General features: G+C 35.2%; 1 protein-coding gene and 1 long non-coding RNA gene across 3 annotated transcripts in view; both read right to left on the bottom strand.

Moving 5' to 3' along the window:
- Positions 1-9,072: 9,072 nt before the first annotated feature.
- ZC3H15 (zinc finger CCCH-type containing 15) lies at positions 9,073-33,900 on the bottom strand. The gene is made up of 10 exons (XM_006189241.2): positions 33,693-33,900; positions 25,168-25,269; positions 20,800-20,911; positions 19,997-20,149; positions 19,468-19,559; positions 18,101-18,283; positions 16,604-16,750; positions 16,337-16,438; positions 15,233-15,356; positions 9,073-13,415 (listed from the first exon to the last, which is right to left on the bottom strand). The coding sequence occupies exons 1-10, from the start codon at positions 33,765-33,767 to the stop codon at positions 13,225-13,227; spliced, it is 1,281 nt and encodes a 426-aa protein (XP_006189303.1). The 5' UTR covers positions 33,768-33,900; the 3' UTR covers positions 9,073-13,224.
- Positions 33,901-57,776: 23,876 nt separating this feature from the next.
- The window catches only part of LOC116663703, a 12,220-nt gene continuing 4,335 nt past the window's right edge, over positions 57,777-65,661 (bottom strand). For both annotated transcript variants that reach the window (XR_004319988.1, XR_004319989.1), the window contains exons 2-3: positions 60,712-60,716; positions 57,777-57,788 (exon numbers count right to left, since the gene is read on the bottom strand). This is a non-coding gene — a long non-coding RNA (uncharacterized LOC116663703). The remainder of the gene's footprint in view (positions 57,789-60,711; positions 60,717-65,661) is intronic.

Genomic DNA, 65,661 nt, shown 5'->3' with positions numbered 1-65,661 from the left:
TTATTCCTCCTCAACTCTATTGGGTTTGAACCCCAAGTAAAGAAAAAAAAATCTAAGTTTAATAATTAATCAAACCCAATTAGGTTAGAAAAATTCCTTCAAAGTATTTCTATTTCAAGGATCTAGTAATTAATTCTAACAAATTCAATTTTTATAATTATAATGTATTTATAATAAAACACAAACCTAAATATTTATTTATATACATGCTATGTTAATGTTTTAGGAATTTAAGCATAGTCTCATGAAAAGGAGACTTTATTTTTGCCACTCAAGATGTGTTGCAAAATAATGTGAACATACTAAAACATTATTGAACTGACACTTAAAAATGGTTAAGACTGTAATTTAATATTATGTGTTTTGGGGGGCGTTGCCACACATAAAAAAAGAAAAAAATCTGAAAGTCAAAGGTCTCTGTAATTACATTCCCTTCCTATTACAAATAACTACAAACATACTACATAAACATCATACTACAAAGACAACTACTATTAACAGGTGTGTAGCTTGTTTTTTTCAAGGTAATATACAGATGCAGACACATTGACAGTCATACATACTTTTCAATAGAGTTCTCATACTTGACTTTTTTCTTTTTTAATACTCAGTAGAATATCATGGTCATCTTTTCATGTCAGTACATGGAAAAATCTACTTCATTCTTTTAAACAACTGCATAGTATTTCATATATGAATGTACCATATTTGGCAAATGTAGCATAGATCTCAGAGGCTTTATACCTCCAAAATAATGAGCCCTTTAATGATAACATTTTAATAATTTACAAATATTCATTGCCTAAAAGCATAGCACTGGGGTGGTGGGGAAGACACTATAATGAATGACAGAGTTCCTGTCCTCAAGCAAACAACCCTCTATTACGGAAGCAAAGACACACACATAACTAAATGAGGTAGAAAGACATATATATTGATTGCCATGTGAATCTGTACCCCTAGTTTGGGGGGAATCAAAATTGGTTTCAGGGGAATGCATCTTCAAAATATTCAAGGATAGTAAGGATTTAGGAATGTGGAGATAGGGAGACTAGAGAAGAGAACAGTTCACAAAATAGGAAGAGGCAGATAAGACATACACAAAACTACAGTATTTAAAAATATAATACCTACCAGTTCTTCAGTGCCTGTGTACTAAGCACTTGGCAGCAAGTGCTAAATATCTATGTACTAAGCTACATTCTTTACATATAATACTGCTTTCAGCTTCATAACTAAGAAATAAACATTTAAATTCCCATTTTACTAATGAGGTAACTGAGGGTCAGAAGTTAATATTGTAAGTTACTTGACCAAAGAAATGATAATGCTGCAACGTGGATGGACCTTCAGGGTACTATGCTAAGTGGAGTAAGTCAGACAAGAGAAAGACAAATACTGTATGACTGCACTTACACATAGAATCTAAAAACAAAAACAAAACCCCCAAACTCATAGAATAAGAGATTAGATTTGTGGTTAGCAGAGGTGAAAGGTGGAAAAACTGAATGATGGTGGTCAAAAGGTATAAAGTTCCAGTTATGAGAAACTAGAAGTCAACTACAGAAAGAAAATGAGAAAAAAACACATGGAGACTAAACAACTAAAATCCAGTGGATCAACAATGAAGTCAAAGATGCAATTAGAAAATACCTCGACACAAATGAAAATGAAAACACAACTTTCCAAAATCTTTGGGATGCAGGAAAAGCATATCTAAGAGGGAAGTTCACAGCAATATAGGCCTTCCTCAAGAAACAAGACAAATTTCAAATAAACAACGTAACCTACCACCTAAAAGAACTAGAAAAAGAAGAACAAAGAAAGCCCAAAGTTAGTAGAAGGAAGGAAATAATAAAGATCAGACAGAAAATAAATAAAATACACAAAAATAGAAAAGATCAATGAAACCAAAAGCTGGTTTTTTAAAAAAGATAAACAAAATGGATAAACTTTTGGCCAGGCTCACCCAAGAAGAGAGAGGAACCAAATAAACAAAATAAGAAATGAAAGAGGAGAAATAACAACCAGTAACACAGAGATACAAAAAAATCATAAAAGAATATTATGAACAGTCATATGCCAACAAACTCGACAATCTAGAAGAAATGGACACATTTCTGGAAACATACAGTCTACCGAGACTGAGTCAAGAAGAAACAGACAATTTGAACAGACTAATTACTAGAAGTGAAATTGAATCTGTAATTAGAAAAGAAAAAAAACCCAAAAACCTCCCAGCAAACAGAAGTCCAAGACTGGACAGCTTCACAGGGGAATTCTACCAAATATTAAGAAGAACTAATACCTATTCTTCTCAAACTATTCCTAAAAATTGAAGAGAATACTCCCAAGCTGCTTCTACAGAGTTACCATTACTGATACCAAAACCAAAGACACTACAAAAAAAGAAAATCACAGGCAATATCTTTGATGAGTATAGATGCAAAATTCCTCAACAAAGTATTAGCAAACCAAATCCAACAATACATAAAAAGGATTATACACCATGATCAAGTTGGATTCATTCCAGGGTCACAAGGATGCTTCAACATATGCAAATCAATCAATGGGATCACCACATTAACAAAGGAAAGATAAAAATCACTTGATCATTTCAATAGATACAAAAAAGCATTTGACAAAATTAAACATCCATTAATGATAAAAATTCTCATCAAAGTGGGTATAGAGGGAGCATATCTCAACATAATAAAGGTCATTTATGACAAACTCACAGCCAACATAATGGTGACAAGCTGAGAGCCTTCCCTCTAAATTCAGGAACAAGAAATTGATACTTACTCTCACTTTTTTAATTTAACATAGAATATTGAAAGTCCTAGCCATAGGAATCAGACAAGAAAAAAAAAAAAAAAAAAAGGTATCCAAATTGGAAGGGAAGTAAAACTGTCACTATTTGCAGATGACATAATTCTCTCTATAAAGAATCCTAAAGTTTCCACCCCAAAACTATTAGAATAAATGAATTCAGCAAGGTTCTGAGATACAAGATTAATATACAGAAATCTGGTGCATTTTTGTACACCAATAATGAAATATCAGAAAGAGAGATTTTTTTTAAATCTCATTTAAAATTGAATCTAAAAATAGTAATACAGGATAGTGGCAGTGTGAATAGAAAGGATGCCTGTGAGAAAAATCTTGGTGTGGTAGCATAATCAACAGGTATTTTTTAATTCAAGTGGCTGGATAACAAAATCTCAATAATGGGTTAAAAAAGAAAGTAAAGAAAAAAGAAGAAAAAAAGATTTAGGAGAGAAAACGATGACTTAACGTTTGGAATCTGATGTACTGGTGGGATATGTTGAGCTGTACATGCAGCTTATTGGAAAGGTGAGGCTGGAGATACAGTTGCACATACGGAAATAATTGAAATCACAAAAGTGAATGAGACTGCCAAGGAATAGAGAATAATCAAAGATGACAAAGAGGCCTGGAGGACCTCAAGGAATACCTATTTAGAAAACTCTCATATTGTATATACTAAATGAGGTTAATAGATAGTTCTATAATCACATGATCATCTTCAGCCCAGTCAAAATTACCAACTGCCTACGTGGAATGCTGAGTTTGAAAGTAGCTGGTCAGGAAACCAAAAGGCAACTGCACAAACTGTTTCCTGCTTGTTATCATTTCATAACATTTTTATCAGTTTTTCTCTTGTGAATGTGAATTTCTGAGTGTCATGTTATAAAGATATTTTTAGCCCAGGACTAGAGGGATTGATGTAAGATAAACACAGCTGTAAGTGATATGGGCTCTCAAATATCTACATTCTATCACTCACTGTCCTGTACACTAATATATGTATAAGAATAATAATGATGTTTTCTACATAACTTGCCATAGATTGTCAAGCTGAGGGTCTTCCTACCATTATCAGTGATGACATGAAGACTAAAGATCAGAATTAATCTCTGCATTGTTAGTGCATTCAGAATTACATGGTATAATGACAAGCTATTTAGTGTTCACATGTGAAAGCCCATGCATAACTGTTTCATTTACAGAGAGATGCAAAATTTTATCCATGAAAGACCAAGTATACTTCAAAATTACTATGTGGAATTGATAAATGCATATAAAAAGACATTTGAGTTTAATTCCAAGGCTGCTTTGACGAATGGCAAAAAAAGCACATTTAAAAACTTTACATTTTGTATGGCAAATTCATATTCTTTTGTCCTTAAAACAAAGCCATATGAAAACATTTCAAATGCAAAACATTAACTATCCAGGAAGTTGAAATTAAATAGCAAGAGTACTGGCATGCTTTTTAAGCTCATCTCTTTTTAAAAAAACTCTGATGTTTCAGTAAGTACCAATAACATACATAATTTACTGCAAGTCTGAAGACAGTGACTTTGTAATTATTTGATTATCTTTTCCCTTATTTATCAAAATTCACTTTTTGGAGGAAAAATGGTTCTAAAATAGACCACATATTTCTCTGTATAACTGAAAACAAAAGGTACAGCCTACTGGAGTTATATTAAATTTATGGAGGAGAAAATAGAGCAGGATAATGAATCTTTTCAAGCAATTTCAATACATCCCAAACCCTAAACTACTGTCAAAAAGATACAGTGCAGCAACTCTGCTATGATTCTCTGGAAAGAAGGCAATGTGTTTTTAATACCTGCTTGGAAGAGAAACATATATGTTATCCAGTTAAAAATTCAGGTTCTTTGCCCATATTGTGAAATGAATTCAGGCAGTATGGGAATCTGCAATATGCAGAGTTTATTACCCATCAATGCAACCATTTTTCCAGGTTGCCATTGGGCCTTTCAAATGTAAAACTGGTAATTTTTAATATGGTCACCATGGGAAGCTTATTTCTGATAGTAAAGCACATTCAGTAATAAGCTGTAGACAGTCAATAAATGACTGGCTAGAGTTTCTCTAAACACTATGCTGTTTGACATTAATGGTTTCATCTGTTTCTTTTTTTGAAAATGGACTCCAATATTCACGTCATTAAAAAAATTCTGTGAACCGTTTTTGCCAGTATGTTTAGTAAATAGCCCATGCAGATGCTGAGCATCCCAGGATGATTAAACAGCTAAATAATTACGTCGATGGTATGTTCAGAGGTTGAGGCAAAATAAACTGTTATCTTGTGTGTTCCCTGAATTTCTAGAGCCTAATTTTTAAAGTTGACATCTTGAACAGGTTATTTATCACTTCAAATGTTTGCCCTATTTTAAGGGTGCTGTTAACTTCAGTCTTCATCACCAAAATTGGGCATGTAAATGAACAAAGAAAACAAAAGTGGTCAAATGTGTCCAATATTTCTTGAGCTATAAGATCCAATTTAAAGTAACAGCTTTTAGTTTAAACATACGGAAATGAAAACAAGACATAAAGATATATTTGTATCTTCTGTGAGATCATCCACTAAATATTTTTGCTTCTGTAAAATTCTACAGTTTTTGTGGGTTTTACATAAAAAGCCTTGGGAAAGATAAAGCAGTAATTTGGGGGAATCCTCTGCTTGGGGAGGAAAGGATTACGACGGTCACGAAGAATCTTTTGGTGGAGACAAATACGTATACTGTATCTTGACTGTGTTTATGGATTCATAGGTATATACATTAATCAAACATCAAATTGTACACTTTAAATGTATACAATTTATATTAATTATAACTCAATAAAGCTCAGTAAAGCTCTATGAAAATCCATTTAGCTTTATCAGAGAAACTAATTCAAATATTTCTATCAATTTACGTCTTTGAAATGTCTTACCTTACAGCTTTAAATATTAATTAGTTCACTAAATGAGCTCACATTTTGAAAAATAAAATATTTCACTTAAAACTGTGGCAAAACTCTCCACATGAAAGCTACTGAACAACAAACTGTTCTGTTGTCTAAAATATTGTTCTATTTCTGACAGAAGGTCTCATTCTCAGTTCTGCAGGCAAGTAAAATGACTCTTATTTATGTATGCATTTAAATCAGATATAAAAATATAAGTACAGGAATAAACCTGTTAGCAGCTTAAGTTTGTTGTCAAAACCTCTGAATCTGATTGGCTCAATTTAACTTTTTCCTATGCTTTTTGTTTGCCTCTGGATAAGTTCTGACAGTCAATTTTGCATTTGGTCTTCTGATCTTCAGCTATCAAAAGGAAGAGAAGATCAAAAAGACGGACAGGCTTTTGAAAACTGTCAGCAGCATGCAATTCTGTTGAGTAAGAATGAGCAGTGATTCCTCACATTACACGTTTATTAAAACCTAAAAAAACTACTTATTTTTATCGACTTCAAATAAACTGGTAGAATTCTATGCAACATATAAAGCTTTTATTAAATTTGAATAGGTGCTATTTCTAACAAGAACTATGCAAAGGTAGAGAAAATACTTAGTGGAGTTTAAGATATTGGTTTTATTGTATTAATTATACCTCTTAACTTAAAAATGCTAACTAACTAAATCTACTTAGGAAAACTTAAAATTCCAATTTTGCTGTTTCTAGTCCCAGAATGGCATTTTTGGGGGTTGGGGGCAGGGGTGGTGGTGGTATTTATCACTGTCTCTATCTCCTTCTCATACTAACTAGTTTCTTTTTATGAAAATTTCCAGAAATGATCTGGAAACCATCTTTCGGAGATTTAAATACTCAGCAAACATTAAAACAAAAATACTGCTTTGGAGAAAAGGTAGATATTTTCCTGAACATAATAAAAAAAAAATACATAGTGTACTTTGACACCACTTTCACTTTTCCACAAAAAATTTCAGGGTGCTTGCTAAAAACTACAAAACATTTTGGTATGGCAATCTTACTACCCTGAATTTCATTTCTTTAAAGACTCAAACTCAGTTATTTTCAAACAGCAGAGTACTATCTAGTATTCTCTGACAAATGTTCATCTTATTTCATCTTGTATTTTTTTTGAATAATTATGCGTACATAATCAAACTGTGTTTGGCGGATGGTGGGGGAACAAAGACATCCAAACAAGGTACACTTGGTTCTTTCAATTTTGAGAATTCGCTTTCTCACCGACTACACCCCAATAGAGATAGCTGGTTGAAATTAATTGCCAAATGTCTCTGGTGACATTCCCCAAACTTGAAAATGGAAGACAGGGAACTGTGCTTTCTTTGTAAAGTGTTAGTTTGCATTAATGTATGTAATTTAAAGCAAGTTTATTAAATGTAATTCAACACACTCATTCATATCAAGCAAGAGTTTTTTCATAGCCATTTTTCAGAACTCTTCTTTGACTTCTTCCTTTCTTCTTTTTACAGGTATATTACACTCACATGTAAAGAGTGAAAAGTAAATTTGTGTTCTTGCCCAGATGAAACCTCTTCATTTTGTACAAATGAATTATCAAGAGAACTGATCCTAAACCATTTCACTTGTCCTTGCATTCCTGTAGTTTTAAAAAGCATTTTTGTACAGTAGCATTCTATATATATGGATATAGAGGTCTATTAGCACGTTATGGGACTACTGTCCCTGTGAATGCCTTTCAAGCCTCCTAACACTGTCTTCTCACAGACAACTCACCTGTTGATACTTCTGTCACTTGTAATAATTCTCCTTTTTTAAAATAAGGGGTATCAACTTTCATCCTTCATACAGTTTTGATTTTTACAGATGTCAACAATCAGAAACCACCTGTATAATAAACCTACAAATTAAGTAATCTTTTCAGTTATTTCCAATGTTGAATGATAAATAATTTAAAGGAATTCTTTGCTATCAAAAATCTTCCTGGGAAGAACAGGAATGGGGTGGGTGTCAAGGGATGGACAGGGTCTCCTGTATATAAGCCATTCCATACGTCTAATGGTTCATGTCAGACAGCCAAGAATTTACCCTTCCCACTGGATGACTATTCTGGAGAAAAAAATTAAAAAGACCAATCATAATTTCTGCAGTCAAATGCTCTACCCCTGAGCTACCCCCCTTGCTTAAATAATTTTTAAATGGCAATGATTAGCTCAAGCTAGATATATTTCTTTTTAGCCCTACTTTTTAACTGAAGATATACAGGCTGAAGCTACTAGTGATTAATCCCTCCCTGCCCCGCCTCCTCCCTTTAAAGGGGTGAAAGATACGTCTGGAGTATAAAGGAAGTTCATCATTTACTTCTCCTTTTATGGTGGGTAATCAGTGCAAGAGGTGTAGGAATAGCATATTAGAAGAAAATGGTCCACGGAGTTAACCACCAATGTGGTTAATCAGCTTGTATACAACTGAATGAGTGATAGCTGGTTTAGCTATGCATACCTCTGCAAATTAACGGGCTTCTCAATCACATGTTAATTTGAAAAGTTATCAAAAGGATTTAGTTATTAAAGTCTTCCATTATCGATTCAATACTTAGTAAAAATTCAAGGATGATTATTTTTACTAATGCAGTGGATTCCACTTCTTCTATGTTGCACTTTTCTAATTTTAAGTGAATTATATACAATAATGCACAATCATCAGGTGATCCATACAATTAGTATATTATTATACACTGTATTTCTAACTTGAGAAGTTTCAGTTACTAAGATATTTTCAATTATACATTCTTTGATACATTTTCATAATTGCTGTAAAGTTATAAACAAGATTACTCAAAATAACTATCAATTAAATATGGTAACATCATCACAAAATTCTTAAAATATGTACAGTAGTAAAAGTAGTTTCTGATGACCTCTGTCACTGAAATACACAAAAACGGTAAACTTAAGTTCCCTAAGACTTAGATAAAAATACAGTTCAGAGGATTCATAGATAGAAACACAGCAGCACATGTAGATTGAAATTGATATATGCTCCTTTGAAAACACTGGTATACTCTCTTCTCAAGATTAACTGCCAAAGAAGTGATAAGGTATTCACTGTATTTTGAATTACTGCATAAGGCTAACTAGACAGAGCTAAAGAAACTAAGTCCTAGTGCTTAAGTCTCTAAGGACCAGTTAATTTTAGATACATGTTTCAAAAACAGGTCAGCTGTCACAGAAATGTTATGTCTGAGGACCAACTATAAAATAACCACCTTTGCCTGAACAATGTCAATCACAGTATTTTCACAAAGAATATTTTTATTTAAAATATCAAAATATTCAATGAAATTTAAATACAAAATGACTGAAAAGGGCATTCCTTACCGGTAAGGCACTTGCTATTTCATAGTTTTGTATTTCATAGCCTTACACAGCTGTGACTTTCCCCTTGCAAAGTGTATACTCAAATCAGGCAGAGACCAAGTCTTAAGCTAAGTTGTATAGTTCATGCTATCTATAGTGCCTTATAGAAGTGTCTTATTTGTGAAAAGGCACAAAAATATCTGTTAATTGAAAGAATAAAAGCTAGTCACTGTCTCCCTTCTTTGCACATTAACAAAAAGCAATGAACAATGAAAGGGTAAACATACAACATTAAAATGGAGAGAGGGAGTATTTAGAAATGCATTTTGTATTAATGTCATTCAGGTTTATTTCTGAAGATGTCAGGAAATTTTGTGGATGTTGCTAAATTCTACTTTAGAGTTCAAATGTTATGGTCTTCTACTAATTTCTACCTCGGTAGTTTTTATTAATTAAGAAATAAGGTATTATCTTTACTCAGAAAACACTATTTTACCAATTACCAATTATTACCAATGGGATATGTACCTGAAAAAAGATAAAAACCCAAAACACAAGATTTTGGTTGTCTCCCTCTCATCTGGTATTCCTTGAGAAACATTCATTGCAATATGTATATGAGTTCATACAGTGTGAAGCACCTGGAAGCGTTAATGTAATAGTATATGTATCAGAATCAGAGACCTGAAAGGTAATAAGTGAGAAGTAGTCTGTGATCCTGAAAGTTCTTTATACAAAGTTCACTAATAATATGAATAGAACAAGAATACTATTATTTACCTGTATCAACTTCTGCCACAAGCTCCCTCTGTCCACTTTGTGTGTTAAAACCTGAGGATGGATGCAATACTTTCTTAATGATCTGCTACACCTAAATGTCTGATCTGACAACTTCACTCTTATATTCTAAATCACTTAATGGTCAGAACTGACTAATTCAAGTATTAAAAATACATGATACAACAATTACACAATTTCATAGCAGTCCATCCATGGTAGGCTTACAGTATTATGTAAATCATTTGTGCAAAAATAAATCAAAATTTATAATTTAACTATCTTGCATTAGAAAGATTTTGGCAAACATGGGATCATTATAGGCTCTAATCATTATTGAGTATAGGATAAAAAGAGTATAGGCTAATGTAATCTCCTAGATATTAAGGAGAAAATAAAAAGTTCTTACATTTGGGAAAATGATCTCATACAAACTATAAGGAAATAAGTGCAAAGCCATAGTTTCCCTCCTGTGGAAGGCTTACATTATAAGTTTCTAAATTTCTAAACCACAAACCTTTAAAATTGAGGCTAAGTTACATAATCAAAATTAGATTACAGAGATCTATTATGTTAACAATGGGAATTATACAGAATAGCAGTTAATAAGAAAAAACTATTTTAAATTAGTTATGTGTAAATGGGTTTGAAAAACAAGAGCCAATTTCAGATTGATTGCACTAAGATAGGGTAACTGCACTGTAAACAACATAAGTACACCTTGGAGATACTGCAGGTTCAGTTCCAGATCAGACCACCATGATAAAGTTCATATTGCAATAAAGTGAGTCAAATTTTTTGGTTTCCCAATACACATAAAAGTTATGTTTATACTATACTGTAGTCTATTAAGTGTGAAATAGTATTACATCTAAAAAAATTAAACATTAAAAAAACTAGCAATAATTTAAAAATAAGGCTGTTGGGAAAATGGCACCTAACAGACTTGCTCATTGCAAGGATGTCAGCCAGAGACCTTCAATTTGTTAAACATGCAGTATCAGCACTTTATTGCACTTTGTTAAGAAAGTCTATGGGTGCCATTTTTCCAAAAGCATTTGCTCATTTTGTGTCTCTGTGTGACATTTTGGTAATTCTTGCAATATTTCAAACTCATTATTATAGAATACTATAATGTTTTAATGATCTGAGATCAGTGATCTTTGGTATTAATACAATGACTTCCTGAAAGCTGAGGTGATAGCATCTTTAAGCAATATTTTAAAATTAAGGTATGTACATTGTTTTTTAGACATAATGCTATTGCACAGTTAACAGACATCAGTATAGTGCAAATAAAACTTTTAAATGCACCAGGAAACCAAAAAATTTGTGTGACTCACTTTATTGTGATATTTCACTGTATTGCAGTGGTTTCAAACTGATCCCTCAACATCTCCAAGGTATGCCTGTATATGTTACTTTAGAAGCAAATTTAATCTTGCATTTTCTCAGATTAAAATGGTTTTTTTTTGCATTCTCTGAAGACTCTCAAGGGCAAGATAGAGGAAGGCTGTTCTAGATTTAAAGGATTGTGGGTATCAAATATTATTTCCACAATGTTGCATTTTCCCTTTAACTCAACTAATTAAAGAAAACTTAATTTAAATTGAAAATGTTTCATTATTAAACACTGTAATAAGTAACATTTAAACATTTTTAATAAAAAGAACAGAACAAATCTTTCATAGAAAGTATACTTCCACCAGAGATGGGAAACTTGGCTCACGATATTCTACATTCTTAAAATGTCAATTACAGTACTACTACTGAACAGCCAGGAACTCAATTTCTTCTTCTTTTTCTTTTTTTTTAAGTGGAGGTACTGGGGATTGAATCCAGGACCTCACACATGCTAAGCACATGCTCTACCACTGAGCTGTATCTCCGCCCCTCCCAGGAACTCAACTTAACAACTCTGAGGTTATCATTTGACAAGATTTACAATCATGCTTTCCAAGGTTTTACAGTTCAGAAGCACTTTAACTTCTCTATGCAAAGAAATTAAGGTTCAGGTTCAGTAAATCATACAATTTATCTGAGGCAGAAATTAGATTAGGGCCCAGGTCACCAGACATTTTAATGCTATTTATCTTAGTTGCCTTAAAATCCATTTATATTTGCAGATAACAAAAACAGCACTATATTAATATTAATTAAATTAATATTTGAAAATATACATACATAAAAATGATAAAAAGGTATAACTAGTAATAAATATGCCATTGGCAAATTATGTCCGTTTAAAATGTATTACCCTAATTTTTCAGGGGATCTCAATGTCAAAGACCCCAGCCAAGTTTTCTGATAGATTTGTTTACACTCAAGCAGAGTAATCGAACTTTAGCATGTACTATTATATAACACAATGGATCTCCACAACCAAATACTTCAGTATTTGGTTCAACTGTAGGTGATAACTTAATTAAGTTGATGATCTATCAATTTAAGAATTATCCTTTCACATAACATGACCTATGGTCTCTTTTTGATGCTAAGTGTTGGTGTCACTAAACTCACAGCAGCATCCTACATAGTCCTGTAATCAGTATTAAGAGACTCCTTTAAAAAAAATAAAAGAGAGACCCTTTAAGTCTCTGTGCCTTCTCTGATAGTTAAAAAAACTCTCAAGCCAGAAATGCTAAAAAAAACTTTCATAAAAAAACTTTAATTAAAAAAAAGGGCAGTACTTGGATTTTAATGTTATCACGGTCTTTATTTACAACTTTATTGGCAAAAAAGAAAAGGGAAAAGTTTAAAACAGTTTAACACAGGGCACTGCAGCTGATCTTGTCAGATAAATGAAGTTTCATTTTAAATGTTCACCTAATTGTCCAAAGATAAACAACACTGAATCTGCATATGCAGTTTCCTTTATGAAGCACAGGCTCATATCTTAGGCAGTCTTTTAAACATATAAATACAAAGGAAATAAAATCACTCATTAAAAACTGCATTAAATGAAGGGTAATTTAAATTTATGTTGTTCCTGTAATAACACATGCCCAATGAAAATCAAAAGCTGGAAAAGCAGTTACAATTCCTATTTGAGTGGACAGTTACAACAATCATTTTCTGCAATGACCATTATATTTTTAATTTATCATGAACTACTCTGAACTTACTATGAGATGTAGCCAAAGTCAGAAGACAAGATGGAAGGAGAATATTCCTTTTTTGGAGGAGAGTAAGTCCTCCAGAATCAGCATGGGAAACAAACATCCTGTTGAAGAATTCTAGGTGGAAAAAAATTAATGTAGTCAATTTCAACTCATGCTGAGCCAGCTTAATTTTTCATTGACTTGTTTGGTGTCATTCTTCTAAATCAAGTGTGTTTAATTCTTCTTCTAGTTCATCCAAATCTTCCCCAGTAAAAAGATTTTCATCAACAGGAACAGCATCGATGGCTCCATTTTCCTGTCCCTCCCCTTCGTTGTCCTCTTCCAAATCACTTCTTTCACCATTTTCAGCCCTACCTCCGGAAGCTTCACTTAATTTGTTTTCTAAAAATAAAAATTGAAATCAATAAAGTCTAGAAAAAGAAAACACTAGTCCATTAGCAACTGACAGTCACATTCTGATTCTACATTTTTTCCCATGAAAGCCTTCCCTAAGATTACTCCAACAAGAACTGATTTTTCTTTTTTCTAAGTTTACATATTATAAAATATGGCTTTCACTGTAGACTTGTGACTGCTTCATGGTTCATACATTTGAGGGCAAGATTTTTTTTGAGGGCAAGATTTATCTTATACAACTTTATGTTCTCTACATGATCTAGCAATTCAATTTTTGAACAGTCAACATTCCACATAACATTTTGTTTGAATAAATGATTATGGAATCAAAAAATGTTGATGATATAAGCAGTTACTTAGCTTCTGGTTTTACAAATAATAGTTAAACCACACTATTTGTAATGCTGTTAATGAGTGTGAATGCAGAAGTATTTCATCTTGTCATCAAATTGTGGGAAAAAAAAAAAAAGAAAAAGAAAAAATCCCAGGGCTATGCAGCCACTTTTCCTTTCAGGTTATATGACTGAGAAAACAAGTATGTTGCCTTTCCTTGTTCAATGACACCAATATTGAACAAAGACAATTTTTAACAGCCTAATTTAAAGTTTAGTTATTTCAAACATCTCTGATGACAAATTCTTGGGGATTACAAGCTCTAAGATACTTGGGAGTTGTGCCTACTGTCACCAAAGCCCTACTTTCAAAAGAAGCAAACCAGCCTGCAGATTGGCATTAAGACAATAGTCTAACAACATTTTCAGATTTCAGGAGGGCAGGCCAGTTTTTCATGTTATAACATGGATTCCTTTATTGTAAAAATAAGGTTAAGCTTTTTTTCTCTCCACTTTTGTCTTGATTAGTATTCTACCTTTTCCTTTCATACCAACTGTACCAAACTTTTACTGTCCTCTTCAAACTCCTCACTCAAGGCACAATTAGATACAAACTGTATTAGCAAACCTTATTTCCAAATACACCTAGCCAGTCTCCCCTCCATTCTCATTCTTAACTGAGCTCACACTTCCAGGTCTTGCTTCTATACCTAATATGCTTTCATATTCAAATTTTCCTTCTATCCCAGATCCTTTTTCTCTGGCTAACAGATGTATTTAGGTTTCCCATATCCTAGGAAGTCCTTCTCATGATCATGGCTCCCTCTCAGTTCTTAACAGCGAGTAGTCTATACTCATTTTTTTTTCTCCTCATTCCTCATTATCACTGCAGTCCCGAGGAAAACTGTAGCCTAGTCCTACAACTCCTTCCATAATCACAATGAAAGAATTATTTCAATTCTCATCTTACTTGATTTTTCTGAATTTTTCTGTCCTTCTCAGTGTTTTTCCCATGCCTTTTTTCTTTTGACTATTCTAAAACACTGATTTTTGCAGTCTGTTCTAGAATGTTCTTATTCTATGTACGGTGCCTAGGTGAGTTCATTTACTCTCAGCTACCAAGGCAGATGACTTTCAAATCTTTTCCTGCTGGGAATGTCTACACAGTATCCTACACAATGCCACTTTTGACAACCAAAACATCTCATACTCATGAAATCCTTAACTGAGCTCGTTAGCTACATCTGCAAACTTACTTTTGTCCCTTAAGTTTCAGTTAATGACTTAATTAATATCTAACCAGCCACCCATTTCCACAGCCTCCACTATTCACTACTTTTGTATATGGCCAAACCACACACTTACATTATCACTCTGGTATTTGCAGGGGTCTAAGTTTGCCAACCTAATCTAACCTCCCTTTAGACAGCTTCTTAGTTCTTAGAATTACACAAAAGTTAGCATACTTACCATCTTTCTCTGAAGTGTATGTGCTGAATCTTTCAAGACTGGCTACAGTAATACCTGTCTCATCTACATCTCTTGGGATATACAGGCTTAAATCTATGTCATTTACGCTCACTGAATCATCAACCTTTAAAAACACATAGAAAAGAAAGCTGTTACTAATAAGAATAGCTCTTATAAATTACCTGCTTTTTACCTCTGACATTTATCTTAATGAAATAAAATTATTACTAATGCCAAGTGAAAGCAATGACTATTGCCAAAATTCACTTCTTTTTCTAAACTTCTGAAAAAAGAACAGTAATGCCTATTTGAAGTTTCTTCCTCTGACATCACACTTACATACAGAGTATATTTTAATCTTTCAATTCAAAGACAGAAGTCAGAATTTTATGGTAACCATATAAGAAATGAAAAGCTATTTGCTAATACTAACGCTGTCTACAACCAAATAATTGTTGTCTCTTGCTCTGTACTTTTTAGTGTCTCTGTCTCATGATTTTTTCAGTATAAAATATTAAACAAAAAACTTTCCTTTTAGAGGGAGAATATAACATACTATACAGCTAATATACATAAGCTTAACTATATATTAGGCACTGCCCTAAGTTCTATAAAGAACTATAAATAAATATAAACTTTTTTTTTAATATCCATGTGTTTTCTTTATTTTGTGTCTTATTTTTCCCATATAAAACAAAGGGTTATAGAAGTGATTGCTGAAGTACACTAAAAGCCATTTATACACACATATATAGCATCTAAGGAAATGATAATTATAAAAGTTTGGTACAAAAATATAGAAAAACATCTTTTCAACTCTTATTTTTTGTTGTTTAAATAGATTCTTTGAAAAGCACTAGGGAATGATTGTTTTTGTTTAATATAAACTTATTAACTCATTTAATTCTTACAAATGTCCTGCGACGTAGGGATTATCGGGATTATCTTTACGTCCCTATCACGAGTGACAGGTGGAGGCCTAGAGTTTAGGTAATTTCCAGGTTAGAGTCAGGATCTGAACCAAGGCCCCCAAAGCTGGGACTCTTAATTATGTTGCTCTATTGTCACTCTCAATCAACATGAGGAAATGAGGTTTCCTCTTACCTCATCACCACCTGTCCCCTGGGTGTAACGGGTATCATCTGCTTCTTCATCATCATCATCAACCAGTTCAGGACGAAATTCAAACACCTCACGACCACTGATCTATTCAGATACACACATATATCAACTCAGGACAAAACTCAAACATTTCTTGGTCATTGATATACACATGATTAAATAAGGATAAAACTTTGCATGATATAGAAACTACAAAATGAAAGAAAGAACAGAGAATCTTATTTTCTGTTGGGTGAGTATGGAACATACCACTAATGCTTTCCCTGCTTTGAAGTCTGCTTTCCTTCTTTCTATATCTTGTTCAAGTTTATCAATCTTTTCTTGTCTTTTTCTTTTCTTCCATGCGAGAAAAGATTCTAGAGTGATTTTGGTAACATTTGGACCTAGGGCAGAACGCTGCAAAGATAAAAAAGTTAATTTTTTTGCTCCAAAGTCATCGATGATAATATCTAATAGTTTTCTTTTAGTTCAATTAAGTCCTCCCCTATGACTGTTATGAAGACATTAAATTTAGAATAAACTGATTTATTTTCATTTTACATGGCAAGGAGCAAAATAAGTGTCCAGAGATACAAACATTTCTAAATATTGTAAAATATATTATTCTCAGCTAGATTTCTTTTCAAAATTGAAGGTAAGACTTGTCATGAGAAATAGTTTTAACATAAGTCAATTGCTGAAAATAATGAATACAAAAAGCACCATGACAATAGCCAAGTTTCATTTGTGTTTCTCAAGAAGATGAGAAAAAAACTAGACAAAAATCACCACCTGCTTCTGACGGCCAATAATCAAGTAATACATATATAGAAAAATAGTATTTGCTGAACATCATATGCTAACACACCCATCTCCACAAATAACCAAACAGAGGGCGATGGAAAATTTACCAAAGAGTATTAGCTAGTATGTGGCAGAACTAGTATAAAAAATCAGTAATCCCAAATATATAAATCTATATTTTTCTATTACAGTATATTGCCTTCTATGTGAGACACCAAACATGTCTTCTTAAGACCAAAGATACATAATCTCAACATTAGACATTTATACAATGTATTTAGATTACCCAAGACAAGGCAAAATGGATATAGTTTGAAGTATACAACCCCGAATCTAGTTATTTCCAATAATCACAACATTTTTCATGTCACTGCCATGAGCTATATCTGCTAACTTAGTAACTATAACTGCTAGTTCAAGAACAAAACTCTTGCTGAGTCAGAGATGAGCAGCTGAAGATTTTCTTCAATGCAACTCATTACCTTCTGTCAGCAGAGTCAGTGTTTTAAGTCCAGGAATGATGACAAAACATACTGAAAAAATGTGGAGTTGTCTCCTTCCATACATGTTAATAACTAGTAAATAATTAGTAATATGGTGGAAAAACAAAGACATCAAGGAAAACATCTAAAACTTCAAGTTCCACCACTCTGAATACTGACCAATGAATTGACATACCAGTTTATCAATCTTCTGGAAACAATTTATTTGATAAGCCACTAGCTAGTACTTAAAGAATTATTTCATAATCCTAAAATTAATATCATGATTGGCTAATGATTATTACTAGGTTTACATTTTAGACATATAAGAATCAAATAAAAAGTAAGGCAATTTTGAGAAAAGATCGTATTATTTTTTCCCTGTCATAACAACATGTTATTGCCCCCAAGTGGTAAATATTAGAATTTCACAATATACTGTTTAATAAGTGTTTTATTGTAGGAAAAAGATACTAGTTACCTCTCGTTCAATTAGATCTTCTAATGAAATTTCATCTTCTTTCTCTTCTTTCTTTTTATCTTTTTTCAATACAAATCCAGGAGGAAGCGCATGACGATACATGCAAATATCACCCCCTCCAGGGCACACCCAAAACCAGCCGTATTTGTTGTTCTCAATAGCTTCAAGGAAATGCTTGCACACCTACAGAGACAGTATCATTCACAAGCAGTGGCTCAGTGTGGTCTATTTCCAAGGTAAATGCTTACGTATTTGGAACACATATATTCTTAGTCACTTCTTTAGGCTAACCACTTACACACAGAGCACCTTTTGTGCAGTAATGTACACAAAATCTTAAAATACTTAACACAATGGTAAATTCCCTTCAGAGTGGATCTGTATAAAATGTCTATATTCGACATTGTTCTAAACTAAATTCTACAAAAAGGATTTGCTGCCATTTAGCCTTTGTAAATGTACTCTGAAAGTCTGGTATTTAAATATGAAAAAATATAAATGGTTACAAAAAATAAAACCAGTAACTTTGTTTTGTTTGATCTTTCCTAAAAACGAATCATATGCAGTAAAGATTCAAACAGTATTTGAATTGCATGAAATTTAGGCAAAATCTAAGAAGGGAGTAAGGTACAAAAGAAACACAAAGGATAATGAACCTCCAAAATATGAATGGGTGCAAGATGCAACTGTACTGAATGAAGCCTTAAGTAATACACTTTACAAATAAGAAGGAAAAATTAACTAATAAGCAATATTCTTTCCCTGAAAAAATACAACAGAGGTGTACGTAAAATTAGTGTTTAGAATTTAATACAGCAAGGTTTTTCACTGTAACTGTACTAGAGATAAGTATGTGGACATGAATGCAGGATCTGAGAAATAATAAGGCACCAATTTTTAAAAGTTCATTTCCTGGAACACCAGAACTATTATCTACCAAATGTTCATTTTGCAATTCATATGTAACAATATTTTCACCTTTGTGATTGAATGTATCCCTATCATTAAAACAGAGTAAGTTATGAATTAAGCAGGTTAAACAGTTCTCTCCATCCAGTTTGCACAAAAAAATTAAGAATTCTTATCTGAAAATGTGATTATGTTCATCCATTTTTAAGAAAGTAAAACCACCTCAGAAAATGGCATTTGAAGGACTTCAGTCACATGGTTTTCAAGAGACTTCTGAACAAGAATTTTGTATAACTTTCACTTGTAAAATCCAAAAACAAAGCTTGATGCACCTTATCTTTATGAAAAGACCCAATAACTTAAAGAATAACCCAGTAGACAATAGCAGCAAATACCTTGCCACATAATTCTCCCTATTGATAAATACCACAGCTACTCAATTCAAGAAAAGGACATACTATTTGAGTTTTTGGTTTTTTCTTTTCCGCCTCACCGTGCTTCTTGTTCACTACTTCTTCCAGTTTTTTCTCATCCCAATTATCCATTGTATCTAAATAAAAAGAAATATAAAGACTAAATACTGTAATTTTATCTACTGTTCCCAAAACACACTGCATATGTCCTTACACAGGAGAGCAGTATTAAAAGACTCATAACCTAACACATTTCCTTTAAAACACCAAAGTTAGGCATCAACAGTGTTGTGAGATTATTCACCAAAATCTAAGTAGATTAGGCAAATAAGAAGGTAGTACTGGAAGACAGGGTAAGAGACAAATTCAAAATAAGCCACTGTTTTTTTAACATCGTCATTTACTTAGTTCAAGGGCATAATATGGTTAATTCAGATTTTATGAAAAGCAACAATTATTCTTTAGGACAAACACATTCCTACTAATACTATAAGTCTTCAAGCTACTAAATTTCTTAGTAACAACAAAAAGTAATATACATTTACTTTTAAGAAAATGTCTTATTTAAAAATACCTTTTTCAAGTTCTTCATCTCTTGCATCAATGTAAACACTTCGCTTTTCACACTTTCTCTCCAGAGTCAAGTCATGAGAGAACTTACACTTATCTCCTTTAGTACACTGTCCTTGCTTGAAGAATGCACATACAACAGATTTGGGATCTGCACCTATGTCAAATGGCATATGGTATTTGCATTATAATCTGCCAGATCATCGATATGGATTCTATCTGAGATACAATTACTTTCAGTTAACTAGTTATTTTTTACTCACTGCTGTGAGAGGAAAATACCACATACAGGTGAATAATAAGACATTTCTTTAAAGTTCTTTCTATAGCATTTTATATCTATTTTTGTTTCTTTCATTCTTACCAAAAAAGAGAGCAGGAGGTGGGAAACAAAGCAAGCACATAGGTTATTCTATAATCACTTATCTAGTTGGAGTCAATAAGGCAGGAGGCTAGAGAAATATAAATGGAGGTATACTGTTAAGAGTTTGGGATTTACAGTTTTTTACAACCATAGGTTTGCTTTGGCTACTACCAAAGACTGGATACTATAAATCAACTAGTAGACTGCCTAAATCCTTAATCTTGCCTTAAGTGTAAGGTTAATGGCTGGAATTACAGTTGTACAATGACACAGCTGTGCACGTATATAAAGGAACCATAAGAATGTCAATGATACAGATAATTTTGACAAAGGGAGCATCATTTTCAGAGCAGACACAATCAGCTTATAATCTGAAGAAACTAAGAGTTTTAAAACATGAGTTACATTTGATATAAATAACACTTCTGAAATTCAAAGTTTACCTTTACTTATTTTTTGAGCAGCAACTACAGGTTTGAACAGCTCATTTAGCTCTTGCAATTCTTTCTTCTTGTCATCTTTTTTCAATTTCTTTTCAGCTTCACTTTGTGCTACCTATAATATTCCCAGGTATAATATGTAAGTTTGATTTCATATAATAAAATTGTTTTCATTACACAGTAATATATATATATAATATCACTGACATAACAAAGACAATTGCATATTTTATGTATGCAGTTCTTACTTCTTAATATCAGTGTTAAAACGGCCTTCAGTATATATTAAATGGTGTGGTTAAACTATTAAATGAAATTGCTAAATCTTATAGCAATTGACTTTTATAAAAAAAATTTATAACTTGTACCATGCCAAGTTAAAAGCATATTCAAAAGCTTACAGCAATAAGCATTAAGCATATGCTACATGCCCAGCATTTTTAGCAAACAGTTCTCACCTGGGATTTTCTTCTTGTGATAACAACCCACTCCCCAGAAACAAGTAGGTGCATTATGAAGATCAGAGATACAAACATCCTGAAATGCACAGTCCCACACAATAAAGAATTGTACCAACCCAAATACCTATAAGTAATCTTGTGGAAAAATACTGGACTAGGTGAATGTGGGAGATTAAACAAAACAAACATGACATATGACATTGCTCCAGGCATACAATTTACATACCTAATATGATTAGAGGATTCATCCAAACATTTATATGTCAGGTCCTATGTTAGATGACAGGGAATACAAAGATGAAAAGACAAAGATGCTTATTTAAAGAAGCTCAGAATGTAGAGGGAAGACAGACATGTCAACAACTATAATACAATACATGGTGTCTGGGAACAAAGAATGCCTATATGCTTAAGAAAATTAGACAGATCTAATACTTTATGGATGAATTATTTTGATGGGCAAGAAATACAGAGAGCCAACCAATGCAAAGATAGGGACCAGAAAGTACAAAGTATGAAAAACATCGATGAGAAATTTGGACTGTATCAGTAGGTGACAGGGTAAGACTCAAGAGTTTAAAATAAGCTAGTGACACAATCAGATTATATTTTATAAAGATCACAATGGCAACTTTGTGAAAGGTGGACTAGAAGGAGCCCAAGAATGAAGGTAAGGAAAATTATGAGGCTAATGCAATTGCTGTAAGCAAGAAAGCACAAGAGCTTCAAACAGGCATTAGTAGCAGGGATGGAGAAAGGGGGAAAGAGAGCTCTTAAGGAGGTAGAAATGTTAGGACTAAATGACTGACCGGACATGAAGTTTAAGGGAGAGGGAGGAGTCTAGGATTATCATATATATCGTTAGTGCTGTTAAGTGAGACAGGGAATACAGGAGAAACAGGTTTCAGAGCAGGATATGGAGATGAGCTCAGTTTTAGACATACCGGATATGAGATGCTTTACAGGGCATCTAGGTGGAGCTACGTAGAAGGCAGCTGAACATAGATCTAGATTCCTGGAGAGAGGGTCTAACTCTGCGATAAAGATCTGAGAAATAGTTGCCTACAGATAACTAAACTTTAGGTGTGTGTGAGATTACACAAGGACAGCATAAAAAAGTATTAAGAGCAGAGGACAGTTCCCTGAAGAATACCAATATTAAGCCAACAGAACCCAAAAAGCCCATTAAAGGGACAAAGAAACATCAAAGAAACAGGTACAAGTCCAAGTCAAAAAAGTATTAAAGGAAGAAGAAATTTTAGGAAGGGAAGGGCCAAACACAACAGGGTTAAAGACATTCTAAATCCTGATTTTGACCATGTGAATGGAGGTATTTAAATAGAAAAATGGGAAAAAAATTTTTTAAAAGAAAAAATTATGTCATTTTATTTTAAAAATAAAGTACTCTTTGCTCATTAGCCACATTTCACACATTTGCGGGGCTCAAACCAAGAGTTCAATGGATGCTTGCAAACCATTTTTTAAAATACTGTAAGTTAGAAATCAAACTAATGTGAAATAAAATATGGTTTGTACTCCTACTTGACAAACATATCTTGTGACCTAGAAGGAAAAGTTCAAATTTAAAACGCTCAGGTTTCATGGAGTTCCACTCAAGCACGACAGTAAAGCAAGAATCAACCCCTGGCTCCTCCTCTTGCCATCTTGAGTTTCATCCCACCATGTGTGTGCAGGGAAGTGGAAGGTGTAGAAGAGGACATGGTGTGGATCCAGGCTCTGTCCACAATCCTAGCACAAATCCTTCCTTTGACTACTTCAGGCATACTGGCAGTACAGTATACCCTAAGACGGACCTAGAGTAACTGACCTTTGTAGGCCCTGAGCTGTTGTGGGGAGAGCTATACCTGGAGGAGATGTAAAGTACAGTCATCTTCTGCAGCATGGGGCCTAGGGTGGGGCATCTCTTGCCCAGCTCTAATAGCAAGACTGTTGCTCATTTCCAGTGTTAAGTATGGTGGTTAGGTACCTCATGTTCACAGATAAAGGGCCTAGTACTCAAGAAATACCAAAAATATGTTACTGAATGTACACTCAAGCCTAACAACCACAACAAATTTTATGGCTCTCTCAGGTCTATGAAATCTGAAATTACCAGTCAATATACTTTCCACTGGAAGAAAAAGGAGGGGAATCAGGTTTGAAATGAATGCTTATATTATGCCAGAAGATTTACATTATCTTCTCATTTAACCATTATATGAACCTAGAAAGGTAACTGCTATTTCACTATACTACAGATTAAAGACCAGTGTCATTAAATAATTTAAGATCATGTAACAAGTAATAGGGGGATGCATAACCAAGTTGATTTGATTCCAAGGCTTGAGCATACATTTTTACTAGACCAGGCTACTAAGTCAGCAATGTGGAAGATCAGGTTTTTGGCTCTAGAGTCAAATTGTGTGTAAAAGAAAGAAAAGTGCTGGAGGAACCCAATTTGTAGACAGCATCAGCGACAAAGGTTAACCACCTCACAAATGTATATTCTGATATTCCCAGATGAAAAAAAAAGGTGCCCCTAAAAGTTAAGGAAAAAGAGATAGAGTGGTGAAAAAACTACTTTTTAAAATAAAGGTCCATGGCTATAAAATCTTAAACTCAAGAATGTGAAAGAGATAAAGAAAATTAAGAAACAAGAATAGAGATTTGAAGAAAATGGAGTGAAAATTTTTTGAATGAGTTGCCAATTGATAAATAATTTCAAAATTTACATGAAAAAAGAAATGCCTAAGAAAATTAAAAAAAAAAGAAAGAACGAAAGAAAAGGAGTAATACTGGGCAGTGGAGGGGAAGGACTTGCCTTAATAGCTAATATTACTATGCCACTGTTAATAAAAAATCAGTGTGATACTGGTTTAGGGAAAGATACAGAATATCTTACTATATAAATAGAATAGAGAATCCATAATAGATCCTAACATATATGAGACTTATTAATATATGTAATAAGGGTATTTCAATTGAATGGGATAAACGATGCTGGTATAAGTGGCTATTCATCTGAGTATCATATAAAATAAATTTATATGATAAATTATAGACTGCAAATAAAATAATTAGGAAAAAAATCTAGGAAAAGCACACATAATCTAGCAGCAGAAGAGACGTTTTAACCATATAAAACAAATGCTAAACATATCTGACAATACAAAAACTAAAAACTGTTGTACATCAAAATGTAACAGAAACATCACAAATTACCTACAAGTAAACAAAAGGTGTCTCTCATAAACTGATAAGAAAAAGACAAATAACTAAAAAAGCAAAAGATCTGAATAGGCAAGTCAGAGAAATTCAAACCCAAATAGCCAACAAGCATATGAAAAGATATTCAAACTCACTTCCCAGTAAGGGAAACAAAGTAAAAATGAGGTATCACTTTATACTTAATCAGACTGGGAAACATTAAAGAACTGTAGTACCTATAATTCATGCACTGCAAATGAAAATGTGAAGCATTACAATCTCTACGGAAAGTGATCAGGCAAATTTATTAAAATTAGAAATCCATTTCCCTTTATTTAGAAATGTGTCACAGGTACTTTATGCTACAGAAATAAAAGCACAATTGCATGTTAAAGTACATGTAAAAGGATATTTCTTGTAGAATTGTCCTAATGTCAGAGAACAAAGTGATCACTTGTAAACAGTGAAATGGATGTAATACATCCACATCCTAGAATAGTATGCAGCCATTAGAATAAATTAGAGCTACATGAAAATGGTTTGGAGGAATATCTAGGAGATATTGCTGAGTAACAAAGGCAAAATGCAGGAAAGTTTATAGTGGATTCCATTTTGAAATTCAATTACAATGTCAAACATTTTTATCTGCAACAATGCTGTATTACATCCATATGCAGAAAATGCAGACATTTAAGTTATTTACCTGACGTGGATTTTGTTGACCAAATTTAACTTGATGAGTGACAGCCTTGATAAACTTCTGTTGCTTTGCTCCTTTTTTATTCTTTAGACCGAAAGTTTTGTCCTACATGAGGAAAAGTATTGAAATATCTTAGCAATTTACATTAGTTTCTTGTCTGCTTTCAGTCATATCTAAAAATCATTCTTTCATTTACCTATTGGTAAGAAAATTATTCTTTCCTTTATGCTATACACAGACATGTAAAAAGCTAGAACATCAAGGCAAGGCAACATATGACCTCAAAACACCACCCAGATTCAATACATACTTAAAACTACTATCATCAAACTTGTTACTGTGTGATGCATTTTCTGAATTGTGCTTTAGTGTATCAGTACAACAGGATGTGCAAAGTTGTTTCACCAGGATAGTAAGTCCAGCAGTCAAGTGAATTTAGGAAAATACTTGCTTAACAGGGTTTTAAATTCTTAAACACAAGATATCTGAGAACCTTTACCAGAGAGATACAGTAGACAGCAATCCCAAATCTTATTTTACCTCAGAAAGCATTATTCTCAGAATATCCTGAGGGATTATTCTGTGTACTATGGAACACATTTGGGGGAATACTAAAGAAGATACATTAAGCTCTGGATTGATTTTTTTGGGTAATAGGGTTATCCTCTCAAAACAATTAAATTTAAAGAACTCAAACTACTAAAATGTATACATTATTAGTTGTTGCTAAAATGAAAATATTAAAATTGAAATACACCCAACTAAAAAGCAATTTTATTTAAATTTGAAATATTACTAAATTATAATTTGGGAAAGCTATTAATACAAGAGCAGCTTTCACTTATGTGCAAGGCACTAATGGTGGTCTCTTACTAAGTCCGCAGTACAAAAACATTTAGAAACCACTGAACTAGTGTGCGTTTGAGGGCAGCAGTGGGTTGAATAGTGTCCTCCCAAAATCCCCGTCTACCCAGACCTCAGAATGTGACTTTATTTGGAAAGAGGTCTTTGTAGCTGTAATAAATTAAGATGAAGTCACGCTGGATTACAGCGGGCCCTAAATCCAATGACTGGTATCATTGTAAGATGAAAGGACACACAGACATAGAGAGAAGGCAATGCGAAAAAAGCAGCAGAGATAGGACTGACACAGGTACCAGGCAAGGACTGCCAGAAGCCACCAGAAACCAGGAAGAGGCAAAGAAGGATTCTTCCCTAAAGCCTTGCGAGGGAACATGGTCCTGTCTGCATCTGATTTCAGATTTCTAGCCTCCAATCTGTGAGAGAATAAATTTCTGTTGTTTCAAGTCACCCGGTTTATGGTAATTTGTTATGGCAGTCACAGGAGACACAAGAGGCCTGACTGAGCGGGCTACACTCTGTGGTGAATGGGTGGCAAGGCTGTCAGGAAACCACCAAATACTGGTATCTGAAGTCCCTTTTTCCTGTCTTTCCTCTCTGGAGAAGGATCCTCTAGCTAGAAGAGCAATAAGCCCGGCTAAAGGACTGGAGAAGACAGCAGGTGGGAAAAGGTGTCTCTTAGTTTGCTGCACAGACCCTTTAGTGGCCATTTTCAGGCTCACATTTTAACCACTCCTCTCACATCCTTTGTGCCTAGAGTTCCAGAAGCAGAAAAGCCTCTAGATTTATCCCCCACCCTGCCCCGTTTCTTGCAGGAGTAATCATCTGGCTGAATGGTGGTAGATATGAACTATCAGCTACTTCTACACTTTAACCCTCATTTTACAGCCTCTTGCCTTCTGCATTACCTAGTATCTCCCATTGTTGACCTTTTCCAGAATTTTGCAGAGCAAATCCACTTGCTTCTCAATGGCACATTCCTAGGTGGGCACTCAGGCCTGACTGCTCTTCTCTACTAAGTCAGTTAACCAGCTAATCAATCTACTATCAATCTTCCTATGTTGAGGTTCAAAATTATAGATGTCTCCTAATTTCAAGATGGGGTTTCTTTTTCTCATTCTCTTGTTTATAAGTGAATTTCAAAAAGGAAGAGGCAAAAAGGTCTTAGCTTTTGAAAGTTACCTGAGATTCTCTAAGAGGTATGGAGTCTGAAATAAAGTGGCTATTTAAATCCTTTATTTTGGTATTATTTCTAAGGGAAAAGATAGGGTAATGGGAAGAAAGTATTACAGATAGAGAATACTTACTTATGTGGACAAGCTGGAGATGGAAAAGACTAATAAAACATATCTTTCAATGTTCTTAAGATTGCAAAATTCAAGATGTTTTAGTTCTAAAAGGTTATTTCTCATTGGGAAATATCTCTTTATTCATCACATCTATATCCATCTATACCCCAAAACTTCAGTTTCCCCTACTTAAATGCCTATGTTTTAATACTACCTCATATTAAAAAATCCTACATGAATTTTCTATAGCCTATGCATATAAAAAAAGGTACTAGAGGTAAACAGAAGTTGAAATTTTCTGCAGAGTTTTTTTTGTTTTTGTTTTTTAAATGAATAGCTTCCCTTGTTTTTACAGAGAAGAGTGTTTAACACTCAATCCAATTAGAAGAGAAGATGTCAAGGGTAAAGTGACAATATGGAAAGATGATCACATACAGCAACAAGGTGAGAAATGCCATCCTTTCCTTTTACCAAAAGTAAGCTCTTAATGGGGGGATGGAAAAGTCTAGATAAAAATATTATCAGGATCAAAGTGCAACACCATCCACATATGCCTCAAAAGAGCGTATCTGGGGTTCAACTCATGCCTTTTAAGTAACTACAGAGAGGAAGACAATCTATGAATAAACAAGGCCAAATAGCAAGGTAGATTCTAGACATATGAAGACTTAGGAAAGAAAAAAGTCCTCTAAGGAGACCTGGCCAGCTAGAAAAGAAAGTACTTGTACCAACAGCCTGTGGTAGGGGGGTATGAGCTCCAGATCCCAGAAGAAAAACAGTTTTTCAGGTTTAATTACACTGCTTTAGCACATAATTAACCAGTCTAAAGAGATAATGAATGAGTTGTGTTTTGAAAGTCTCTAATTAGGTTAGAACTTGGAAATCATCATTCTTTCCAGAGATAAGGGATACTTATTTATCTAGCACTCACAAAACATAAACTCCTGAATATATACTTTACTGAATCCTCTTAACAATCCTATGATATTCTATTACCTCATTCTGTAAATGTGGATATTGAAACTTAAAACTGCTGAACAATTATTCTGAAGTAACGTTGCTTGTAAGGGACAGGCTGTAGAGTGTAATGATTTAAGAGTATAGAATAAGCTCTAGAGTCAGACTACCCAAGTTCTAATCCTAAATAGAACTGGATAAATTAGCTTTTTTGCCAGTATTATTTGCAAAGTGGGTCTCACTCTAACCTCTTAGGATTGTCATGAACGTTAAAAGATTCACTATAGGGGTGGAGCACAGTGGTTAACTGCAAGGACTCTGGAGCCAGGCTTCCTGGATTTGAATCCTGACTCTGCCACCTGTCAGCTTAGTAACCTTGGGCAAGTTATTTAACCTGTTTCTCTTTCCTCAATTGCAAAAAGGGCAATAACACTTAACTCAGAGACATAAATTTACCACTAGTAGTAGATGGCTTGTTTCTCTTCTTTCCTTGCCCCAAAACACTGAGAATTGTGTCTGGCCCAGTGATATTTGAACCAAGGAATATTTAACTGCAAGGAAAGTTGTTGTTCTTTCCACCATGAAAAATTACTTACCAGAGAAGCCTAATTAGGTTATAGAGTTGGTTGGTACAGAGAAAGTTTTTGAAATACTACACTGTGGACCTGGGATACACATAGTATCTCTTGAAAATAGGATAGTTTGCAATTCAGAATTCTTCTGAAAGGCTTCATCCCTTTTTCTTGAGTTTAGCACAGATTCGTACCTAAAGATTAACCTGGATGGATTTAAGGGTCAGGTGACATGAGACAGGAAAAATGGAGGCTACACTCAACCTCACAGTACCTAAAGATTAACCTGGATGGATTTAAGGGTCAGGTGACATGAGACAGGAAAAATGGAGGCTACACTCAACCTCACATGATGGTTAAAATAAAACTAGGGAAATAGTGGTCCTCATTAGATTAATAAGGTCCCAAAAGTTACGTGATACAGAAGGAACAGTGTATAAACTGTTTCAGACTTGGGAAATTAAATACAAAGGAGTTTAGAAAACAGGCAGTATTTCTAAGAAAAGGATGGCTCCCTGAGGCTCCAAAAGCTTAACACTCAGTGAACTCTACAGACTTTACTTGAAACAGACATGTTCTCCCCCTTCCCACCCTTAAGTAATCCTGTTTCTTTTACAGATCAGCCTCCATTCCTTAAATAAGACATCTGAAAAAAGGAAGGCAGTGGGAGGGCAGGTCAGTACTAAATACTGCTCCAAGATAACTGGAGTCTTCCTTATTGGAAACTAGGGGTAAGCAAAGGCCAGCACTGTTTTACCTCTTTAGTTTCCCCCTCAGATGTACTCTAATGTATTTTTGTTGTCCATCCATGCAATGGATATTCTGCAACTGGTTAATTCAGCTTCAAGAAATCAGCAGTTGACCTTGGCTGAAGTTTTTCACTGGCAACAAGAATCATTTCTCTTTCTGTACCCTGTATACACCTGGATCCTATCCCTATAGGTCTCGATTACTATTTCCTTGCTGCTACACGTCCTTAGTTCGACATCCTTTATTTGCTTACCCTAAACCCAGATTATTTCTCCCTTTCAACTACCAAACCTTCCATTTTCCAAAGCTGATTTCAGTTTATTAAATTTTAGCCAAAAGAAAGCAAATGGTATATGCCATCTGAGACAACTGTATAAATGTTTAACTGAATTATAATCTTTTTTGATATACTTATTTCAGAAAATACTTATAAATACAAATGAATTCATTCAATTTTGGAGAGTTTAAACAGGGAAGAAAAAAATGCAGGCACTACAGGGAAATAATTTCAAGTGATAGGAAGCACTGTATAAATAGTGCAGGTTAGTCTGATTACTTCTCCTAACTAGTTCTCATTTATAACATTAATAAATTAACAACAGCTACCAGTTACTGAACAAAAACCATGTGTCAGATACATTACATATGTCGTCTTATTTAACCCACAGCTCTGTGACATAGGGATCAGCTCCATTTTGCTGGTGAGAAACTGTGGTCAGATAAGTCATGTAACTTGCCTAAAACAATAGTGTTTGAAATTTTAATGTGAAATACGGGTCAAATGCAGGTCTATCTGGCCCCAAGCTGGTGTTTCTTTCATTAAATTATTCTGTCTCTCATGCCTCTTTTTACTTTCTTTACTTAAGAGTTCTCAAATGTTATATGTTGCTGTTTTTCTACAGATAAGTGCCTATGATGGTGGCAGTGGAAGCAACAGAAATACGGAAGTGAGGATAGGCAGGTAGGGCAACAACTTATTTTAAAGTCTCTTCAAAAGTGCTGCTTAAAAGCTTTTGTTCTACTTAACTAACAATTTTTGATGAACTTAGAATTTCAGGTCATATTCCTATAAAACCTTCCAAAATTAACCAAACTCTGAAATAAGTATTAGCTTTTTACATGTCAAAATATAGATTACAAAAAACATTTTTTCACAAAACTTACGGTTATAGAAATCAATAACTAGTATGAACATCCATTTAAGTATGTCACAAGATATTTTTTACTTCACTAAAAAGAGAACTACCATATGACCCAGCAATTCCACTCCTGGATACATATCTGAAAAAAAAAACCCCACTAATTCAAAAAGATACACACACCCCAATGTTCATATTTACAGTTGCCAAGATATAGAAACAACCTAAGGGTCTATCAACAGATGAATGGATAAAGAAGATATGGTGTATTATACAATGGAATACTTATCAGCCATAAAAGAGAATGTAATTCTGGCATTTGCAGCAACATGGATGGACTTGGAGGGCATTATACTAAGTGAAATAAATCAGACAGAGAAAAACACACTGTATATCACTTATATGTGGAATCCAAAAAATACAAAAACCTAGTGAATATAACCAAAAAGAGGCAGACTCACAGATAATAGAGAACAAACTAGTGGTTACCAGTGGTGGGGCAGAGAGAGAACACAATATATGGTTGGGGGGGAGAGAGAAATACAAACTATTGGGTGTAAGACAGGCTCAAGGATGAACACAGAGAATACAGCCAATATTTTGAAATAACTGTAAGTAGAAGGTAACCTTTAAAAACTGTACTAAAAATTAAAAAGCATGCAGAATTTTAAAAATACATATTCTACTTCATTTTAACTGTTAAAGGCTTTGGTAATAAGAACCCTTTCTAGTATTCAGAATTGTACAAATCTATACAAAAATTGATAAAGTGCGGTTCTGGATGAAATCTGATTGAGGAGCTGGGAGCTAAGCCTGCTGTAACTCTCCTCAACCCCTTATAATAGTCATTGAGATATGCTAGGGCTTTAGGAAAGTTAAAAAAAAAAAAGTCACCTATAGTATTCAATAAAATGGAATATACTGCTTCCTAACCAGCTTAGATAACACAGTATTCTCTATAAATCTGGTTTCACAAAAAATGATATAACTTAACCTACAACTTACAATATTGTCATACCTCTCAGGTGGTAGCAAACATTCACGCAGCACACTACCATTAAAAAAAAATTTACTACCTTTAAAAAAAATCGCTCAGATGTTAAATGTGGGGAAAGAAAGGCTTATTTTCACTGTTCTCTTAGAATATTTTTGGTCAGTTAGAGAATATAGTTGTCTATTCTGCTTTCTTTTTTTTTTTTTTTTGGCGAAGTCTTCATTAATGAAATTAAAGTCTCGATCTCTTCACCTTAAAAATAACCTTGTTACAAGATGAGTGGAGCCATAATATACCTATCATTTTTACTTGATGGGATACAATAAATAACGTTTATGTACAGTTCCTTAAAATAAAAATAAACATTTATTTAAAAATAAAAACTGTATACAGTTAAAACTCGGTAATGCAAAAATATACTTTAAATTGCCACATAACATTTAATTTCACGTCTATATAGAAGTTTTACTTTGTCTCATGGTCTAACATGTTAACTCAACCTTAGTAAAAGAAGCTGACAAGTAAAATGTCATCCCTAAAATACACTTGGTTTACACAGCACTTAATGCCATTAGATCACCATAGCCAGAGATCTACTTAAGTGCCAAGAGTCCAGATTGTTCAAAAAGGTGATAGCAGACACAGGTGTGAAGGTGACAATCATTCTGTTTTCAAATCTCTAGTTATGTCACTTCAAGATAGCTCTGAATCGCAAATTGGCAATAAGAATACAGGTTCTGCTTCAGAGCTGGAACTTGACCAAAGCTACTAGAATTATAAATAAGCATGTGAGTTAAATCCCATCAGCAAACTTTAAAAATTTTGTGAAATCTGACAAATGTAAGTTCTGATCAGGTTTATACAATGAAACCCTGAGGGCTTTCAATGATATTTTCCAAGACTGTAGATACTGAATATTAAAGACAATAATCATTTATAAATCAACATCTCATTTCGAAACACCAGCATGCATTTTGGTGGTGTTCTAATAAAAAGTTAACTATTCCACAAAAGACTGTCCATTAATTATTCAGATATTACCTTATGCAGGAAAATGGTCATGGCTTTCCCAATCTAAAGCACACGAGGACCTATTTAATCATGAGAAGGATTAATAGCAGGAATCGAGGGAAGAAATATCTTATTGGGGGATGTATGATACGTTTATGGAATCGCAAATACAGTTCACGTGGAAACTCATACAGTCGTCGGAGAACAAACATAAAACATTTGAGAATGTCAATAGCGTTCCCCTGCTTTTATTAAAGGGCTATAGCCTCAATGTACTAAATGAACACACACACACACACACACAATCAAACAAATCCAGGCACGGTACTCAACACAGCTAGTGACATGAAACCTTAATCTCTTAAAACGTCATTCAATTTAATTCAGAATCTATGTGACATGTACAGGACGGGAGGCTGCGACATGAGAAAAACCTCCTCTTTTTATGTAACTTCAAACAGTTTAGAGATTGATCGAAAAAGCCACGAAAAAGAAGTAATTTGTTGGCTTGAAAGAACTACTACTCCTAGATGATGGGGAAAGAAAAAAGAAACACATAGGCTCGTAATGAATCGGCCTTCCAGAAAGAGTCTGGTCCGAGCCAGTTCAGCGTATTTTTTAAAACACAAGCGTAGAACGGTCTTCAGTTCTGACTAGCCAAGAACACAACCCCGTGGTGGGCACTGGGTGGGGGGTCGTTTCGCACTGGAGTCGGGGAAGGCGGCCGTGTGGGCGGAGAAGCAAGGGCTGGGTGCGGGGGCACCAGCAGCGTCACTAAAGCGGGGAGGGATAGCAAGCGTCATCGGGGGCTGGAGAAGGGGCAGTGGGGCACACAGAGCCAAAGGGAGGGGCACGTGGCCCGGGAAGCCGCGGAAAGGAGCCGGAGAGTTGAGGAACGGGGAGGCTGGTTTCCTGAGGGCTTGCGGCGTGAGTGGGGGAGGGGGTGGGTACTCACTTCGATAATCTTCTCCTTCTTTTTCTGCTCCGCCTTTTTGCTGCCCCCGGCCTGAGCCTGTTTCTTGGGGGGCATTGCGGAGATAGGTGGCACCGGCCGGACTTAAGCGCAGCTGGACACCGTCAGGGACTCTAGCCCCGCGGTAGGAGGAGGAGGAAGACGCGCGCCGCCGTCGCCGCCGCACCGCACGGAAAGCTAGTCGCTTACTCGCCGCCTAAACGCGGCCTTTGCGACAGGTCGCTGCTGCAGTGCATTGTGGGTAGCGAGGACTGGCGCCCGGAAGCCGAGCTGCGCGTGCGCTCCTACCGCGGCCGGCCAGGAGCGGGCAGGGACGGGACGTGGGAAAATGACTACGCGTCACACGTGATGTCGCTCACTCACCTGGCGTTTTCTTGGTTGCGGCAGGCCTGGTATGGTGGGGGCAAGTGGGTTGGAGCCCACTGCGCTTGTGTTCTCTCTACGCATTCTGTTTGGCCGAGGATGGGCAGCTCTTGTCCACCTTGGCCTCGGGCGGAAGCTTCTCCTGTCATCTGGTTAGTGTCCGCCTGTACCATAGTGGGTGCCCACCGAGCAGCCACCCCAACTCAGGGCTGTTTGGAAGGCCAGCGTACCCATTCCCTTCTTCTCATGTCCAGGTCGGGCAAGGCCTCCTGGCCAGCTAGTGCGACGTGCTTCAGGTTACTGGGAAAGTTTATGAAGAAATGGACAACGTTTTGTTTTATTTGAAGAGTGTCTGTAGTGGCCGCCCAGAGAAGGGGGCACTTGAACTCCCTTGGCGTATTATGTTTATCAAGTTAATATCAGATTTAGGAACGTGTCTAGATGATTCCTAAAAACCCCTTTATAATGTGAAGTTTACCAAACCTCGTTTGAGGGTGGAGAGTGCATCGCTCAACCATTTTCATTAAGCTCTTGATAATCCAGGAACGACTTGGCACATTAGACACATTATTTTATTTGGTTACAACAGCATTGAGGAAGGAGCTGTTACTGTTTTCATTTTAAGGTGAAGCACAAGAAAAGAAAAATCATGTTCAAGGTTATGTTAAAGGCCGAGCCAGGGATTCCTGTGACTGATAATACAAAAGTAGGTCTTGTTTGAAAAAACACTTGATAAATGAAGGGGACCCATTAATATTTGTACAAATCAAAAATACTATCTTTTAATAACATACAATGCTTGGATGTTACTTTTGTTCCATGATTACTGTTTAAATTGTTTCTGTTAGGAAGCTTTGTGGCGCCAAGGATCATTTTTCTACAGAAGAGTTTTAAATTTTTCATTAACTTGCGTAAGTAGAAAACTGCAAGTCCCTTAAATTAGTGCGATTGATTATTTGATTAGTAGTTGTCCACATAAGATAGTGTCAAAGAATCCTGGGGGGGGGGTGAGTGTGTGAGAGTGTGTATACACAGACATGAACTTCACCTGGGATTCTGTCCCAGGTTGATGGACTCCCCTGTCTTTCCTTCTTTATTTACTTACTTGTTTATCTTTTGTTATTTCTATAGTTGTTCTTGTCAGACGATAAGAGGGGCCCTGCCTGATTCTCTATTCAGTATGATAATCTTTTTGATTCATTGGGGATCTTCTTTAAGACTTCCTGTAGGAGTGGACAGATTTGCCCTAAGTTTCTCTTTTTAGTGCTCCCAAGGATACACTTTGGGTCCTTTTTTCCTTTCCTTTTTTTTTTTTTTTTTTTAAGAATTTTATTGGTAGTCATTCTTATGAAACTGAAGAAATACGGGAATATTACAAAGAATCTAGAAATTCATAAAATAGGAGTGGCCCCAGGTTCATAGTTCTTAATTCCTTCTACTTCTGACCTGTGCTTTTGTTTCTGCCCTGAAGTTGTGATCTAGGTAGAGGAAAAAGATCCTGCCCTGCCTTAAGAGGAAAATACACATTTCTAAATATAGTACCTGCTCTGATGGCCCTCCTTCCTCATAGTCCTTTTTAATTCATTTCATAGGTAAGAAAAAAATTAACTCATGGGATTCAGTTTTCTGAAATAAGGTAGTTGCTTGTTCCAGTAGCAAATGAAAGTAAGATTAAGAATTCAATACCTTCTACTCTACTTCTTTATAATTCAAGCTAAACTTCCATAAAACAAAGTTGAACGTGCAGTCCAGGAGTTACAAATTCAAATTCCCCAGAAAGCAGGGGTATAAACATGGGTATTGGGATGAATGAAATACATTAGGGAATAGTCAACCAGGGTTAAACCTGAGGTAAATGCCCACCATAAAAGAGCTCAAAAAAAGTGTCAGTCCTGGCTGGTTGATTTGGTAGATAGGCTGTGGATTTACTGCCTTGAATGTGGTCCATTCCCATAACTTTAATCTTTAGAAGACATCAGAGTATATTTCTTGGACCTGGGTCTCTAGGCAGTAGGATGTTTGGTACTGAAGTAAAAATTATTCTTTTGCTACCCAGTGTCCAAAGGTGCTTCCTTAGTAGAGTTAACAATATTGTAATACAACATTATAAATTGACTATACTTCAATTAAATTAATTTATGCAGAATATTAGAATGAATAATAAAAAAGCTCAATACTGTATTGTATACTTGAAAATTGCTAAGAGTAGATTTTAAAAGTCTTCTCTCTTTCACACACACACAGAATAACTATGTGAAGTGATGGATGTGTTAACTAACTTACTGTGGTAACCATTTTGTAATATGTATGTATGTCAGGTAACCACATTGTATACCTTTAAGCTTACACAATGTTATCTGTTAATTATACCTCAGTAAAGCTGGAGGGAAAGTAGAGAAAAGGGTAGAGATCCAAGATCCAAAACGAACAAAACCGAAGTTCCTTCTTCTGTGAGAGAGAGAGAGAGAGAGAGATTACTGGTTATGTTAAAATTTTACCACTTTTGAAGCTAAAGGGGTAAGTTTCTCCCTTTCCCTCATCCCACAGAGCCAGATTCTAGTTACATATTTTAGGTTGGGCAAGCAGATTCTTTCCACCATCTCCCCCTTAGGCCTAAGATTTCAATCTAAAAGGAATGAGACAAGACTCGGGAATAGTTCAGGAGTTCTTCACAGCATTGGATGAATACATTTTATTACAAATCCAGTGGTGGTAGGTAGGCCAGTGGCAGTATCTGCTCTAGACTTTAATTCTATTCTTTGCTGTTATCTTGTTTTTTTTTTTTTGTTTTGTTTTGTTTTGTTTTCCTAACCTAATTCTCCAGGCTTCCCAAGATTCTGGATTTCCTAAGGTTTCCAAGATTCTTTAGATTCTGTAAGCAATATTTCCAATAAATTTCTTTTTACTTAAATTTGGGTTGATTTTAATTGCTTGCAATGAAGGACTCTGTTAAGGGATTAATTGTGCCTGCTGCCTCCATCTAAATTCATATGTTGAAGCACTAATCTCTAGTACCTCAGAATATGGCTATATTTGCAGATTAAGCCTTTAAAGAGGTAATTAAGTTGAAATGAGACTCTTAGAGTAGACTCTAATATTATCTAACTGGTGTCCTTGTAAGAAGAGGAAATTTGGATACACAAAGAGACTTGCGTATGTGCACAGAGAAAATACCACATGAAGACACTGCAAGAGAGTAGCTATCTGCAAGCCACGGTGAGAGGCCTCAGAAGACCCTAAACCTGCTGACACCTTGATCTTGGACTTCTAGCCTCCAGAACTATAAGAATATAAATTTAGTTGCTTAAGCCAGCAAGTTTGTGATATTTTGTTATCACAGAAAACTAATACACATCCTAACTGATAAAAGGACCAAACTAGGCTGTGGGTGTTGCTATTATAGTGAGCAGAGGCAAGATTACTGGTTTATCTAAATAAATTCTTGTTATTAAGACAAGAGTAATTTGGCCATGTAAGTTGCTGATCTATTTTGTGGGCTGAGGCAGTACATATTAGGAAGTATTTTCACTTAAATATTGAATGCTTCAAAATACTTCTGACATGTAGGCACCTTCCTTTAAGAGATTTTTTTTTTTCTCTCCAAAAATAATAAACTATTACAAAAGATTTGCCAATGTTTCAGTAGAGCATGTAAAATCTCTTTTAACTTGTCAGTTTGACTTTCAATTCTATAAACCTTCACTTCAGCCTACACTGACATAAAATTTTCTTAAATAGGTGACTTATATGGGTGACTTGCCTGTTTCTATTTGAACTATTTCTTGGTGCCATTATGATAATAGTTATTATGGCATTTGTCAAGAAATCAAGATGTACCATTTCCAAATATTGTTTGCTTCATTGATGCTAAAACCATTTCCCATGATTCCCATCAGTCATGTCATTTCCCAAGAAATAGCTTTCTGATGGTTTCCCATGTCCCTTTGAATTTAATACAAGGGATTCCACAGTGTCCTCAGCTCAATGTCTGCTCTTTATCTTCTGTTATTTCAGTTTATACTCCCCATTTTAGGCCAAATCTTCCTATCCCTCACCTGCACACCCCACCTAATACTTTCTGCTGCCCTAGAGCTTTTCAAAATACCGTGGTCCTCCCTTATCCATGGGGTAGGTAGATGTGCATTCCAAGACCCCCAGTGGATGCCTGAATATACACTATGTTTGTGTATACACGATGTTTTTTCTATGCAATACTAATGGATGGGCAGCTCATATAGTACGGGCATGCTGGACCAAGGGATGATTCACGTTCTGAGCGGGATGGCACAAGATTTCATCATGCTACTCAGAACAGCTACTCAGAATGGTGTGAAATTTAAAACTTAAAAATTGTTTATTTGTGGAATTTTCCCATTTAATATTTTGAGACCAAAGTTGACCATAGGTAACTGCAACCACAGAAAGCAAAAAGCCCTGGATGGGAGGAGGGGCACTGTAGTAATATGTATCTAACCCAAAACAAAAACTACCATCTGCCTTCCATTGGATAGGAACCATAAATAGAAACTTTGGTGAGTCATTTTTGATCCCTTCTTCAACCTCTAAATCCAGTCAAGTCCAATTGACTCTACCTCTTATATGTCTTTCAAATTATGCCTCACTACTTTATTTCAGGGTCACATCTCTTGCTTGGCCAATTGTGAGAACCTCTTATTCTCAATTTCAAAATTTCTGCTTCATATTTATTCTTAAGAAATTAGTAGGCTGCTAGCTATTTTTAGTTAGCTGATCGTAAAACAAATGAACAAAGAAGAAACAAGCCATAATGGATGGATAAGACATGTCATGTGACAAAGTGTTTTATAGACATTCCAAATAATGTTGGGCTATTACGTAAAATATAATCTTATTTTCTGTTAGAAGCATTACATTTAGGTTTTTGGTGAATTAAATGAATTTTTTTTTTTTTGGTTATTACCCAGATAACACCACAACTCCAGATGTCTGCTTCCTGAACATATTTCAGAATAACTGATGTAATTAATCAAACACCATGTCACCTTTGTAGTTTGATTTAGTGCCAGTTATCTCAGAATCTTAAAATCTTTGAAGTGGTTTTTTCCTAGAAAGAGCTGTCAAGTTAAATGCTTAAATTTTCTGTTACAAAAGCTAATTTTTGACTTCTTTTCTATGAGACAGTGTTTAAAATATCAGATTTTAGAGTCAGAAATATGTGGGTTAAATATCCCTTCCACTTCCATAGGTATCTTTAGGCAAATTGCTGAACACCTCTAAGCTTCGGTGTCTTTATCTATACAAAAGAAATACAAAAGAATGTTTGTAGTTCACAGGGCTATTGGAAAGATAAAATGATATAATGCATGTGAATCAGTAAGAGGACCCAGCACATAGTAAGCACGTAATTAGTTTATATTACTATAACTCCAGGTCATGGTGTAAAGAAGAATTCAGTGTTAACTCAATTTCTGAGGGAACTCACTCCAATAAATGTTAAGAATGCAAAATCAGGAGATTGGGTGACTATATGTGGGAGCTGAGGGGGAAGAAGACAGAAACTAGGAGAGGACTTCCAGGTGTCAAGCATAGGCACATGATCACTGATGGTGCTGGGCAGGCAACGCATGGAGCGTGTGGGAGGGCAGGGAGTGACTATCCAGTTTTAGCTCTGTTGAACTTAGGGTGCTCGCAGGACATTCATTGGCATATGGAGAAATCCAATGACAAGTGGATATGTGACTTGTAAACTCAGGAGAGACTTTGGAACATACGGATGTCAACGGGAATGGACAACTTTGAGGGGGATTGTTTAGAGCAAAAAAAAAAAAAAAAAAAAAAAGACTAGGCATGCAAGGGAACAACATTTAAAAGATATAGAAAAAGCTCAGGAAGCAGAGAAGAAGCAGCTATGACAGGGCCGCTTAGGAAGAAGAACTTTCGAGGTAGGAGGCTGTCAGCAGGGTAGTTTTCACTCTGGAGTTGGCTTAAAAATGTGGCTACTCATTCAGAATTAGGGTGACTCGTACTGGGCATCCAATTTAAGACAGGTTTGAAATTAGATATTTCAAATTGTCTTGGTCTGTGTTTTTCTTACATTTATGGACAATGCTAATAACCTGCATTTTTGTGAGGTTGTGTGTTTGTGTGTGTGTGTGTGTGTGAGATTAGGATACTCTATTTAGGGTATGGTTACTCTTGTTCCCTCTTTGAGGTATATTCTTCTCTCAGATCTCCACATGGCTAGCTTGTTTTCATCCCAGTGGTCTCAGCTCAAATGCCATTTCCTCTGAATGGCTATCCCTGAGCATTGTATCTAAAGGGCCTCCATCCCCCACTCCCAGTTAATCTCTATCTCATCACTCTCTTCATTTCTTTAATAGCATTATCACAATCTGTAATTACTTTGTGATTTGGTTTCTTTATTTCTGAATTGGGTATCTCTTGCCTCAGCATGTAAGCTTCATGGGAGTAAGAATCCTGGCTCTCCTGTGTACTGCTCCACTGATAGCACCTAACACAACCTGTCTCTTAGAAGGAATTCAATAAACGTGTGAAGAAGTGAGTGATGGCCAAGGATTAAGGGTGAGAGTTGAGAGTTCTTTCCCATTTGCTCTGTAAGAGTGTATTTAGTTTTGGTATTTATCTTGTATTTTGGAGCTTAAATTAATAAAAGCATCTGTGCCAAGATGTTATGAGCATCCAGATCCACCTGGGGGCATTTTCCAGTAATAATGGGACTGTGCTATATGTCTCTAAATGCCAAGATTTCACAAGAACAGGAAAAAGTTAATAGAGGAGACTTCTGAGGATGAACATCTTTATTTAGATGTATGGACACATTTGTAGCCCCCTTTCTTGCAGTCTTCCTAATGATACGTCTGCTGCTTATTATGGAATGTGGGTTTGTAACGGTGTGTTGGGTTGTGGCAAATGGGGAATGGGCAATGTGGAGAGAAGGGTATAAATGTTGGTAAAATATTTACTTGTGCTCAGGGCTTGAAATGACATTTTGCCTTCTTCGATGGTGCGTGTTTGCAACATAAAATCAGAAAAGATTCCAAAAATTCTGCAAGGGACATATAAGTCTCTTCCTGTAATAGGTTATTCTGGGATTCTTGGAGGGGATAAGTGGTGTCACTAGCAATCATATTTTCTGCATTAAAGAGTAGGAAACAGTCTGACAAATTTATTCATGTCCTTATGAGAACATAAAGACAGAATGTTTGAAATTGAAATAATTCTAAAAACATTCACAACATATAGGTGACGAAGATATGCCATCAGGATATGCAAGATGATGTGAAACCATAGTAGATGAAAATGACTTCTCACCTAGAGAAGTCAGAGAGGAGCTTAAAGGTGCTGTTTGAACTCTAAATATAGGAATTTACCAACCAGAGTGAAGATAATGGATATTACAGGCAGAGAAAAGAGCATATGCAAATATATGAATGTGTGAAAGTACATGACATTTTTGGGCAGTGACAATGATTTGGGGAAGATGTGGCAAGACAGTGACAAGAAATGAAGCTAAAAACATATTAGGATCATATTTTAAAGGACCTTATATGTCATTTTAAATGACTCAGGCTTTCAACTGAAGTTATTAGTGAGCCATCCAAGGCTTTTATAAAAATATATGATCTCAGATATATATTTTAACTGAGATAAATCTGACAAGAGATACATTAGAAAAAGGAGAGACTAGACATAGAGATCAATTACTAGGCTACTGCAGCAGTATTAGAGAGATGATGACAACTTGTACAAAGATAGTGATGATGGAGAGAGGAAGTAAATTGAGTTATTTAGGCGGCATAAACAATAAGGATAAATCTGTATCAGAGTTACAAGCGGTGAGGAGAGGTGGGAATTGAGGATGGTTTCATGTTTTCTGTCTTGGGTAACTGGGTTGAAGATATAGAAGAAAGCCAAATTGAGGGCAAGGAGAAAGACAGATATTTGGTTTTGCTTAGGCTGAGCTGGCTTTCTAGGTAATAACTGATAGGCAGTTGAAAATACACAACAACTTTATTGTGGTATGATTTCTGTACAGCAAACTACACATACTTCAGGTGTACAATTTGATGAATTTTGATAGATACATACACCTATGGAACTGTCACCACAATCAAGGTACATAACATTTCCATCAGTCCCCAAGAGGTACAAACTTCAAACTCCCAATTTATCCCTTCCCACCCCCTCAAATACGGGTTTTGGAAGAGAGATGAGGACTGCAAATAATGATTTGAGATTCAATATGGATGAATATATTCAATAACATAGACAGCACTTGGAACCAGGGGAGTAGTTAAGATCACCCAGCGTGAGTGAATAAAGTGAGATGGTAAAAGGATGGAGGTAAGACCTCTAAGTAACAGTAACATCAAGGAATGAAATGTAGTGGTCCGTGGTAATAAAGACATATGTCCACAAACCAACTGATACTCTTTAAGAAGAAGAGCGTAATTCCTCTCTTCAGTGCTGGGATGAACTTAGTGGCTTACTTCCAACGATGCACAGGTTCAGAGATGAGGGCATAAAAGGTACTGCATCTTTTCTGTCTGTCTGTCTGTCTCCCTTTGCTTGGTCTGGGGGAAGTTATCTTCCACTCTCTGAAGACCCTCAGGCACCCCGTGGTGAGACCCCTATAGTAAATGGAGCTGCTAGCCAACAGCCAATGAGGAACATATGTAAAAAGTGAGGAACTGAGAGTTTCTGCCAACAGCAGTGAGTGACCCTTCAGGGAAATGGACCCTCCAGCCCCATACAAGCCTTGTAGCCCCAGTCAATACGTTGACTGCAACCTCATCAGAGACCCTGAGCTAGCATGTCCCAGCCTCCCTGCCCCAAGCTGCTCCTGAATTCCTGACCAACAGATACTTTGAGATATTTATGTTTGTTGTTGTTTCGATGCACTAAGTTTTAGGGTAATTTGTTACATAGTGATACATAATTAATACAAAGACATTGAAGAACAAAGGACAAGGAGTTAATCAGGTAGAAGGGAAACAAGGAGAAAGAGTAGCGTTGATAAAGTTTTTAGGAGGAGTCGTGTCAAATGTTACAGGTAAGCACTTTTGACCCTGTATTCTTTCCTCTTATCAGTCATTGTCTTCCCTTATTTTACCTATGTGTGCCTTGAGTCTTTGCTTTTCTCCACATGCTTTTTTTTTCCTGAAGAAATCTTATTCTCTCTCGTGGCTTTATGTAATTATTGCATGTAGGTCAAAAATGATGGCATGCAGAAACCTTGGTTTGGTTTCTGAAAGTAGTAGCTTGAACTAAATCCGCACCATGTGCCAGAGAGCCTTAATGTGCACAAACCTTATGATCTAGTTCAAATGGCAGCTACTCAGGAAAGCCTTCTCAAATAGAGTTATTTTATTTTCTATAGTCCCACGTGATTTTTCTTATATCTCCATTCTAGATATTATAAACTAGCTGTTTACCTCATTATCTCCTTCCCCAAACTGATTTTCTCCAGGGTAGGCCCTTGTCATAGCCACATCTGCTGCTTCTCTCCTTGGTACAGTAACTGACATTAAGACATTCAATATATATTCACTGAGTGAATAAATTAATGTTGAGCAACTGTTCCCATTTGTATTAGTTCTCAATGGCAGCATAATGAGTTACCCCCAAATTCAGTGGCTTAACCCAGTAAACATCTATCATCTCACACTTTGTCAGAAATCTGAGCTTGGCTTACTGGGTCCTCAGGCTGCAATCAAGGGGTGGCCAGGGCTGTGATCTTAGCTGAAGGCTCAAATAGGGAAAGATCTACTACCTGCTCACTCAAGTGGTTCATATCCTTCTAGGCTGTTTAACTGAGTACCTGAGTTTCTCACATAGACTGTGGGCTGGAGACACCCCTCAGATCCTTACAAGGTGGGTCTCTCCATTGGACAGTCACAACATGAAAGCTGGCATTGATCAGAGTGAGGAAGTGAGAGAGGAAGAAAGAGCAAACAAGTTGGATGCCGAACTCCTGTTGTAACCTAATCTTGGAAGTGACAGTCTGTCATTTTTGCTGTATTCTATTTGTAATGAAAACCACTAACAGGTTGGGTGGTGGTGGCATTGTGTGGATTATATAAAGGTATGAATACCAAGACAGGGGTCCTGAGATCATCAAGGGTCATCTTAGAAAGCACCTACCACACAATCTGTATTGATTAATTTAACAGCAGTCCTTTCACAGACTAATGTGTGGACTGACTTATATTCCCCTCTACTTAATGAGCATGTACTTTTGTTTTTACACATTAACCAAGATTAATAATGCTAAGATTTTAGTGTTACCCTTTGACTTGTACCTTGTATTCTTTTAACACAGTTACCAGATACTGCAGTGGTAATATATGGCAATGGAGAAAGAAGAGACAGTAGCAACAAGATGGGACAGATATATTATAATTTGTCAGTTTTGTTAGCATCCTCTCATTTTTAAAAAAACAAAAACAAAGCCCAAATCTAAAAACAAAAAAAGGTGTCTAAAACCAAAGTGCTTTAGAATAGTACTTAGTACAATGTAAAATCTCCATAAATGTTATTTAAATTATTTTTATCATTATTTCTATTTTTCTTTTCCAGTGATTTCTCCTGATTCTGCTTTTCTCCCATTAGTACTCCCAATCTTGGACTTGTCTTTTACTCCACTTCTGCCATGTTTCCCCAAAGCTAAGGCATTACTGGCATAGTTACTTTTCCTATGCCTCTAAAATTGCTTATCTTTCCTTTTTCTACTGTGACTTTTACTACCGTACATTTAAGTTCTTATTACATTATCTTTGAATGATTGCAGATGCCTTCCTACTGGTTTTCCCCTTCTAATCTTTTCTACCCAAAGTTGATCTTTGCATCCTGCTTAGTCTGGAAGTCTGTTTCTAGGTTAGGACTAGTACACAAAGTTGCTGCTATTTGGTACTGAGTTGCCTATTTCTGCCAGGAGATAAGTGGAAGAACTTGTGAATTCCTTGTTTTCCAGTACTCCACTGCTAGAGATTAGAGGATCTCAAATCCAAGCACATAAAACACTGGGGTGGGGGAGGGAGTCTCCAATCATTTTCACGGTGTCCATGAGGTCAAAATTATTTTCATCATAAAGCTGATACTTTATTTGCCTTTTACACGTGTTAATATTTGCACTGATAGAGTAATAGCAATTGTAGGTAACACTACTGGAACCTTTGCACATATCAAAGCAGTGGCACCCAACAAACTAGCAGTCACTGTATTCTTCATTGGCACATACACACTGGAAAAAAGGAAGTTTCACTTAAGAATGTCCTTGATAAAGTTATATAGACTATTAATTTTATTAAAATTTGACCCTTAAGTACATTTTTGTAGCATTCTGCATGACAAAAATCAGAATGATTTATAAAGCTCTTCTGATGCATACTGAAATACACTGGCTGCCTCAAAGAAAAGCATGTGTGCAGTTGTTTAGGTTGGAAGCTGAATTAGTTGCTTTTCTTATGGAACAGAATTTTTGCTTGAAAGAGTGACTGATGAACTATGGTTATTCAGAGTTGGGTATTTGGCAAATATTTTCTTGAAGAACAACTGATACCGTCACTTCAAAAAAAAAAATGGTACTGTTTGTTGCCAATGACAAAATTCAATCTTTCAAGCAAAATTTAGAATTTTGAAAAATGTATTTGTCACTGTGGGCTTGACAGCTTCATAATATCCAAAGATTTTTCCGATGAAAAATATTAACAGATGTGGTAATATTAACAGATGTGATTTAAAGAAATCATTTTATAATAAACATTTGAAAAATCTTCATAACTCATTGAACTGATATTTTTCAAAAGACTGATGCATGTGTTAACAAAATTATTTATGGGTAAAAGGTCCATTCAAAGTGCAAGATGGGTCATTTTAATGTAACAGAATATGAAAATTTATTGGTATTATTTCAGATTTCACATCTCAAAAGGAATTTGTATTACCTGGTAGAAAGTAAATATTGCTTGCAAAAGAGCTTGTTTTCTTAGTTTTTATTTTATGAAGAGACCTGAGCTTCTGAAGAATATTTAGGGCAGAGAAGAGAGTTGAATTCCTTTGAGGGAAGTGAATGAGGGAAGAGGAATTCCCCTAGACTGCGACTGGCGGTTTGTGAATCTCAAGAATAGTAATTCATTCCCTGGCGGTACCTTTAGGGATTGGCACGATCTCTGAGTAAATGTACTGCGTGGTTCCCCTTGAGAGACTGGGCCCTGGAAAATGGGGCTCTCAGCTCTGACAACGTTTCCAGTGCTCAGGTTTGACATGGAATGAACAGAGCTGTCTGCCTTCAGGAACTTTCAAGTGGCCTTGAAAAATAAAATATCAAAGGGGAGTATGATAAAGAAAGGTGAGAGGATGCTTGTGAGCTATGAAGGATCTAGGCTGGATTTCCTGCTGGACTGTGGAATGGGAACTTGAAGTTGGAATTAATTTGATTTAAAAGAAATAACGGAGTTTGGCATTTCTTGCACACATGTTTGTAGCTGAAAATACAGTCTATACCTACTATATCAGTTCGAATTCTCAAAAGAACTTTTTGTGTGTGTGTGTGTGTGTGTGTGTGTGTGTATGCATACGTGTGTGTTTATATATTATAAGGAATTAGCTCCTGTGATTTTGGGAGCCAGCACATCTAAAATTTGTAGGGCATCAGGCAGCCTGGAAACTCAGGCAAGGGTCGATGTTGCAATCTTGTTACCACACTGAGGTAGAATTCCTTCTTCTCTGGGAAACTAGTTTTGTTCCATAAATCATCTTTACAAATTACCTGTATTCTTTCTTTGTCATCATAGACAAAGTGAAAGGGGTATCAAAATGTCCATAAGGAAAAAATAGAAAAAAAAATCAAGTACTTTTTTTAGTGCCAATTACAATTCTAGTGTAAATTCAGATACCCTAAAACAGATTAATTCTTGGAAATAAGCCTCCACAAACACATTTTTTCTTCTCTGATTTTATAGAAATCCGTGTGATTGTTTCACGTGCAATACATCTGATTTATTCCCATTCCTCTGTTCCCCTAATGTTTTTAGAAAATACTAATAATAGTTGTTATTTGAAAAGCCTTCCATCAAACAGGAAAAATAATTCTTATATACGAGAAGATGGACAATTATATTTGAAGTGAAGTTGGAAGTAAAAATTACATGAATTAATTGGTATTACAAAGGGAGAGAAATAGATTGTTTATGGTGCCTTTCTTTCTACAGCCCTCCCAAGGTCCTTTTGGTCTTTGTAATAAGGCAAAAATAAAAGTTTAATCAATAGAAATGAGCTTGGTTCCAAGACAAGAGTTAACCTTGGATTTGAGTGATTCTATTGATTAGGCTTTATGAACCTGAGGCAGGATCACATTTAAGGATTGGGGTGTACTTTAGTTTAAAATGAGTGCTGCTTAAGTTGGTGGCAAATAGACTGCAATTGCCAGTAAACTTGGCTGAGACAAGCTTAAACAATAGCTAAGTTCATACAGAGATAATAATTGAGATAAACTTAGGAGTCACAAAATGTTCATTTAGAAAAAACCTTTCTACACTGTAATTATCAAAATAAATATCACCAGTAATGAGAAGTGAAGCTAACCAAAACACCTCAGGGGTACTCATGACCTTCAGGAGAATTGGAGCATAGTTTTTCATCTTTTATTTTTCCCCCTTAGGAACTATATCCTTCTTTTCACTTTTTCTCACTTTCTTCTACAACCCACAACATCAGCTTCTTCTACAGGCAACTCACATTTGAAGCAATTTCAAAAATACTCGTCAAAGAAAAGAAGTTCTGGCTCTGAAATCTTGGATAATGACAATCATCTAGTTACTGTGGGAGCTGGAGGAGGAGGAGACACGAAAGTTGAAATCTCATGCCTGTTCCTCTCCTTCCCCTTCCCCCACTGGTTCAGTCAACTGAGACATCAGCTTATTACAGAGGGATGGGAAGTTTACTATTAGCGGTAAGACAAGTTTGTCTTCAATGTTTCATTTGAGCTAGGTTAGTGTGTTTCATTTTGTTTTGTTTTTTATTTTTTATTGAAGTATAGTTGATTTATAGTGTGTTATTTTCTGGTGTACAACATAATGATTCAGTTATACATATATATATAATCTTTTTCATATTCTTTTTCATTATAGTTTCTTACAAGATATTGAATATAGATATTGAATTCCCGGTGCTACACAATAGGACCCTGTTGTTCATCTATTTTGTATGTAGATAGGGTATTTTGTTCTATTTTGTTGCCTTTTAGAGATTAAGGATGCCAGGTTGGATAAGGCATAGCCCCTGTTCTTAATTTAATGGTGGATGTAGACATGAAGTAGTTATTATACAACATGGTAAATTCTGTAACAGAAGTCTGCAAAGTGTTCTGAAACTAGAGTGCCAAGAACAATGAACTCTATCTTAGGGTGACAAGAAATGTAATACGATGTAAAAGTAGGTCTTGTAGTATTTTGGAAATGTTAACCATAGTAGAAATTAATTTAAGAAGCAAAGATATCTTCCAAAAATCAGAAGTGAAAATACAAGGATAGTGAGAAAACAGATCCATTGGCCTAATGCCAGCAGACATTAGGGAGGAATAACAAGGGGATAGGTGGTTCCCTGTATTATTATAATATGCAAATAGGAAGAACAAAGGCACAGGTCTAATGCAATCCCAGGGGGAGTGGTCAGGAGAGGAAGCAAAGGGAGGAGTTGTTTTTGTTTTTGTGTAAATATGTATATCCAAGCCTGTGTACCTGAGAACTTTGGCTGCTACAAACCTACAGTAGCTTCACTCACTGACTCTGATGAAATCAATGTGTAGTAACAAATCAAAATGGCCACACAAGGTTGCCACACTTGTTCTCCCAGTTGGCCTCACTGAATAGAAGAAAGCTTGGGGGGGGGGGGGAAGCAAAAGCTACCCAGGAAGTCAACAGAAGGTAATGGGACAGGTTCTCAAGAGAAGTGACCTTTTCCAGGCATGGAAGTAATGGAAAACTTATTCCAGGAAAAGCATAATGTATGTGCAAAGGCTCAAGAGCATAGAAAAATTATGGTGAGTTTGATGAATAATGAGTTGATTGGGAAAGCTAGAGTGACAGCCACCACCTTTAGAGTTATGGGCAAGGCCACATGGCATAGCTCTTCGAGAGCCACTGTTCTTTGAGCTAATCTTCAACTTGAGGAACTTTGGTCAAGACTATGCTGTAAGTTTTGGGAATTCAAGGCAGCAGAATGAAAGGTCTGTTGACTAGATGAACTTCTAAATGGTTAGTTCTGTTTAGAGATCTCAGCTTAGGTATGAGCTCTTTAGAACTGGTTTCACCTCTCCACATACCCAGATTTCCCTTTGCTGGCACCAATTTGTTTCTTAACTAGTAGAAGTCTAGTGACCTTAAGTGCCAAAACAGCACTAAATGATGAAGAAAAAAGAATGCATCCCTGCTTTAAATTTAAAAGAGCTCTGGGCTGAAGCAACCACAATTTACATAGCACAGCTCTAAAGAGAACTTATATTAGCCTTTATATGATTTCCTTATGTTTTATAAACGTATGGCTTGCTGGAGAGGATGTGGAGAAAAGGGAACCCTTCTATGCTGTTGGTGGGAATGTAGTTTGGTGGCCATTATGGGAAACAGTATGGAGATTTCTTGAAAAACTGAAAAGAGACTTACCCTATGATCCAGAAATCCCACTCCTGGGCATTTATCTAGAGGAAACTCTAATTCAAAAAGATACATGCACCTCAGTGTTCATAGCAGCACTATACACAAAAGCCAAGACATGGAAGCAACCTAAATGTCCATCAATAGATAACTAGATAGAGGAGTTGTGGTATATTAATACAATGGAATACTACTTGGCCATAAAAAAGAATAAAATAATGCCATTTGCAGCAATGTGGATGAAACTGGAGATTGTCATACTAAGGGAAGTAAACCAGAAAGAGAAAGGAAAATATCATATGATATCATTTGTATGTGGAATCTAAAAAAAAAAAAAAAAGAGAGACACAAATGAACTTATTTACAAAACAGAGACAGACTCACAGACTTAGAAAACAAACCTATGGTTACTGGGGGGAAAAGGGATGGGGAGGGATAAATTGGGAGTTCAGGATTTGTAGGTACTAACTCTATATAAAGTAAACAAGGTCCTACTGTCTAGCACAAGGAACTATAGTCAATACCTTGTAATGGCTTATAATGAAAAAGAATATGAAAAGGAATGTATAAATGCATCACAGTTCTGTATACCAGAAATGAACACAGCATTGTAAATCGACTATACGTCAATAAAAAAGGTTATGATTTTCATTGCTGATTTTGACTTCTTATGAATATGTCAAGTGAAAAAAGAAAAAAAATGAACTGTAGTAATATAACACAAACAAGTAAAAACGCAAAGGCATAGTGTATTTGTTTTCTACCGTTGCATAACAAATTATCACAAACTTTGTAGTTTAAACCAACACAGTTGTTATCTTGCAGTTTCCGTGGGTGGGTGAGGAGCCCAGGCATAGCTTAGCTGGGTCCTCTGTCTCAGGGTCTCAGAAGGCTGCAATAAAGCTGTCAGATGCAGCTGCCACTCATCTGAGGCTTTCTCTTTCAAGCTGGCCAAGGTTGTTGACAAAATTTGGTTTCTTAGAGTGGCAAGGCTAAGGCCCTCAGCAACTAGAGACGGTCTGCCTCCCCTGCCATGTGACTCCACAGCATGGCAGTTTGCGTCAAGCCAACAGGATTGTGTCTGCTGCTGCTTTGAGCCTCTTTTAAGGGCTCATCTGATTAGGGCAGCCCCTGCCCCCAGCACAATCTCCCTTTTGATTAACTCATTCAGTTAATTAGGGACCTACATCATATCTGAAAAATCCCTTCATCCTTGCCATACAGTGTATCCTAATCAAGGGAAGGATATCCCATCATATTTGCTGGTCCTGCCTACACTCAAGGGGAGGGGATCATTGGGAGTCATCTTAAAATTCTGCCTACCACATACATCAATTTAAATAGCAAATAAATTTCCTGTTTTCACAAATAAGCTGAGAAATTCTGTATACCTTTATAAGGTCTAAGGCTTATATGCTATCACAACACCATTTAATAGAAATACAATGCAGGCCAGAAATGTGAGCCACATATGTAACTTAAAAAATTTTAGTAGCCACATAAAGAAAAGTAAATAGAAGTAAAATTAATGATATGTTTTATTTAATCAACATATCTGGAGTATTATTTCAACAGGTAATCAATATAGAACATTATTGGTGATATTGTGCAATAAAAATATTGTCTTTGAACACCGTATCTCCATTTGGGCTAGCCACATTTCAAGTGCTCAGTAGCCACAGGTGGCTAGTGGCTGCTAGATTGGAAGCATAATGCTATTACATGTCTTTTCAACAGTATCCACCAGGTGTCACAAGTTTACAGTGCTTAGCCCAACAAATTCCCTCTCTGTAACAATTGTTAGAATTCTACTTGTATTTGCATATTTTTGACTTTCCATGGATTCAGAACTTCCCTTGCATCTTTTGCCTAGATAACAAAGAAATAAAACAATGTGGACTTTACTACCTAAACAAATGAGTTAGAATTAGAAGTGAAATGTATGTTAGACACATCATTCCTTACTTTTCCTATAATCTCATCCTTTGATGATCTGCCTGGTGAGAGGGCAAATGATTATGAATTACATGTATGTGCAATACTTAACAACATGATAACAATTTTAAAGTTAGATCATTTCAAGCACCCGGGCAGTTTTCATAGACTCAGACACAATTAAATGGTGTTCTTCTTACCTTCTCAGATTATTTAGTAGAACACATTAAAAATAGAAAACAAGTGTTTTTAAAAGTGACAAACTGCTCTTTAATTTTCATACCATTACTGCAATTTACTAATTGCCAATAACAGTGTCTACTTCTCATATATAGTGAGCCTCAATGGGATAATGATGTTTGAGCTTATTAACACAGTATTTTGAAAAGCAGAATCATTTACAAATGTTCATTTGCTTATTGGCAGGTTGTTTTAGGATACCTATTAAAATGAGGGATATACTGCTTTTGTTTTAATATTCTGTGGTTTTAATTTTCATAGTCTTGTGCTTTAAGTATTTCCTAGGATAAACTATATATATATATATATATATATATAAATTAAATATATAAAGAGATATATTTATTTAGTTTTGAGGCATCTCAAATACTTTCTCCTTAACTTTTAGAAAATCAGTAATCTATGAACTATTTTAAAAAACATAAACAGATGCCATACAGAAGCATGAGTAGGGAGAAGATTAAAATGTGAGTCACCACTAACGTCCAAAAAATAAATGTGATTTACATGTACTCTTGTTTTATACCAATAATTAAGCCTTCTTTTTGTCCTATTAGCCTCAACCATATGGTGTCCATAAAGTAAATATTAACTTGTTTATAATGAGAAACAATAATTGTTTATCTCTTTAGGATTCACATTGTCATCTAGCTTCAGAGGAAATGAATCCACCTTGGCATCTTATATACTAAGGAGAGAAATGACCAGTGTTGTAGTCATAACTGTATTAGAAGACAGAAGGATCACCAAGTAGAAGTGTGCAAATAATATTTTTTTAAAAATTGTAGGTTTAAAGTTACGATAATATATACTTTTTTTTTTTTTTTTTTTTTGCCTCCTGTTTGGACAAACCTCTTTAAACACATCTAGGAAAATTTAACCATATACATAAATGTTTTATAAGCCAGATTTTTATTGAAATAATCAAGAATATGCAAATAATATTTTTTGCTGCTCAGTTCTTTACAACTTGCTTATTTCCTTCTTGAAGAAGTTTTAGCAATGTAAAGGCTAAAGTCCTGCTTTGTTCCTTTTGAAAGCACAATGCTCACATAGTCCAGCAGATGGCAGCCGACACCTTTTGTAAAATTAATGAATTATGTTGATCCTTTATCATGGTAATTTTAATGTGATTTCTTTATGTTAATAACATCAGCATTGAAGCAATCACTAAAAGAATAAAACTGCTGAAATTCTAAGTGTGGGTATCTCACTGTGTAAGTGAGCTTTAAAGAGATTCCTCAGAGTATTTTACAAGGCAAACTGGATTGATTTTCCTTTCTCCCCCTGCCTTCAGAGCATTGGTTTATGCCAGAATATTGACCTAGAATTACCTATAGAGCAGTAGGATTAAAGAATAAATTATAATGTGAATGAATATTTCAGAGGTATTAAAAATTAAACGCATAAAATGCTAATAATATTTAGAAAGTATGTCAGAACCAATAACTGAGTGTTTTTTTGAATACCATGCTTATTTTTGTGTTAAATTCATAATTCACAAAGCTAGAAGACCAATACAGTGAAGATTTTGCTTTTGCATTTGTTTTAAGGGGCTATTTTGACGTTATAAATACATTACTTTTTGTAATATTAAGCTGTTTTGTTCTGAGGTCCTACAGGGTAAGGAAAGTCATTGCTTTGTTTTCAGTCACAAATCAATTACAGTGGTGGGTCTAGGAAACTCAGCTTCTCTGAATTCCCAAATTCAAATAAGGGACTCTTTCCATCAATGTGTTAGATTTTTAATGCTATGCAACAAATTACCATAAACTTAGTGACTTAAAAAATACCCATTTATTAGCTCACAGGTCTATAGATCAGATGTCTGAGCATAGCTCAATTCAGTTCTCAGCTCAAAATGTTGGCTCGGCTGGCTGTGTTCTCCTCCAGAGCTCATGTGGTTGAGATTTAGTCTCTTGTGGTTTTAAGACTGAGATCCCCATATCTTTGCTGATAGTCACCTAGGGGCTGCTCCCTGCTCTTAGAGCTCACCCACGTTCTTTGCCACTTGGTCCCCCCTACACTGAAAGCCAGCAACAGAGCGTCTCCCTCCCACAAGCCCCTCTAATCCTTTGGCTGTCTTCTGCCAGAAAGAACCTTGATTCTTTTAAAGGCTCACTTACTTAGGCCAGACTCACTGAGGATATTTCCTTTAGGTCAACTGACTTGGAACTTTATCTACAAAATGCCTTCACACAGGCATCTAGGTTCATTTTTGATTAAATAATTGAGATAGTATATGTGGGACAGGAATCTTGATGGCCATTTTAGAGTTCTGCCTACCAGAACAAACTGTGTTTGTTGTTCTTATAAACACCATCTTACGTGGGAAACACATGGAACTTTTCACAGTGGAGTATTAATTCGCTGCTTGAGAGGGTCTTTATTTGTTGGTGCTAATGCACCACTTATTTTTTTTTCTGTGTATATATATTTTTATTGAAGTATAGTCGGTTTACAATGTTGTGTCAATTTCTGATGTACAGCATAATGCTTCAGTCATACAGGAACATACATATATTCATTTTCATATTCTTTTTCACCATAAGTTACTACAAGATATTGAATATAGTTCCCTGTTCTATACAGTATGAACTTGTTTATCTATTTTATATGTATTAGTTAGTATCTACAAATCTTGAACTCCCAATTTATCCCTTCCTGCCTCTTTCCCCTCCATAACTATAAATTTGTTTTCTATGTCTGTGAGTATGTTTCTGTTTTGTAAATAAGTTTATTTGTCTTTTTTTTAGGTTCCACATATAAGTGATACCATATATTTTTCTTTCTCTTTTTAGCTTACTTAGAATGATAATCTCTAGGTCCATCCATGTTGCTGCAAACAACATTATTTTATTATTTTTTATGGCTGAGTAGTATTCCATTATATAAACATACTACATTTTCTTTATCCAGTTATCTGTTGATGGACATTTATGTTGTTTCCATGTCTTGGCTATTGTAAATAGCACTGCTATGAAGCACCACTTATTTCTTAAATTTATTCATACAAATAACTCATCAAAGAAAGAACTGATAACAAAGAAAGTGATCTGGGACAACCTTTAGAAATAATGTATAAAAATAGAAAAGATGAGGCTTTGAGATCATAAATCTTTCAGAAAACCAGCTTTATTTTTTGGTACCACTTCTGAACTACTGGGAATTTATTTAAAATCCATCGCCTCCCTCCCCCCAAACAAAAACCTTCCCTAGTACTTCTGCTCCACAGTCAGATCTGGGAGTAACTATTCTAGAGAAATGATTTATTTTATTCAAGACGCCTGTTACGTAGTGGCACAACCACAGCTGAGACTTTGCTTTCCAGATGTTCGTATCTAATTCCTCTCACACTGCCTTCCGTGCCTGGTCTTCCATCTGTGGGGCAAGAAAAAGAAAACAGCAACTCTAACTCTTGAAATATTGCTAAAAATAGATACTGAAGGGCCGGCCAATGGTCATGACTACCTATCTTTGTGCATTTTGATTGGAGACTTTCTGAACTAGAATCCTGTATTAGCTCTCTATGACCACAATACTGCTAAGAAGTAAGCAACCACAGCACCTCAGTGGTGTGAAAAGTACACTTGTTTTTTATTCATGAATATGTAGGTAGGCTGGTCTGGTCTGAACCCCCTGAGCCTAATATGAGAGTTATTTTGAAAATATCATTCTTTTTTCACAACCATCTCTGCATCTACAAGAAGTCAAACTCTGTAAAAGTAGATCTTCTGATAAATTCTTGCCACACTCACAATCTCACCTCTCAAAAGGTCAAAAGAGACTAAGGGGAATTGCTAGTCTGTGGCTAATTCTAAATCAGGAAGTATCGATTGGTGATGTGGAACTGATGTGCAGCTTGAGAGAAAAGTCTGTGCGACACTGAGCAGAGTCAAGTGTCAACAGTGGATTTTAGAAAAGAAAATTTCAAAAACTTCACCAAAAAGATAGGCATGAAACCATGGTTGGAGACTGAAGTGGAAATGTGGTTCTAGACGGTTGGGCAAGTTTGAAATTAAATGCCGAATGTACCTTGTACTCTACTGATAATGTATAGGGAGCTGCAGTGGAAGAAATCAATGTGAATAAAATGCTGAAGGGAGACTTTAAAGGCCACATACAGAAGATGGGAAGAAAAGAAATACAATGAATGGGTGGGCCTATAAAAGCGGTGGTAAATTGGATGACTACAGTTCATAATGAGTTCACTTTTTGAAATATGCTACAAATAATTTAAAAAATGGAATTAAAACCTATTTTGAGATAAGTAAGAACAGGAAAATGAAGCAGAGACAGGTTTGCTGTTTGGAGCAGCTGGTATAGTATTAACAGATGTTGGGAAGAAACCCAACTATCCAATATGTATCTTACTCCTATTTTACCTATTAAGAGGGGATGGATTTCATTCCATTATATGATACAAACATATTTAAGAATAATTGAAGTCCCATATCAGGTGATAAAAAATTAAAAGTATAGTTACTTCAATGAATTTATCTTCCCAGGCTGGTCGAATTATATTTTTAAAAAATAAGTAAATAGTACCGTTAATGTATGTGATCAAAGAACTGTCAGAAACTTTTGAGGAATGCTGAAAATGTGAGAATTAAAAAAGCCTAGATATAAGCACCTTTGATATTTAAGATAAACAGTTTTGATTTTCAGGAAGTTCAGAAAAAGTGAATGCTAGAAATTACAATCTGATAGATGAATTCTGAGAAAAATGTTGAAGGAAGTGTTAACCAGATCATGAAGAGAAAGCATATTTGTGCCAAGATCAATTCAAGCCAAATTCATCTTTCTTTGGCCCCCTGCCACTTGTTTTACCATGTTGAAAAAAGATACTCCGTGATGCAAAGTGCATAGTGAGGTGTACAAAAGAATCCTGACAATGTTGAGACTGGTCTCTCTGATACTGAAAAAACAGAAGTAGCAATAAGTGCAAGCGTTTTATTGTGTATAAACATACGGCAACAGTAATCACCTTCAAGTTTGATTTGGATGTAGCCTAATGATCACAGTTTCTTACCATGGCTTCTTTTCAGAGGAGAGCAAGTATTTAATAATCAGTTAATGATATTTCTGTTTTTGTCTTATGTTGATTTATTCAACAGACCTTTATTAAATTCACTTCCTAAGTGCCAGACTGTGCGACATGCTCAGAATACAAAGGTGAATAGAGCCACAAACCTTAAAGGTTCAATATCTAGTGCTGGGGATAAAAACATAGTTATGGCAATATTGTAAGTCTATAATAATATAGTTAATATAGTACATTAATAAGATGCTTATATAATAAGTATTATAATAAACATATAAGAAATCATGAGAATACAGAATAGGCAATAATTAACTTTGCCTTGATAATTTGGGAATTTTAGAAAAGAAAATTTCAAAAGGTTTAGAAAAAAAGATAGTCATAAAGCCATGTATACTGCATGACTCAATATAAATGAGTCATGGAGTATAAATGGTAGAAGGAAAACCGTAATTGCAGGAAAAAGGACTAGGCTGTGAAAAGTCACAGCTTAAGACAGAATTGTGTCCTCAGGCACCTACAAGTGGCTTAGTATTGCTGGAAAATAATGTGCATGTGAAGGGGGAGGGTGATGGGAGTTGCGGTAGGAAAGTAGGTACCAACCAATAAGGAACATCTGACATTAAGCATGATAATGAGTTGCTGAACTGAAGAAATAATGATGGTAAGATAGGATTACTGTCTTTGAGAGCAAGCTAGTGGAAAGGCCTTTTATACTAAGAATCTTATTTTATAAGAAATAAGGAGCTATTAAAGCATTCTGGTGGGGCAGTTATGTTTATTTATTTTTGGAGGAGGTACTGGGGATTGAACCCAGGACCCTGTGCACTCTAAGCATGTGCTCTACCGCTTGAGCTGTATAACCCCCCTCTCTGTTGAAGCGTTTTAAGTAGAGGGAAAACATCATTTGACTTCTTTTACAGAAACATCGCTCTGACAGCAGAAGAGATTGGATTAGAGGAGGCCAAGGGAGATAAGGAGACGCTGAACTTTTATAAGAGATGAGTTAAATTAAAGCAGTGGAAGGTGAAGAAGGAGGGGGGAATTCAGTTTGGAAAAAGCACTAGTTTTTTTAACTAATTGGAAATGGTATACGATGGAGAGGAAAGAGTCTAAGACAACTACTATTTTCCTGGCTTAAGTAATGATTTAGATGGTCATGCCACTAACCAGGGAGGGTACATAAAAGAGAATCCTATGTTTGGAATAAAATAATAGATTTATTTTGAAAATGTTGAATTGAGATCGGTGTGGGAAATTCAGAAGGAGCTGTTCAATACAGGAAAATATAGGTTTGGAGCTGAATATAGACTTGAGGATCATCACGGTTTAAGTGGATATTGACACCTGAAACACTGTGCTCCCTGGAGGCCCCGTAGAACCAAAGTCAGAATCAAGGTGAGTGTGTCCATTTGTCTGGTGATACTATTCTAAACTCTAATATAAATGTTTTAATTATGTGTGCTGCATTTTGGATCTGTGCCTCTTTATCTTTAATGTGGAGCTAGCTACCTATTTTACATAGTAAGAAAGCGAATTTGAAAAAGTATCCAAATGTGAATAATATAATCTTTGCTTTAAGACATATTTTATAACTTTAAATTGAAAAATAAACTCCAAAACAAAAAACATCTGTGGATGAAAATTATATAACTTTTTCTTAATTTGATTAAAGGGCATGGTAGTATAGCTTTGTGAAGTCTTAATATCTAAGCACTATATAAAAATATGTACATATTGTAAAAATATTTCCAAGAGCAACACTTTAATTTTTTTTACATAATATATTTAGAATTTTATATAACAAATAAGTTCATGTTGTTAAATAGTATAACTGGTACATACTTGCATTAATTTCCTTTTTAAAGTTTCCTGTTTCCTGATAGGCTTGGATAAATAAATGCCTTTTCTCCAGTTTATATACAGCCCTGAATATCATTTCATCATAGCACTTATATGATTATGTTGAAATGCACTCTTTACATGTCTGTCACCAAACATCCCCCTCTGACCCCAACCATCTCCCCAGACTATTAGATAGTTTATAATAGTAGCTTTCAAATCTTTTTGCCTTCAGCCATAGTAAGAAATACATTTTATGTGAGTTATGCATAAAACTGAAATTAAATTTCACAAACAATATTTATGTTTACTATGAGAACCGTACTCTGATATTTTCCATTTCAATTTTTGAAAAACATTGGTACAACCCAAAATGTTGATTTAACAAATCTCTAACTGGTCTCAGGCTGTGGTTTGAAAAAAATTACTCCAAGGCATGTCTTCCTGATGCTCGTATCTCTGGTGTTTAGCATAGGACCCGGCAGTATTGGTTGAGTATAGAATTTTTTTGGATCGCACCGCTGTGTAAATTCTAATAAAGGGAAAAAAAAAAAAACCAAAACACTGCTTCCTCTGTGCTCAGCGTAGGATTTTCTAAATTCACATTTTAAGAGGTAAGCATATGCCACGAGCCATGAATTGTGTTAAGAATAAAAAGCTGTAAAGCCTTTCTGCATTGTTTTCGTGATTCTGCTTATACCAGTGTGACCTAGCCACGTGCATCCAGGGGAAGCAAACTGACAAATTCTCAATTAATACAAGCATTTCTGAGCTTCTAGTAGGCAGCTCTAGTGTATTAAAAGCTTTATCACTTTCGACATGAAAGGAGCATAGAAGCTAAATGATTAGAGTAAGGGAGCTCAAATTTTTGTTTAATATTGCTTAAGTGTAGGAAAAGTTGTACATTTAAAATGACTACCCAGAGATAAACTAATAAATCAAGAGAAAATTATCCTTTTTCAAAAATGAATAATACAGTCTTAAAAATCCTAATGAAATATTGAATAAATATTAAAAAAGTATTTTTATTTTTATTCATAGTGTTTTTATGAGCCTGACTATACATAGGTAAGTGAATAATATGAGAATCTATTATAGAATTCATAATACAGACATTTACATTTATATATATTTTTTGCTAGTGGCCTCCCTTACTCTCTTCTCACTTTCACAGCTAAATTTCTAAATTTCAACCTGTCTCAGTTAAGCTCTGTCCCAGTTATACCACTGAAAATGCTTTTACTTCAGTTAACCAATGATTTCATCATCACCCATTTCAAAGGACACTTTAGGACCTTATCTTTCTTGCCAAATCTGTTCAGTCAGTCTTGAAATTTTCTTCTTTCTTGGCTTCTTTGACATCATTCTTTTCTAGTTTTCCTTCTACATTTTATTGGTTTGTCCTCAATTTTCCTTCCAGGTTCTCTCTATTTGCATCTTCAATATTTGTATCTAATTTAAATAATCTTCATAGGAAAGCTCCTATGAGTTCCAGCAATATTTGAAGCTGGATGAGCTTTCCTGTGAAGATTATTTAAAGATGTTGAACATCTTTGATCACATATTCATGATACTACTAATGTCTATTTAAAAATATAATATGTAACATATTCATATGACACTTGAGCTTATTATTATCTTGCACAGCCCACATCATCCAGATTTGAACTATGCATATTTAGATAATAGCAACTGTATCATGGAGCATAATGCAAATATCTCTTGTATATAAAAGTGTACTCAATATCTCTGCTTAAAGGGAAGACACTGTAAGTATGTTACACCATAAGAAATCTGCAAGTATTTCTTATAGATGACAATTTCTCTTCTAGCCTACAGTCTCATCAGGATATCCTGTAAACCAAGTACTAAATTGTAACACTCCATTTTGTTAAGACATTAAGCCTTATAAGGGCCTACAGTGTTTTACATCTTCTCTTCCTAGCCCAGTTTTCCAATGCACTGCACACTGTGCTTTCCCTCCTGCTGCCTACTCCAGCCACACAGCCACTTTGTTGACTCCATCGTATTCCGTAAGCTTGCTCCCACCACCTCCATTATATATGGTCTTCCTGATGTTTTGATTGAATGTAACCATCTTCTTCTTCTTCCAATTAACTCATACTCATCTTTCAGATTTTAACTCAAGGGTCATTTCCTCAGGAGACCTCCTCTGACCCTGTGATGAAGCCAAAATCCTTTTGTGTGTGTGTATGTGTGTACACATAAAGCGTGTGTTCGATTTCATAGTTTCTATTTCCTGTTTGTTTGTAATTGATTGATTGATTAATTGACGTGTTTCCCCAGTTAAAGTGTTTGTGCCATGATGGCATGATCATTTATTTTTGCTATTTTTTTGCTCACCATTTACACTCCCAGCACCTAGCACAGATAAGACCCTCAAAATAGTTTTTTAAGAATGAAAACAAAAATTACTGATGAAATGAGTGATAAAAATTACTGAAATTTGCCTCATAAGTGCTATCATGTTATTATTACATATTATATTCATCTTAGAATTCTGTTTTTCCTAAGCAATGCTTATTAGTTGTCATTTTCAGTAATTTCAGGAAGGATACTTTTACGAGGTCATCATAGCTGTGATTTCTAAACTGCTGTTATTCTTGATTTGAAATAAAAAATCACAATATTTTGATGTCATCTTATCAATGATTTATCAATTTTGAGTTGCTCACTTAATCCAACATACATATGTGCATCAACAAGAATGCTACAATATTATAGACTTTAAGGCATAGATGAATTCTAGTTTAAGATAACTCATGTTTACCTCTCTTGCTAAGTAAGGTTAATACATATGGGTCATGTACCAGTTACATTCAAAATTCAGAAAATTTGAATTCAGAGTATTTTGGAACCATTTCAGTTTGAAGGTTCAGGTTGTCTCTTTCATCTTTGTATTCCCAAAGCCTAGCAAAAGTCTGGGCATTTACTGACTATGTCAGATGTTTCAAAGGCTGGTTGAAGTTCATAGATTGGTACACATTATCTATCTAACGTGGAGCTTTCTCTGAGACTTTCTGCTAAATCAGCAATCGAGGTTGCAAAGTTTACACATCACCAGTTGGATATATATAGATGGATACAGTTCCTCTAAATTTCCGGTTTTTCATGGAGATGAGCCCTTAGTTTGATGATCAATATCATACCCAAAGTGTATGAATGTAGCTAATGAACTATAGGGCAGGGGCCATGTTAGTCAGGGAAGTGGCCAACCAGCACTCAGTGGTCTACCCACTGCTTTATAAGGCAATACCTTGCTGCACACCCAAGTTTTATGTCTCTTTCTGTCAGGCCAGGCTGTAGCATATCATGCTTGCCCGAAAATTCATACAAGGCATAATATATATGATTGAATAGATTTGGGCAGTTTTTTTGTGTAATTTAAATAATTATGTAAAGGGCACTTTAGAAACAGACAAGAAGAAACCTGTCATAATTTCAGCATGGTACTGGATTGAAAATACAATATTGATGGGACTGTTCTACTGAGCCTTAACACAATTTTTCTTTGCCAGTAGGATGTTGTGTGGGTCAAAAATAGTTTTTGTTTTTGATTTTGGGGGTTTTTTTAGTTTTATTTTAAATGCTCTATACTGCCTTTTGTTATGGTATGCATAAAATTGAACAAGATGTCAGGTAGTTTATTTTTCCTTCTGCATCAAACTTTAGGACATAGTACTTAAAGTAAGAAAAAATGAACATTTGTAGCTACCCTTTGTGCTCCCTCCCTACAGATGGCCTAGTCTAGAAGTCGGAGTTAATGTTTTCAGAAGCCTTTGATGAATCCTTTATTTTTTTTAAATACCCAGTGAAGAGGACACCTGAGTAGTCATTACACACAACCTTTTGTATTTGGAACTCTACACGGTAAAGAAAACATAGAGAATATCTTTGTAATTTGAGGGTTAAAGATTTCTTAGACAAGACACAGAAAGCACACATTATAAAAGGCTAAGATGATAATTAGACTTCACAGAAATGGAAAACTGCTTATCAAAAAGATACCATAAGAAAAGGAAGACGCATTCATAGATTTGAGAAAATACATGTAAGACTTTAGAAATAGTTTTTATCAGAATATATAAAGAATCCCTAAAGCCCAATAATAATAATAGCTTTTATGTTTCAATCCATTCTCCTTCTGAAATTAATTTTTGAGTATTATGAGAGACATATTTGAAGTTAGTTTTTTTTTTTTTAATGTGGATATTCAGTTGTTACAATACCTTTTGTTGAAATGTCTTTTCTTTCCACTGAATTACTTTGATGCCTTTGTAAAAATCAATTGACCATCTAACTGTGCGTCTATTTCTGGACTCTATTCCATTGATCTATTTGTCTACCCTTAAGCTAACACCACAGGGTCTTGATTACTTTGCTTTTATAGTAAGATTTGAAATCAGGTGTTGTGAACCCACCAACTTTGTTCTTATATTTCAAGATTATTTTGGATATTCTGCATCCTTTTCACTTACATACATTTTACAAACAGCTTTGTCAGTTTTTACAAAAAGGAGACTGTGCTCTGCCTGGAGCCACATTTTTGTGCAGTGGTTTGGAACATGCTTCCAGACCAAAGAGTAAGAGATTGTGGGACTCACCTCATGAGTTTCCTTTCTCTCTTGGATTATAGTTTTGTGCTAGCTGTCAAGAAAAATGTAACATCTGATGCTTCATGTATTTTGCTTAGTTTTATAGTTGTTTAAAGCAAGATAGCTAATTTAGTGCCAGTTATTTTGTGATGGTTTGAAGCATAAATCTTAGATAGAATTCTACAGAAAATATAGGAGAATATTTTATAGGAAATGTGACCTTTCTTATTTTCTAATTACAAAAGTGCAGAAATGTTGATCGGAAAGCAGGATATAATACTATGTAAATAGGTAAATACTATATAAATAGAAATGTAAAAATATCAAGTGAACTTTTTGGTTGAATAAACTAATACTGTTTTGTGTGCTCAAAATTTTATTTTTTGCTGACTATTTGAATAGTTGAGGTAGTTAAGTCATTTCTCTTTGATTTGATTAATTAATTAAAAGTAAGTTTCCTTTTTTGTAAAACTTTGGAAATGGGTGTGGCAATTTGGCAAAAAGTCTATCTTGAATTTGCTTTAGATAAATGCTCTGTTTTTTCTTGTGTTTAACCCCAGTGACAACAGGCAATAGTTTGATGAATTCACCAGTTTGCATATGTAGTGGATGGGCCAGCTGGTTTACAGTTTGTACTTTACTGATGTAAACATGGGGGAAAGTCTCCCACTTGGGACAGAAATTTAATTTCATTATTTGAAGCTATGAAATTAAATGCTCCTATACACCATTTAAAATTCTGTAATTTTAAAAAGACGTATATAGGGTACTCTGGAATTTATCCCTACTTAAGTTTTCATAACATCATTTTTGTCAGCACATTGAATATATTTAATGGTGTTAGGCATACACACAAATTTACAAACACACAAACACAAAGAGCTATAATGAACTATCAAATATTAAGGAGTCGGTTGAAGTGGCAACTGATTTAGTTTGAAGTATGGTCAAAAAGAGGTCTTTCAATGGTTCCTAAAGACATGGTAGTGTAGTCAATTTAAGGAAATGATGAAACTTAGACTAGCTAAGCATAAAATATAATTGTATATTCAGTTACCAGATAACCTAGAACTTCCTTAGGCCCCACAAATAGTATCTTGAGATTCTAATGATCATTTTATTGTTCATTTAATTTTGATAGTCAAATACAGAATCCACCCAGGTATCAGTGTTAACCCTTTTCTTCCCTGTCCTAACTCCTATAGGTATCAAAAAAAAATTGAAAGTCTTTTTTTTACATGACTTGCTTATACAATTTTGTATTCCATCACATGCAAGAGTTCCTGCAAGACAATGATAAGGAGGGAAAGAAGAAAGAATTCTTGAAAGAAAGGTTGAGGAGACATTTTGAAAGTAAAATAAATAGTACCTGTGACCAATTTATTGTTGAAGGAATAATGAGAATGAGAAATGAGAAAGAGAGAAAGAAGAGAGAATGCATTCAAACTTTCATTAATTAATTAATTCAATTATTTAATAAACATTGACTGAATTCCTAATATGCCTCATTTAGCATGCCCAAATGCTGGGAATAAAAGATGACTAAGACAAGATATCTTTCCCTAGGAAGGTCAGTCTAATAGATGATGTAAAAACACATCCAATGAACTACAACACAATGTAATGTATTATGTTTTAATACTCTACTATTGGTATATTTAATGTACTGAGGGAAGACAGATGAGTGAACAACTAATTATGCCAGGGAAAGCATCCGTGAAGACTGCAGAGAGGAGACAGTGATTGTCCTTAATATTAAAAAATTATCTTTCCAGGGAAAGATAAGTAGCAAAGAGGGTTTAAGCAGAGAAACGGAGTAAACAAAGGTAAAAGGTGTAGAATGCAAGTCATGGTTAGAAAAGAGGAAATAGTTTGGTATAAGTGAATTTAAGGAATATGTTAGGGGAATAGTTGGGCCGAGTTTTAAAAGCTAAATTGTGACTGGGCTGCAATGAGTTTTGTAAGTCAAACTTTTCAAATTTGCTCTTATAGGCTGCTGACAATCATTGGAGATTTTTAAAAGGTAATGATAGGAACAATTTATATTTTTGTTAGATAACTCAAGGTGGGATAGATTGGGGAGGAGTATAAGGTAAGATGATGGGAGCTAGAAATGATGGGGACGTGGGGGAGGCAGGAAATAGATTTAAGAGACAATTTGAAAACAGAGTCAATAGGACCTGGTGACTAATTCCATGGCTCAGAGGAAGGGGGAGGGCAGAGGAGAGAGTGATATTGAATGGAGTGTCATACTTCAGTAGGGG

Source organism: Camelus ferus, chromosome 5, assembly GCF_009834535.1.
Source record: "Camelus ferus isolate YT-003-E chromosome 5, BCGSAC_Cfer_1.0, whole genome shotgun sequence".
Lineage (NCBI taxonomy): Eukaryota > Metazoa > Chordata > Mammalia > Artiodactyla > Camelidae > Camelus > Camelus ferus.
Note: the sequence above shows the minus strand (reverse complement) of the source record. Positions and strands in the feature narration are given on the sequence as shown.

Excerpts from the sequence above, each read along its gene's own strand:
- ZC3H15 (XM_006189241.2), bottom strand. The coding sequence starts at position 33,767 with ATGCCCCCCAAGAAACAGGCTCAGGCCGGGGGCAGCAAAAAGGCGGAG. Across the intron at positions 18,284-19,467 it reads AAAAACCAAAAACTCAAATA|GTGTGCAAGCATTTCCTTGA; the intron begins GTATGTCCTTTT and ends CTGTCTCTGTAG. Across the intron at positions 16,439-16,603 it reads AAGCAGGGAAAGCATTAGTG|ATCAGTGGTCGTGAGGTGTT; the intron begins GTATGTTCCATA and ends GTATCTGAATAG.